We start from the raw sequence: 72,089 nt of genomic DNA, 5'->3' as shown, positions 1-72,089 counted from the left end.
CTGTTATTGTTTTTCATTTGTTTTGTTTTGTTTTTTTGTTTTTTTGTTTTTTTTGAGACAGAGACTTGCTGTGTCGCCCAGGCTGGAGTGCAGTGGCACGATCTTGGCTCACTGCAAGCTCTGCCTCCTGGGTTCACTCCATTCTCCTGCCTCAGCTTCCCGAGTAGCTGGCACTACAGGCGCCCGCCACCATGCCTGGCTAATTTTTTGTATTTTTTAGTAGAGACGGGGTTTCACCGTGTTAGCCAGGATGGTCTCGATCTCCTGACCTCGTGATCCGCCCGTCTCGGCCTCCCAAAGTGCTGGGATTACAGGCTTGAGCCACCGCGCCTGGCCATTTGTTTTGTTTTGTTTATCACAGCATAATTTCCTGATACAGTCTTAAGTGTAGATAGACTATACACTTGGTGACTGAAACTGATTGATGGGTTCGGCAAAGCCTGAGAGCAGAAGAATCACAGCCCTGGTACAATTTCTCTCCTTTCCAGTTATTTGTCAGTGGCATCTAAATTGGTTTAGTAAATCAGCACTAATCTTGAAATTCCACATTGTTACCATAGAGACCACAAGTCAGTACTTCTAATGACTGAGTCATATGCACTTTTATGCTTTCCAAAGTCTATGTTATTTCTGTTAAAATAGCCTATTGTATCTCAAATTATGTCTGGAGTTGTCTTAGATGAGTTCCCCAGAAAAGACTCTGAGACAAAGATTTGTATTCAGAAAGTTTAGCTGGGAGTGCTATCCAGAACACACATGATCGAGTAAAGAAAACATACTTGTCCAGAGGGAGATGCTGAACTGCAGTGCAATCAGAACAAAGACCTTAGCTGATGGCATGGGGAGCATTTAGATGGCCCTTTATAGCTGTCCTGGTTGAAACAAAAGGTATGGACTCTTGTGTCTCTGCATCAACCAGTCATTGGATACAGGTGACCCCAGGGGAGAAAATGTAACTTTCAGCTAGGCAAAGCCTGGGAAGGAACTCAATGATGAGCTGTCACCAGCCAACACTCTTGCTGAATGAAGGAATTTATGCCTGTGTCCTGAAGAGGGATTCTGCAGGATGCAACACAGCAACCACTGTAAAAGCAATGAAAGTTTCTGATGAAATCTTTGGCAACCTGCCACCAGGTTATCTCCCGTTAAAACCATTACTACAGTTTCTGTCCACCATGATCTGTCCACTGAATTGCTGTTTCCCTGTCTCCAAGCATCAGATGCATACCTAACCTGAAGAATTCAGCTCAAACATCATCTAGTAAAATCCTCCAAAAAAAATCTCTCCTGATGATGTTACCAACCATGATTTTTTTTTTCTTCTTGTGGACTTTCTTGGCATTCTATGCCAAAACTGTTTCACAAGTTTGCTTCATGTAAGAAAAAAGCCCTCTAAGTGGATGACTATGGAGCTGATGCTCAAACCTGAGGTATAAAGAAACCAAGATGGAGGTTGATAGAGGTGGGAGAAATAACTTGACATATTCAGTAGGAGATTCTTTAGGTCTCATTTGTACCTCACACAGATAACACTAGCACTGAGTCTCAAAGTGTCCTGTAGTCCAGGGATACGTTTTCTAAGCCAGATTCTTCTCTTTTCACCATACTGTATGAATTGCTTCCCCATTAATATTCCCAAAGGTTTAGTAAAGGATTTTTCTAAAGTTCCTTTCTTGACTTGCCCTTGCTTCAGAACCTTAAAAGGAGAGATCATTTCTATCCCTTCTTACGGCTTATTTGCCCCTTCCCCACTCACGACTCCATCCCCATCTGTTACCAGGAAGGGGTCCTGATCCATACCCCAAGAGAGGTCTATACGGGGACTGCGTAGACAAGCTATGAGGCCAGTTTTCCAAAAGGGCTTTTACTGGCTCTACAAGTTAAGCATGCCATTCCAGTCAAAGTCTTAGTAAAATAATCAGTTTCTCCAATTGTGTCCTGTTACAAAAGAAAACAGATTCTTATTGCACTTATGCAAATAACTATATTATCATAAGTCAAGAATACTCACAGGTGGTTTCCAAATTCTGGAGAAATCAGGCAGCGAGAAACAAATACGCTCCCAATTTTGTTCACAGGAGTATACTTGTATTAGTTCATTTTCATACTGCTATGAAGAAATACCTGAGCTTGAGTAATTTATAAAGAAAAAGAGGTTGCGTGGACTTACAGTCCCCTTCACTGGGGAGGCCTCACAATCATGGTAGAAGATGAAAGAGGATCAAACGCATGTCTTACATGGTGGCAGGCAAGAGAGTGTGTGCAGGAGAACTGCCCTTTATAAAACCATCAGGTCTCCTAAGACTTACTCACTATCACGAGAACAGCATGGGAAAAACCCACCCCATGATTCAATTGCCTCCCAATGGGTCCCTGCCATGACACATGGGGATTGTGGGAGCTACAGTTCAAGATGAGATTTGGGTGAGGACACAGCCAAACCATATCAGTAATTTACTCAATTGTTAAAAGCTGTAAATAGCCCAAAACAAAAGTTTTCTTGGCTCTGAGAAACAAAGGATCAGCAATGTTTTAAGCCAAAAGCCAAAAAAAGATTACTTCAGGCTTCTATTAGTTCAGTCCATGCAATTAACTCCTGTTCTGCTTGATATTCATGAACAGTTCAGCCCTCCATGAGAGTTCTGAAAGTTTTTCCTCTATTATAATGTCACAATCTCCAGAGTTATCAGAAACCTGCATTCAAGAGCACCTGTCAAAGTCTTATAGCTGATTATAAACCACCTTTTGAAGAGGATCAAAATAATACAACAATTGTCCATGGATGACAAAAAGTCTTAGGACAGTCACTATTAAAGCCACAATTGACAAGAAAATTTTGGTTACTTCTGTGGCATACAACAATTTTACATAATAATTATGACTATTAATAACATGCACTAAATCATAGCAGAATTATAGGAGTTTCCCATAATTTTGGAATACATACCTAAAACTTATTTACACAAATAAATCTTTTGCTCCTTAATAGAGGGAAGACTTAGCTTTCCAAACAATCTGACTCTTTCCTTCCCCAGGAAAACAAAACTATTTTAATATTTTTTAATATAACATGAAAATCTTGTTCAACAGAGAAAGCCAAATTTCACCTTTACATTAATGCAGTATTGATGCCAAACCTAATTCTTAATAAAACCTTATAGACAAATTTATCCAATCTTAATCAGTTAGATCATAAGGTAAGATTCTCATAAACCTTTTATAACCCTTTACAATTTTTTGTTAAAGAGCAGATTAGTGTTCTAAGAAAACCCTGTTGTGCTTTTTTTAATTAATTAATTAATTATTTTTTTTTATTATACTTTAAGTTCTAGGGTACATGTGCATAACGTGCAGGTTTGTTACATATGTATACTTGTGCCATGTTGGTGTGCTAAACCCATCAACTCGTCAGCACCCATCAATGTTCAATTTATGAAAAAACCTGAATACCCCCTTTAATTGTAGCTAATATGTTCACACACAGAATTTCTTTTATAAGATTAATTGTTCACAAAACTTCCACAACTTGTTTAAACCTTCATCTTTTTTCTACATAGCTTGAAAAAAATTTTAAGCCTCTAAACTAGGCCAAAAAACAATCCATATTCCCATGCCTTCTTATAATTTTTTTTACCAAAAACACGTCACTGTCCTTACACACATTGCACGTAAAACTGTTTATTCAGTAGACTCAATTAAATGTTACAATGCTAACTGAGCAACTTTTATTTTTGGTGAAAAATCTGGTAAGTAAGGATTTTAATTATCTATCAAGTGTGGAGCCTAAGACACTAGAGAGAAATCCAGATAAGGTCCTTTTTCAGCATAGCCAGGGGGGCATGGCTAACTCCACATGTTCCCATGCCTTACCTGGAATCTAATGGCTCCAAAGCAGGTAAGTTGAACAGTTATCAAGTTAAAGAAACAGTTTATGATATTAAAGTATTTAGCAATCCTAAATCTGACTGGGCTAATTTAGACCAAATGTCTTTATTTTACCAATAATCTTTAAAACTGTCTGTAATTCCTAAATATTACTAAAGTTACATGAATTAAAAGGCATTTGTTTTCATTTTTCTGACACTATTTGCTTTAATTACCTATTATCTTTAAACCAATTAATCAGAGCTCTTTTATATATAAACATCACACACACATGTAAATATGCAGACAGACAGAAAATTCAGTACTTGTAAGATTTTCCATTTGCAAGTTTCTTAATTGGATTGCTGGCTTTAGGGTGGAGCCCTTGGAGGAATAGGACTGGGAAAGCATGCAGTTTCCAGGGCCTAATAAGCAGGCACAGCTGGAAGGCAAAACAGAGCCCCAAAATTAAGGGTCTCATTTTTATATTAGATCCTGGATCTCCAAAGAAAAGAGGGAATTAGGTATGAGATCATGTCATTTGCAGGGACATGGATGAAGCTGGAAGCCATCATTCTCAGCAAACTAACACAGGAACAGAAAACCAAACTCCACATGTTCTCACTTATGGAGCTGAACAATGAGAACACATGAATACAGGGAGAGGAACAACACACACTGGGGCCTGTTGGGGAGAGCATCAGGATAAATAGCTAATGCATGTGGGGCTTAATACCTAGGTGATGGGTTGATAAGTGCAGCAAACCACCATGGCATATGCTTACCAATGTAACAAACTTGCACATCCTGCACATGTATCCCAGAACTTAGAGTTAAATTTTTAAAAAGAGGGAATCAGCCCAACTCCCATAGGAGTCTTATCTCTCAGTGGGGAATGGGGACAGTTTCAAACTTTCTAGGTGGCCAAGAACATGATGCTCTAATCCAAACATGCAAAGTGCCAAGTATCTCCCCATAACTGCCATTAGCCTCTCCAAAAGTATATTTCCTACCTAGTTATTACACACCAAAGCTCTCTCATAATGCAAAGTAATTTCTGATACCCCTAAAAGTCAATAATGTCAGACATCACAATGCAAAACAGAGGAGAGCCTTAGATTTTGAGAGGGATCTATCTGATTTCAATTTCTGGGTTTTTATGAAGAAGGCAGAGGTTTTTCCCCAAATAGGGTCTGTGGTGCTTCCTGTTTTTCCCAAGAAGTCCCAGGCTATTAGAGCTTGAATATACACTTTTAATGAAGCTGACTTTTAACCATAGCATTCTTAAAATTTAAAAAATCTCATTATCAGACTCTAGCCAGGCAAACAGCAAATACTTCTAGCTTTTGAACTTTACCAAAGGTAACCTCCCAGGTACTCAGAAAAAGGAAAATTCAAGAAAGGAAGTCAGAAGTTGTTCTACAGCACTGGGCAGTCTCCATTGCTTTTCCCAGAAGGAGTCTAGAGCAGCCAAAAGCCTTTTAACTGCTCAATATAATTTTTAGGGGTATGATATGAACCCCAAAGTTCCTGTCCTCTGGATGACAGAGACAAAGAGGAAGTACTGCCACATGGTTATAAGGTCAAACTCCCAAGAACATAAAAGAAGACAAGAGGGAAACTTCAGTTTTGCTTTTGTTTTGTTTTGTTTTGTTTCAGGGACCTGAAGCAAAGTTTGTAAGTGACCAGTTTGATGGGCTGTCTTGAACAGCAGTCTTATAGGGTGCATTAGTCAGGGTTCTCTGAAGGTACAGTACTAACAGGATAGATGAATAGATGAATGGGGAATTTTTTGGGAGAATTGTCTCACATGATTACAAGGTGAAGTCCCACAATAGGCCATCCGCAAGCTGAGGGGCCAGGAAGCCAGTCCCAGTCCCAAAACCTGAAAAGTAGGGAAGCTAGGCCGGGCGCGGTGGCTCAAGCCTGTAATCCCAGCACTTTGGAAGGGCGAGATGGGCGGATCACGAGGTCAGGAGATCGAGACCATCCTGGCTAACACGGTAAAACCCCATCTCTCCTAAAAAATACAAAAAAAAAAACTAGCCGGGCGAGGTGGCAGGCGCTTGTAGTCCCAGCTACTTGGGAGGCTGAGGCAGGAGAATGGCGTAAACCCGGGAGGCAGAGCTAGCAGTGAGCTGAGATCCGGCCACGGCACTCCAGCCTGGGTGACAGAGCGAGACTCCGTCTCAAAAAAAAAAGAAAAGTAGGGAAGCTAATAGTGCAGCCTTCAGTCTGTAGCTGAAGACCCAAGAGCTGCTGACGAATCACTGGTGTAAGTCCAAGAGTCCAAAAGCTAAAGAACTTGGAGTCTGATGTTCAAGACCAGGAAGCATCCAGCATGGGAGAAACATGGAGGCCAGAAGACTCAGCCAGTTTAGTCTTTCCACATTCCTCTGCCTGCTTTTATCCTAGCCAAGCTGGCAGCTGAATAGATGGTACCCATCCAGAATGAGGGCGAGTCTGCCTCTCCCAGCCCACCAACTCAAATGTTAATCTCCTTTGGCAGCACCCTCACAGACACACCCAAGAACAATACCTTGCATCCTTCAATACAATCAGTTTAGCACTCAGTATTAACCACCACTTGGGGGCTTAACCCTGTATTCTATCCTAAGGTACCCCTTCTTCTGACAGAACAATATGGAAAGAAAAATTTATAGGACAAAGTACACCAAATTCCCTACAGCTTAAGACGAACTTAATGGAAAAATTCTTTTTCCTATTAATTAAAACTTCACAAGAAATAAACAGTGATATTTACCATTCCTATAACTTGTTTGCAGAGACAGGCCAGAAGTCTGAATAGTAAGAACCTTACCCTTTTGCTGGCATGCCAGGCTTCTGATTTCCCTTTCCCTGAGCAGCCCTAGTGACCTATCTTGTGGCACTATAGCCCTAGGGGCCAAACCACAACACAAAGGAAAATCACCTTTTTCCATTTCATGAAACCATAGGCAAAAGCCTCTAAATTTTGTAAGATGTCACCCAAGAGATTGAATTGGGGTAACCAAATTAACATTTTCCAAACCAGCCAGAGCAAAATACATGTGACAAAACATAGACATTAGCCACTCTGCTTAGCACCCAGTATCAAACTGGCAAGGCTCAAACATGACTCTGGTTGGGCCTTGTCATCTTTGATCCACTCAAAGCGGTGTGGAATGATCTTCTGACCAGGAGTTTCAACATGTGGTCTCTGAGCAAACTGAAACCACAGACAGTTGCCCTGAGTAACAGAAAAGATAGAAAACAGAAAAGAAAGAAAAGGAGAACAGCATTGCCTGCAGTAGGGTGGGCAAAACGAGGAGCTCAGGGAGGTCAGAGAAAGACCCATCCATTGCAGAATCTAAAGTTCGGGTGGCCAATTGTCTCATCAGCTTTCAAGTCTTCCCCATAGCCAATGATCCTATATACACCTAATCCTGTCACCCACAGCCATCAGCAAAGAGTGCAAGGCAGATTAATCCAAAGAGAATAACAGTTAATATCCTATAATGTCAAATCCATTTTTAATCAAGAAGGACTTCTAATCCCCTTAATCCTAGGAAGGACTCTAACATTCCTAATTTGGGCCTTGAATCTAAGCTCCATCAAGTGTCCTTGCCTTTTATTAAGAGGGGCCTTTAAGCTGTCTGTCTTAGGAGAGACTCTAAGTCTCCTAAGTTGGGCTTCTAACCCAATTCCATCCTTTAACCAGGTAAAATGGTTCCTACCACTTACCCAAAGTCATCCAATTAGTGCTCTAATCTATTTCCTTTGGATAGGGAGTCTCCTTAGTTTAATCACTTTGTGGTCACCAGGAAGATGTTACCAGAAAAGGGTCCTGATCAAGACTTTAAGCTAGGGTTCTTGGACCTCATGCAGGAAAGAATTTGGGGTGAGTCCATAGGGTAAAGTGAAAGCAAGTTTATTAGGAAAGTAAAGGAATAAAAGAATCGCTACTCCACAGACAGAGAGCAGTGGCATAGGCTGCTTGACCAATTATACTTATAGTTATTTCTTGATTATATGCTAAACAAAGCGTGTATTATTCCTGAGTTTTCCAGGAAAGAGGTGGGCAATTCCCAGAACTGAGAGTTCCTCCCCTTTTTAGACCATAAAGTGTAACTTCCTGACATTGCTATGGCATTTGTGAACTGTCATGGCACTGGCAGGAGTGTCTTTTGGCATGCTAATGCATTATAATTAGCACATAATGAGCAGTGAGGACTACCAGAGGTTACTTTTGTCCCCATCTTGGTTTTGGTGGGTTTTAGTCAGCTTCTGTACCACACTATTTTATCAGTAAGGTCTTTGTGGCCTGTATCTTGTGTCAACCTCCTACCTCATCCTGTAACTAAGAATGTCTAACCTCCTGGGAATGCAGCCCAGTGGGTCTCACCCTCACTTTGCCCAGCCTGTATTCAAGATGGAGTTGCTCTGGTTCAAATGCCTCTGACACATCCGTGGCTGAAGTGGTTGTCCTGGTGTTAATTATTGAAGGATTCTGCCAAGGGGTAGGGAAATGTTAGAGAGTAAGTGTCTGGGCTGTCAGGTTTAACTGTCCTTTTCCCAGTAGAAATCCTCCCTACAGAATCAATCTTTTGTTATCTGTTTTAAGTTTTATTTTTCAGGGAAGCAATTTTTTTATACTTTCAATTAAAATTATTTGTACATACATTTTATTTCCTCATGAGACCTTAAAAGTACTTGAGATAAAATATTTAGGAAAATCAGTAGAAGCCTCAATTTTCCCATTTGCAAAATGAGTGGCAATAACTTTTCAAGGGCCCTTTTATCCATATTACTTGCTAATTTTATACCACTCAGCCTAAAATTATAGGATGTCACAATTCTAGACAGGTTGAGTGTCCTTAATCTCTGGTTTCCATATTAGTTTGCTGGCTGATATGCTGCCTATATCTTTTTGTTATTTTCAGGTAAAATAACTGCTCTGGAAAAGAAGGCAAGAAAGTAAAACAAGGCAGTTTCACCACACCCATCATCAGGAACTCAGGGGCAATTTGACTTAAAGCAACTTGAAATTTTAAAAGAAAAACAGAAAATGCAATCTGTTTTCTCATTTGTTCGGTTTCCTCTTTAAACAAGCACACTCTATCTCGCTAAAGATTTCCCCCTAAAAAGAAAACGCATTGCACAGCTTGACCTATAATTTAAATCACAATTAAGCTTCCAGTTAGAATGTGTCTTCATCATAAATCTACTGTAAATCCCCCAGTGTTCTGTTAAATTCCCTTAGCCTCTCAAACAGCAGGACCCCAGTTTTATTTTCCCTAGTTATAAAATGCTGGATTATAGCTTATTTATGAGTTTCATGAATAAGAAAAATTTGATTGCCATTCACAGAGATATTCTCACCAGGTTATTATATTCCTGGATCCTATTAATAAAAATACACAAACTAAAAATTACTCCAAATTAGTCATTCAAGTAGAAATGCTTGCAAGACTTCTTTGTATAAAAAGAAGATGCCACCAAAGAGCACTATTAAGAACATTTCCTCCTATTGCTCCTGGTCATCACTGCTACCTCTGCTAAATCCAATCTGCTTTTTATAAACATTTATAAATCTACCTTTTAGCCTGCTATAGCAATCATTCCTGAGGGACATTGCTTTTTCACTAGGAATTTACTCCTTATGAGCAGTGCCTAAGCAGTTCAGATTTTATGTTCTTGACCTAAATCTACGTACCCATTATAAATCCAAACTCGACGGAGAATGTCCAAGCATCTGGTGAAATGGGTTATCTGGGGTTTCAAAGATTTGAGGGCTTCCATAGTCACATGGAAAGGACAATTACTTGAGGCATGAAGACTGATAGGCACTCCCAGGGTAGTGTAAAATTGTTGCAAAAAGTTCTGCTTTATAATCAATAAAATAAGAATTGATATTCACTACAATATAAGCTCCATACAGCAGAAAGTTTTGTAAGCACTCACTTATTTGTTGAATGAGTGGATGGGTTTTCATCTCACCTCTGCTCTGTGATCAAAGCCTAATTCCAAGATCCACGTTCTTCATCTATGAAAAGGAAATTACATGTATTACATGAAGTAACTTAGGAAACATGTATGGAACTAAGTATAGCACAAGTATAAATCAATATTTTAAGCAATAAAATTACTTTCTAATAATCATAAATAATTCAAACTAAGTCTGAAATAAAAGATTATTTAAATCCTTGAAAGGCAACAATGGGGAAAACTGTTGTCTAAAAATTGCAAGCATTTTCTTTCTCTTAAAATGTGAAGGATTAAATTTTCAGGCACAAAAAGCTTTTGTTTTTGTAAAGTCATCCGAATGGATATTTATTTACACAAATGTAGAACGATTGTTCCCAGTTGCAATATACATATTTTAGACATGTAGCAGCAAAGAAATGAACTGCTTTGCTTTATATTTTAACATAGTGACATTAATGTAAACAGGTTTATTTTTAAAATATCTTTCTTTTCTTAGCATAAGGACAGAAAGATGTTTTTATTACGTATGTACCTAGACCATTCCATGCCTTACATTATTGCTTGTCCTTATGAAATTGCATGAGTGTTTTCCCAAAGAAGTTGCCCACAGGAGATTGGGAGAGGATACTGGCAACGGTAGAAAAGACTTGGAGACATGATCTTCATCATCTATTGACAAGGGACATAAAGAGAAAATGATTTGGATTGCTGAAGCCTCACCTGAACTCCACTGTGGATTTCCTACAATTGCTGTTATTTAAAAACACATCATCTAATTCTCAGAAATGTATTGATGCCACACATTATCATGGTCTGAAGACCCTCAGGAACCAAAGCACAAAACCACACTCTTATGGTGGGGTGGAGTTTGGGGAGAATGGACTATAGGGAGTGGGGAGACCAAAATAGAATGCACAGAAGTCTATGAATTCCTCATTTCCCACCTACCTATAATGGGATATAGGTGGGAGTGGAAGTCAATGTGTGGAGATAAGGCCAGCATGGCAAAGGGAAGAGAGTGATCAAGGTAATTTGTTGGGGTCCGCGTGTTTCCTGAACAAAGGAATGAACACACAAGACAACACAAGACGAGACAAACGTGGCGGCCGCGCCGAACGACAGGCTCTGCTTTATTTTATACCGTCCTTTGTGGAATGTTAGCAAGTCACCAGACACATTGTTGTTTCTCTGATCTTTCCCTGACTTTCTGAATTTCCAAGATGTTTACATATAAACAAGCCCCCAGGGTCTGCTATTTGCAACTGAGGCCAGTCTTGTAGGCTCCTTTGTCCTCCCTGTTTGCAGAGGAGGAATGCCCAGCTTCGTTTGCAAGAGCAGGACTATAATGTTAATGGGGGAATGGCCTGCTCAGTTGTAAAAGCAGATAGTCCTCTACAGTAATTCCTGAGTTTCTATGCAGACTAATGTTTGATGGAGTATGCAGGTAATTACCTAGGAACTTAAATATGGGTAAAAATAACAACAAAACAACAACAAACTTTCATCTGAAAAAATCTGGAAAACAGTAGTTTCTGGTTTGGAGAGAATGACCATTTTTATAATCTTTGTATGTTCATGTAGTTGCTCATCCCTTCAATTAACACTTATGGAGCACAACTCTGTATCCAGAATTGGACTGGATGCTGGGTTTATAGGCACTTACAAGGCAAGACCACTGACATCAAGGTGCTCACAGTGGGAGACAAACATATAAATAAATGCATGTAACAGGAGTCTGTGTAATTAATAAGATAACACAAAGGAGGGTTGGTAATTATACCTCGACAGCAACTAAGAAAGTAGTAGCTGAATTAGATTCTTTCAACCCAAAACTGCAGCTGTTCATAAAGCATAGAAGCTTGTTTTTACTTTACTGGCAAAAAAAATTGCAACCAGAGGAAAAGAATATGGTGCCGAGAGCCCTCTGAAGCATACAGCTGGCATAAATATTTCGTGGTACATTCCTTAGCCTACTATCACAGTGGTCACTGATGATCTTATACAAATAGAATGTGTTGATAACAGGTTTTTGCTTTGTTTTCAATATTAGGTTATTGAGAAATGATCACTACAATGAACTCACTGAACCTTAAAATACTATTTTGTGAAATATATTGTATATTTTCAAGTATTTTTTTAAACTATTCTTTTCTTGTACCTTAATGAGCGAGCAGAAAATGAAACCCCTGAACTTATTCATATTCAATATATTTTTAAGTGTCTACTATGTGACAAGCACCAATATGTATCATAAAGGTATGTCACAATGGGAATGGAGGTCAGAAGAAAAGTGTGGATAAAGGGTTAAGGGATTATGCAAGAGGTTGTAAGTAACTTAAGAAATGGATCAGATTTGGGGTTTAAATACATGTAGAAATACACAAGGGGGAGAAGTGAAGAGTCAAAGGATATTTCAAGTTCAGCATGTGCAAAGAAAGAGATGGAGAAGTGAACACCGATGCTTCAGGAATGATGAAAAGTTAAGATGGTGCATAAAATGCTCCATAACTTGCCTTCTGTGGATCTCTTACACTAAATCTTGATACTTCTTGCATCATATGTTATGTTTATCTTCTGTGCCATTGCCTGCGCAATCTACTCTATTTACATGATTGCCTTTCACTCTTCATTTCTCCTGGGTAATGTCTTTATATAAGCGTTCTCCACTCAACTATGGATGCCTTGGAGACAGGCACACATCTTATTCATCTTTGATTCCCAGCACATAACACAATTCTTGGCACAATGCAGGCATTCTATAAATGCCTATTGAATCCATTGATTGATCTATCCACCAACAAAGTTAGTGAGCACCTTCTTTTGTCAATCGTTGGTGCATAAGTTCACAACAGTTGGAAAAAAAAAAAAAAAGACATGGTAATCCAAGGAAGAGAGGTTAGAATTAACTTTGTGTGTAATTTTCTCCAAAGGTTTATACAGAGGGAAGAGGTATCATTTTTATATAGAAACATACATATATATATATAAACTTTAGAGAGGGCAGAGTCTTGTTGAAGTAGAAGATTAAGTTAGGATATATTTGTTGACTGTAGAGGACTGCAGAGTGGTATAAGAGGTAGTGGAGATGTTAACTGCAGAAGCAGTTTTGGTTTTGTAAACTAAAAATTCTGAGAGTGAAGACTCTCTTTGAATCTAGTAAGAATTGAGTTTGGTAATAAAAAGGAACCAGTTGGAGGAGGATCAGGCAGATGTGTGTGGATTTCAAATAAAAAGTAACAATGGACTACCATGACAAGGAGAACTATGAAATGAGAATAACATTTGAGGAACAGAAGCCAATAATTATCCCCATAAAAGAAGGGGTATGACAAAGCAGAAGAGAGGTGAGATAGGTAGCTCTGGCTATTAACCAGCATGCAAGTGATAAAAGCCAAGGATAACTGGAAAAACAGAAAGAAACGAATATGAAACAAGTAAGAATAGAACTTACTTTATGAGTAGTACATGAAAATTTTTTTTTAAAAAAAAACCTCTGTCACCAGGCTGGAGTGCAGTGGCAAGATCTTGACTCACTGCAACTTCCACCTCCTGGGTTCAAGCGATTCTTGTGCCTCAGCCTCCTGAGTAGCTGGGATTACAGGCACACATCACCACACCCAGCTAATTTTTGTATTTTAGTAGAGATGGGGTTTCCATGTTGGGGCCAGGATACTCTTGATCTCCTGACCTCCTGATCTGCCCACCTTGGCCTCCCAAAGTGCTGGGTTTACAGGCATGAGCCACTGCGCCTTGCCGAAAATACTTCCTTAAGACCTAGTACCAGACTTCGTTAGAGAAGTAATTACTGATTTTTAGGAAAAGTGACTTTGAATATGGAATGTGAGCTCTGTAAGGAAGACTCAGGAGGAGCAAAACAAAGATCACTGATGTTCTTCACGAAAAGTAAATGAGAAGACCTCCTCCAACATGGTCGACTGAGCTTTCCTTTATAAACTCATAGAAATAATGGATAAAATATAATTATTGCTATATAAACCATATACAACCTTAAAAACAAAAAACAACAAAAAGGAAATTCTCAGTGCCCGAAATAAATTTAAAAAATTGAATAGCAGAAAGCAGAACCGACACTTCGGTAGCCCTCCAAAATTCTATACTTGGCTATATGCCTCAGGAGCCAGTAGTTGGGTTTTAATGTCCAAGCACAAGGCTGAGCTTTAATGAGGCAGGTGAGCTGGAACTAAGCCCCTATGTAAAACCTGGAGCCTTAGGAACAGCCAGCCACTAGAACTGGAAAAAGGTAATCTACTAGTTTGGGGAAGCGATGAAGAAGTTTGTTCTTTGGGGCTTTGGATAGGGAGAAAAAAAGAAAAAACATAAGGTACTTACGAGAAATCAAAACTGCAGCCCTGCAACAGATATAAATTTACAATATTTGCATAATTCAGGAGCCACAAACTGAGAAATTATCATTTGAAAATGCTTCAGATCTTTAAGAGCTACAGTACGCTGGCAGAAGGAAATGCATAATTGCTCTAAAGGGACTCTTGCAACTAAGGGCATAAGAGAGTCCCATAAACAAAACCACCCCACTGAAGAAGAGCACCACATGAGGAAATAAATCACTGAGTAAGAGTCAGTGGAGGTTGTCAACAAGAGTTAGGAACTGAAAAGCTAAAAATAACAGAAAATAAAATAAAGACATATAACTTGATTAAAAAAGCAAAATAATAGAAATCATAATGAAAGAATAGGCAGAATTCACAAAAAGACAAACAGAACATGTATTCTGGAAAACAATATTGTCATTGAAATGAAAATGAATGGGTCTAACCAGATCCCACTGGTGAATGAATATAATAACCTCCTTTTCTATGCCTCATTTTAAATTATACTTAGCTGGTTTCTTTGCAAGTTTGTCAAACAGGTTATATTTGGTGAACCCACAGTTCAAATAACATGGCGTTAGAAATAAAATACAGTCATGCGTTGCCTAACGACGAGACAGGTTCTGAGAAACGCCTCATTAGGCAATTTCATTGTTGTGCAAACATCATAAAGTATACTCACACAAAGCTAGATAGTATAGCCTTATCATCCTAGACTATAAACTTTTCTAGCATATTACTGTACTGAATGATGTAGGTAACTGTAACTCAATGTTGTGTTTGTGTTTCTAAACAGAAAGGGTAGTATGTGGCACTATGATGTTACATCACTAAGCAATAGGAATTTTTCAGCTCCATTATAATCTTAAGGGACCATAGTCATACAATGTAGTCGGACACTGAAATATTATGTGGTGCATGACTGTATTCAAAAAGTGCTGCTAGGTCACTGCCCTCCAGCCTGAGACAGAGTGAGGCTCCCTCTCTAAAAAAACAAAGTGCTGCTAGTCAATACAATGTAAAAATATAAACTGTCATTATCAATTCATTCCCTTGAACCTAAAAATAGTGTCTCAACAAAATGAGTCTTCCTTACTTCTGCGGGAAAATCCTTTCTTTTTTTTCTTGTCCTTTGTTCCAAGGAGAAAGGATTCACCCAGGTCCCTGTGAGAAGAGCTTCTTTAGCACTCTAAAATTAGAAAAGTATACCCAGGACAGAGCCGGTTCCTTCTAGTTCCCTAGGAGAGTAGAGCACCAACTTTTTCTCCTAGGTCTTGCTTTAGGGCTGTATGTGTCTCCTTGCTAGTACTGATGCCTTCCATATAAGGACTCTGACTCCACTAGCTGCCAGATTTCCGCTTGAAACACTGCCTGCTAGCGTTGAAGCTTTCAAACGATTTTAATCCATGGTGATGAAGGAAGAACAGTGTTTTCTTTATACTGCATCTACCCTATACTCTATCTCTGTTTCTACCCCTCACATCTCCAAATGAGGGGACTTTACTGGCTTTGCACCTTGATTGTTTCCACTCATCTGTGGTGATCTCAGGAGGCAGAGTTTGAAGTTAGTCATCAGTGATTTCCTCAAGTCCATTTGTCCTATATTTAGCAGCAATTCCTTAGTGGTTCTGGCATGCAATAAGACTAAAACTGATAGAGATCTCCACCTGTATAAGCATTTTTCATTTTGATCAATGGTCTTAATGGGAGTAGTTAGATCTGCACATTCTTCTAACCACCCAGAAGTCTTTATCCAACAACAGTGCTTTTGTATGTTTTCATCCATTTGAGGTAAGTGTATCAGCTAGTTGTTAAAGTGCAAAGACTAACAGTCTGTCTTCACACATATTTCCATACCAAAAATCACTTTATTTCACAACTTGACTACGTCCACATTAGGATTTGTTGGCAAATTAAAATTCTTTACTCACAAAATGATAAAAGGAAGGAGATACAGCTGAAAGTAAATGTGTAAGAGTTAACAGAATCAATACAATTGAATAGCTGTGGAGCCTAGGGGATGCAGGAATCAAGGTAGACAAAGATATCTGCTTAAGTAAATTAATGTTAGGTCACTACCCATGGTTGACATCACAGAAGTGGGTAAGCATATCAGAGTAAATAAATGAATCCTTTCTTAAACAAAAAAACCATAAAACTTATTTTACTCCCTTAACGAGAAATATTTTTTAGGCCCATTCCTGGTAGATTAAGACCAGTTCAGATGACTGCATTGCCATTCCAGGGCCAAGAAAGCAACTTTAAAAACACGCCCTATGCTATGGTCTAAATGTGTCCCTCAAACTTCACATTTTGAAATCCTAAACCCCAAACTGATGGTTTTAGCAAGTGGCTTCTTGGGAAGTGAGGAATGGGAAGAAAGGAAAGGCCCTTATAAAATAGGCCCAAGGGAGGGCCTCTGCCTCTCCACCATGTGAGGACAGGGTAGAAGGGTCAGACGGTGCTATCCACTAAACAGAAAGCACCCCTTCCTAGACACACCTCGTTCTGTGACATTCTAGCCTTCAGAAATGTGAAGAATAAACCTCTGTGGTTCATAAGCTACCCAGTCTATGATATTGTTATGGAAGCCCAAAAGGATCAAGCCATCCCAAAATGGCATTGTCCACACCATGTTTTTGTACCTCACCTAGAATAATACCATACCCATTCGGAGTTAAACCCTTCCTAACTCTTTAGTATCAACGTGCTTGGAAACGTAAGTAATGCTGACACCTTTTTGCTTTCTAAAGAACAATACATACCAATTAACAGGATTGGTGAATAGTACTAGATTCTATGCATGGAGCCTAGTATGTATTTAAAAGCATGCAATCTGGAACCAGACTGGGAACAAATCCTAGCTTACTAGACAAACTGTTTAACCTTTTACCTGGACTCATTTAACTCATTTATAAAACGAGGGCAATTTCTGATTTCACTGGGTTGCTACAAGGATTTTAAAAAGCCCCTTGGAACATAGCCTAACACTCAGAACTCAATAAATATGAACTGTCTTAAAAGGTTTCCAGAAAAAATCCCTGACAGGTTAGGTAGGCTTATCATTACAACGCTTTCCAGTGTTAAGGGAGGTGAACAGCTATTTAGCACCACACAACTTGTCCTCTGGGCTCAGAACAGCTCTCAGTAGACTACGATCCCTTCCCGACGTGAAAATTTCAGATAAAAAGGCTCGGCGAGGTCCGAAGGCAGCGCGGGAGGGAGCCAGGACGCAGGCCAGAGTCCTCCGAAGGACTGTGCCTCTCCGGCCCTAACGAAATACAGCTTTTACTTTGCAGCAATCTGAGCCAACCGAAGAAGATTCTGAGGCTTCCAAAACAGAACCGACAAGAACACTCAAAGAATGCTTCTCCACCTCCTGACTCTGTTGCTTTCCGTGAAGAAGAGTAAGCCGCGGTGAACACCGCCCAGGACTCGAGAAGGCGGAGTCTGCAGGGCGCCGAACGCGGACTAGAGGGCCCGAGGAGGGGCGGGGCTGGCGAAGCGCGAGGACCCGGGGCCGAGGTGTGGGGCTGACCATAGCGTGCCGGACGCCGGTGTGAACATATAGTACCTGCTCCTGTAGTACCCAGGCCCGCGCCTGGGAGTCCCCGGAGCTGCCATTATGGAGACTCCACATTTCCCTGCGGCTGTAATCCTTCGCGTGTAGGGGAAAAATGGAACCCTAAAGACAGGCAGCTCCTAGGCACCAGCACAGGAAATAAGCAATGGAGGTGGGGGTCCTTTGCTCGCGCCGAAATTCAAAGGAATAAATAGTTCCGGCGCGGGTGTTGAGAGCGGTGCGGCAGGTGGTGTAGCCGCTATGGTGAAGTTCTCTTCGTAGTAGCCGCGGCTAGAGAGTTGGCCTGCTCCCTGCCTTTGTGATCCGGAGGAGCTTTTGGGGTGCGTCAAGCCCTGGCCTGAGGCAGCGGTGAGGCGTGTGCGTGAGCACGGCCGGTTGGGCCCTGCTAGACGTCCTGGCGGGAGGCGGGACGCGGGGGCTATGGGGAGGAGGACCTTAGGTGATCCTTAGAAATAAAGGCTAGTTCCTATTCGGCCTTGGAGTAGGGCGAAGAGGTGTAGACAGGCCTGAAGAAGCGAAGTAACAGCCTGAGTAAAAGCAAGACGTTGGAGAATATGAGATACATCCCATCCCTAGTAAATACTTAAATGACTTCCCCTCCTCCCGGAGTCAAGCACAATTCGGGGATGCAATGATGGACGTAGGTGAAGATACTACAGGAACTTACAGACAATTAATGACCGTCTAATATCAGTTTTAAGTACCATGAAGGAAAAAGCCGAGTGAAGGAGTGTGGAGAGGTGACACAGGGGGGTCAGGGAGGACTCCAGTAGGGTGACATTTGAGCAAAGACGTGAGTGCAGTAGAGAGTAAGCTATGTCAGTATCAGAAAAAAGCACATTATGGGCAAAGATAAGGGGATATGAAATAATCCGTAGTCTTTGTTAGCTAGAGTATGATAAAAGTAGAAGGCAAGCCTGGAAAAACAGGTGTAAGAAATAGTTAAGACTTCCCAGTTGAATGGTTTAATTTCCAGATAGTGGCTAACTCTGTTATATTTTTGAGTAGATGAACGATGTCTTTGCATCCGACAAGATAGTTTGTCAAGTGGCTGTTTTATTTCTGTCACCCTATCATTACCGTTTTTGCCTCGTGTTCATTATGATTCCAGGTTTACATTCCACTTAGGTGGTGGTATTTCTGTTTCGTACAGAACTGGTTTGTGGCCTGTGTGATTCCTGTCAGAGGTTTGCTGACCCAAGCCAGTATCGAAAATGCATATTAAGTCAATTATTCTAGAGGGATTCAAGTCCTATGCTCAGAGAACCGAAGTCAATGGTTTTGACCCGCTCTTCAATGCTATCACTGGCTTAAATGGTAGTGGAAAATCAAACATATTGGACTCCATCTGCTTTTTGCTGGGCATCTCCAACCTGTCTCAGGTAAAGTGTAAACTTTCTGATTTATTTTTAGTTGGCAGGAGAATCCTCACTGAACTTTGGAGACTTACCAATATTCATTTGTGTTTTTATACTTTTTGTAAATTACACCTCACTGCCACCTTTAAAGGAAACTATTATTACTCCTTTAGATGAGAAAATAGAAACATAGAGATGTTTGTGTTAGAGATGTTTATAAGTAACAATGCCTCAAAACTCAGGCTTTTTGACTGTAAAGTAGTCTCATTCCAGAGTATTTTCAACCCTGTGTAATGATGCCTTTTCAAATCTTGCTAATGGGTTGAATGACTAGTGAAAATCATTGGGACTGTCTTTCCTTGTATCTTGCAAAGTAACTTTTTGTTAACAAATGAATAGGAAACAATTCAATTCAGAGTTGAAAAGGTTCTATAGAGAAAAGTGCCCATTGCAGGTTGTTACCTATTTTCCTTGCCAGAGGATGCAGCTGCCTATCCTTGTCTGCTTAGTGGACACTATGTTGGTAGGTTTTCCTACAGCAAGGAATTCATTTTTAGTGCTGCTTTGTACAGTAGGGAGTTTTGTAATTGATACACTTTTCTTCTTTTATTTTAGGTTCGAGCTTCTAATTTACAAGATTTAGTTTACAAAAATGGGCAGGCTGGTATTACCAAAGCCTCTGTGTCAATCACATTTGATAATTCTGACAAAAAGCAAAGTCCTTTAGGATTTGAGGTTCATGATGAAATCACAGTAACAAGGCAGGTGAGTGGCTATTAAACATTTCGATATCTTAAGACCTTTTATGTCTGATGTGGTTTTTGGCCCTATGCCTTTGCAAAACGTGCTAGAGAAAGTTCATAAGCAAAATTGGTGCCTTAAATTCTGACTAGATTCCTTAATATCTTCCTTACATTAAAATTTTGATCATGCACACTCTATCACTAAGAGAACTGAAAGAGAACTGAAAAGTTATTCATCCGGTATAAGCACTCAACTATGCTGAAATCTTAAACCATACTTGAATCTTCTTTGGCTGTTCTTGAACACCTGTATACTTGAGATCTTGCAGTCTTCTGCGATAACCCATTCTGTTTTTGGACAGGTCTTATTAGAAAGTTACCCCTATAAATTTTGTCAGAGTCTGCTGTCTTCAAATTTTATTAATCCTAATCCTCTTCAGAGCACTAAGAGCAAATCTGACTTATTCCCTACTTCAGTGTTTAAGTGATCTGCAAGTATATGTGTTTTAGTTCTAAGTGAAATCCTGCCAGGTCTTTCATTGATGTTTGTTCCTAGTTCTTTCACTTGCCTGATTATACCAGGTATGCTCCAGTTTCCCTCCCTGCCCCTGCATTCATCTATCTATCTTTTAATGACACCTTAGATTGAGTGTGCCAAAATCGGTCTAGTTAGAGTTATCCTTTCATTTTAGATATTCGACTTCTATTTTTCCCAGTAGAGCATTTTTTTTACATATATTATTAATATAGTCAGGCAGTGTTTTCAGCTTGTCAAGGTTTTTTTTTTTTTTTTTTTGAAAGACAGAGTCTTGCTCTGTTACCCAGGCTGGAGTGGTGTAGTGGCACCATCTCAGCTCACTGCAATATCCGTCTCCTGGGTTCAGGAGAGTCTTCTGCTTCAGCCTCCTGAGTAGCTGATACTACAGGTACCTACCACCACACCCGGCTAATTTTTTTTTTGTATTTTTAGTAGAGACAGGATTTCACTGTGTTGGCTAGGGTGGTCTCAATCTCCTGACCTTGTAATCTGCCCGCCTCGGCCTCGTGAGCTACCGTGCCCAGCCCAAGGCTTTGTTTTTAAAAATGTGGTCAATTCCCATTTACTGTCCATCTTAGCATTTATCACTTACAGATTTTCTCCTCTATTTTAATGGAAGCCTCTGATTTAAAAAAAAATATATAGGCTAGGTTAGGACAGAATCTTGTTCTATGTCATTAGGCATCCATCAAATATTTATCCTTTAGGAACTAAGTCTCTTACTAATAATCTACCTAATTGTTCCTGTCCTCATTCAGGCTATAAACTTGTATCTTCACCAAAATTATAAAGTTTTTGTCAGAGAGGTCTCTTCAAATACATTAGTATATGAACTACCAAACTAGTAGTCCTGTCAGGAAAAGAAATGAACCAATATTTATTCAATATTTATTAAATACTTGATGTATATTGGGTGTTCTTGAATGTACTGGGATGTAGTTAGAAGAATGAGAAACAGAGCTTGTCTTTAAGGACCTCAATCTGGTAGATGAGACAATCATACCCAATAAATGACAATTTAAGTGTGATAGTAGAGTATGGTGTCTGAGATGATTTAGTGAAACCATACTGAAGCTCTGTGATTACCCTTTCTTTTAAATGGTCACAAATCATGTCTTTATTAATAGCTTTTTGAATCTTGTCAAGAATTGATGTCAAGCTACTTTGTCTGACGTCTATTCCTGTTTTAAAGTAGAGAAAGTTAGCCTCTGTAGAAAAATTACAGAAGGAAGGTAGCTAGGAAAGGAAAGTATGTTTTACATATACTTGGAAACATAAAGCTAGAAGGTAACCTTGGAGACCTAGTCTGGTGCAGGCCAGGGTAAGAGGCTTGTGTGTAATTACATAACTAGTTAGCAAAAGTACTTGCATTAAACACCAGTTGTCCTGACTCAAGTTAGTGTTTTTAGCTATGTCATACATGTTCCACTATTTATGCAGAATTGGTTTTGTTTACTGCTAGTTGGACAGAACAAATAAACGTAAGCTAATATGCTTAGTAATTTATCCTAGCACCAGGTGTGCATGTACATGAATATTTTAAAAATTGCTTTCTTTTATAGGTGGTTATTGGTGGTAGAAATAAATATTTAATCAATGGAGTCAATGCTAACAACACAAGAGTACAGGATCTCTTCTGTTCTGTTGGCCTTAATGTTAACAACCCTCACTTTCTCATCATGCAGGTATTTTGTTTGAGGTCTTTATGTCACTTTTGTAACAGTTTTGATATTTTTTACATTTAAGCAGTTAAAATAAAAGTACCATATGTTTTGGATTTTATACTTTTTATTTACTATTGTGCTGTGTCTGGTCATCTGTTAAGAAATGTGGTTTAGTTACTTGCAGTGATATATTCTACCGTATTATAGACCTTTGACTCCTCTAGAATGTTTAGGAGTGATTTTTCTTGACTTTTTATTTTGTCACTAAAAGAACAATACATGTTAACTGGAAAAAAAAAAAGAAAGAAAGCCATAATATGTCCTTTCAAATTATTAGATTAATGCATCTTAATGTTTCAAGTATAAAAGTTTGAATAATTTGCTTATTTAGAGACTTATACAAGTGAGGAGTAAAAGCTGATTTTATCTTACATTTACATTATGTCATTTGACCCATCCAGCTATCCTTTGAGAGAATTACAGTAAAGTCAATGGGAGCATCTCAGTGGGACCAAAATAAAAATATTTCCACTACACACCTTCAAAGTTGAAAACTTACTTTTAAGTGAATCTACATTCTAGTAATAAGATTCTCTGAGACCTGGGCATGCAGGTGTTTTGTTTTATTTGTTTTTGGTAATGAATGAATTTAATGGTTTACTGGCATTGATATAAAATATTTTATTTTATTTGAAGCGTAGAAGTATGTCATCTGTTTTGTGAATTATCCTGGAGGGTTATTATGCAAATAAATTTTAAAAGTTTATTAATTATGCCACAATTTCTTTTTATATTTACCTGTTTTAAAATTGAATATTTCTACTTATGAATGTTAACTGTCTCAGAAACATGGTCCTTGTTAACTTTGTATCATTTAATGAATTATTTCATTTGTATCATTTCCTAACTTCCATAATTTGTATCACTGGTAAGTGAGAAAGTTAACAGTAAAGTTCCAAAATTCTAGAATCATGGAAGAATTATAAAGGAAAGATCCCCAAAGATTGGTATATTGAGATAAAGCAGCTTCAGTCTAGATAAACATGAATGGCAGTACAGATAAACATTTTCTGTAATTTGTTATCTTAGTAAGTTTCCATTTTATTTTCAGGGCCGAATTACAAAAGTATTAAATATGAAACCTCCAGAGGTAAGAGTACTATTTATGGACATTAAAAATAGTTGGTATAGATATTTAATCTTTCAGACAATCTTTAAATACTATTAAAATTTTTGGAAACGTTTAGGAATGATTAGTAAAGACAGTTGTATATTTGTGTAATATTTGGCACTATACCCAGATATTAAAATTGATTTTGATCGTGTAAAGGAGTCTTACTCAACTGGTGTTTCATGTCGGAATTCATTCCTACAGAATAAGCCTACAGGAAAAGATTTGTGTGAAATTACTGTATTTAACTTTAATGGTTCATTTGGGCCAAATTTTGGTAAGATGTTTAGTGAGGTCAAGACAAAAATGTTACATTCAATGTAAATTCCAGTTGGACACATTGTCTTGGATACTAAACGTTAATAAAATTCTCATTCCAGATTTTATCCATGATAGAAGAAGCAGCTGGAACCAGGATGTATGAATACAAAAAAATAGCTGCACAGAAAACTATAGAAAAAAAAGAGGCTAAGCTGAAAGAAATTAAGACGGTAATTTAATTCGTATAAAACATTTTTGGAGAAGAATGTAATTTTGCATGTAGAGTTTTTACTGTAAAGAGGGAAAAATTTTTTTCTTGGTTCAGTTTTCCATAGCCATCCATGCTACTTTTCTTTCAAATACATTTTAATAGTACTTTACATGCTGAAAATACTATTTTTCTTTGTTTTCCAGATACTTGAAGAAGAGATTACTCCAACCATTCAAAAATTAAAAGAGGTATATTCTGTATATTTGAGGATAATCTATTAGAATGTCTTTCAAAGTCAGCGATGTATCCAAAATCATACACATGGTGATACCATTTCTTGGGGGTTTTTTCCTGCGATGAGATAAGGAATTAGAGTTGGCAGTCCATAATTGAGCCTTCTGCTTGCAGAGGTTATATACTTATCTACTGAGTCATAGGATATTGAAGAGTAATATTTATACTTTCAGAAAATGTTATGCTGAATTTTAATACTTTATTGAAGCTAAGCAAGTCTGGATTTTCTTAGATAAATAGGATTGACTGGAACAACATTTCTTAAAGATAATGGCACTCTTAGACACCCTCATTGGTAGAGTGAACAATTTCCAGGATAAGAGGGGCTATCACTATAATTATTGCTGTCAAGGTATTTTGTAAGCAGAAGGTGTTGAAACAGAGGATTGAATTTTCTCTATAATCTTTGCTGCTCCTGACATCAAAAGACATGGCAGTATTTCATGAAAGAATGCGTTTATGAGCTACATTTTCTTTTTCTTGAGACAAGTTTCACTCTGTTGCCCAGGCTGGAGTGCAGTAGTGTGATCACAACTCACTGCAGCCTCCACCTCCCAGTCTCAAGGGATCCTCCCACCTTAGCCTTCTGAGTAGCTGGGGACTATAGATGCATGCCACCACACCCTGCTAGTTTATTTTTTTTTGTAGAGATGGGGTTTCTAGTTGTTTCTTAGGCTGGTCTTGAAATCCTGGGCTCATCCACCTCGGCCTCGCAAAGTGCTGGGATGACAGGAGTGAGCCACTGTGCCCAGCCAAACAACGTTTTTAAAGATATCCATTTAGGAATTTATTAAATGCTCATTGAAATTTGGTACTACTCAGAGCTATCTTGTGAATCCATATAGTAGTGTAGATTTTACTGGAAAAATTGTAATCTTGAAGGTACCCTTTTTGTATGCATGATTTAGTAGAAAACACTAGATCAGGAATTTAAACTTAGGTCCTCGACTTGATTTTGCCACAATTTCTTTCTAAATCTAACAACATGGACAGATCATTTCATCATTCTGAATTTGATTTTTATGTGTAAATTAAGGATTTTAGTTATTATTTTGTCTGGTCCCAGTAGGTCCTTCTGGGAATCACGTTTAGTAATGATGTGAGGGAGCAAGTGCTTGTAGTAGTGCTTCCAAGAATATTAGAGTAGGCTTCTTGGTAATACTACTACAGAATCTATGTAATAGTGTATCATTGGTGGGTGTGTAAGTTGTCTTTAACAGACTTATTAACACTAGTTTATGAACTTTATGTCCATATTTCTTTGTTAAACTCAGCTGCCCAATTATATGTTAGAAGAAGTAGCCAAATAAGATTCACTAGAGAAGGTATAATGCTATCTAAAAGTCCTGACTTCTAATGTTATGTAAAGTAGCCTACAATTTAAGATGTTATAATTGTTTAATACAGGACAAAATCTGTTATATCATGTAATGAGAAATTTGATACATCTTGCGTAATTGAATTTTTTTTTAATACAATTTTGAGTTACTCTTTTTTTGTGACTTCTCTTTCAGGAAAGATCTTCTTACTTGGAGTACCAAAAAGTGATGAGAGAAATAGAACATTTGAGTCGTTTATATATCGCTTATCAGTTTTTGCTGGCTGAAGATACCAAAGCACGCTCAGCTGAGGAGTTAAAAGAAATGCAAGATAAAGTTATAAAGCTGCAGGAAGAATTGTCTGAGAATGATAAAAAAATAAAAGCACTTAATCATGAAATAGAAGACTTGGAAAAAAGAAAAGATAAGGTCTGAACATATGTATTAGAAGTCTGAACATATGTATTAGAATCGATAATATACTGTGTGAAAAACGTACTACATTATATATAGTAACTATTTAGGATTCAGTGGGCATTGTGTTGTATTAATTTCTTAATCTTATAGTAAGATAATGAAATAACTTATAAAAAAGTATTTGATACAGAACTCATACAATAAAATGACAACATGAACAGATTTTATATAAGTGGCTGACTTGGCTGCATTTTATTACAGGAAATTGGAGGTATACTTCGATCTTTAGAAGATGCTCTTGCAGAGGCTCAGCGAGTTAATACTAAATCTCAAAGTGCATTTGATCTCAAGAAGAAAAATCTGGCATGTGAAGAAAGCAAACGCAAAGAGTTGGAAAAAAATATGGTTGAAGTAAGTGAGCTTAATGTGCCACTAGTGCCACTTGTAGACAAGTGTATAGTCTCACTAGTGTAAATTTATCTATTCCATGAATATTTAGTGAGTGTCTGCTGTAGGGCTAGGGTTACAACTGGACCAAATGGTCAGAAGTCCTTGTGGGCATTCATTCCATTGGAGGAAATGATGATAAAGAAAATAAATAAAACATGTAACTTGTTATATAGTGATAACTGATGTGGAAAAAAAGTAAAGCAGGGAAGGGGATTAGGAGTATAGGGGAAAAAGGGTACAGTTTGGGATTTTAAGTTGCGCAGCCATTGAAGTAAGGTGGAGAGTAGGAAGAACAGGTTTGATAAGCTTAAGAAATACAGTGTGAATGTAATATACTTGAGGAGCCTGTTAAGACATCTTGAGTAGTGATGTTGATTAGGTACTTAAATATATGAATAGTGAATCCTGGCAAAAATACAAATTTTGGGGGATCATCAATGTTAGGTGTTATTTAAATCCATGAGACTAGATAAAATGATCAAGGCTGTAAGTATATAAAAGAAGGTTGGAGCCCTGGGATACTTTCAGTATTTGAATGTTGGGATAGTTCAACATTCAAAACAGATTGAGTAGCGTGAGGAAAATTAGGCGAGTAAGTTGTCCTGGAGTTCAGGTAAAAAAGATGTTTGAAGGAGAAGTATCCGTGAGTACCTGATTAGATTGTGTTCATACTCCCACAGAATGAAAGCAGAAAAAAGAAAAGTGACTATAGATAACTTTTTGAGAAGTTTTCTGAAAGAAGGAGAAATAGGGAGCTAACTGGAGGGTAATACAGAAGAAAGAGTTTTTTTTTTTTTTTGGCTTGATTTTACATGGGATAAATAAATTCTATATTGACAGAAAAGATCCAGTAGAAAAGGCTTCATTTGTAGTTCAGGAGAGAGAGATGGAAGAGTTGTTAAAATAGGGCCCTTTGGTAGCTGAAAGTAGGATAGGAACTAACGTATAGAGGTCACCTTCATGAGAACTAGAAATAGGTCATCCATGGTAACAGAAGGGTCAAGTATATAGTCAGATGAGTAGGTGTGTTTTTGGAGCTTATGGCATTTCTTTTGAGGGTGATTCTGTTGTCCCAGTGAACATATATACATTTGCCTTTTCACTGAAGAAAAATTAACTTTTTGAATATAATTTCTTTATACTGCCCTGTTAGATATTTTTGCAGAGAAATACAATGGTTGAATTAAGAAACAGTGGAAGAAAATTTAGACAAAATTTTGAAGTGATCTGAACGTGATGTAGCAGTCTGTGTTGTGGCATCCAACAACTGAAATCAATTCACCAATTACTTTTTTTTTTTTTTTTAAGGTTTTGTAAAGCTCTAAACATGTGGACCTGCCTTGTTTTGGGTTCATTTTTCTTTAGTCTTGTCATGTCCTTAAGCTTCACACACTGATTGCTCCTTTTTCATCCTTCTTTTCTGTATCCCTTATTTTTCTAGATCTCTTAATGTTAGTATGCCCTAAGGCTAGCATTCTGATATCTTTTATAAACGTTCATGCCATAGGTGGTCTCATCCAGGTCTGTAACTCTAAATATCATCTATATGTTGATACCTTGCAAATCTGTAAGCAGGCTTAACTCCTGAACTCTGAAGCGCGTTTATTGTATGCAGGTTACCAGCTTGTCTGAGGACAGCAGACAGAACACATTCATACACAACATTTTATGTGAAATGGATTTATTACTTATTGATAGGCAACAAGGGAAAACAGAAGTCTAGGATTCATTGCAAACCATTCCCCCAAGGCTCAGAAAAGCTGCCCAACTTGCACAGCAGCTGAGGGACCCCAGAAAACAGCCTGCTCTGGGTTTATACCCTGGAATAACATGAGACACTAGGCTGAAGCATTGAGATTCTGTTTTAGGGCAGCTGGAGGAGCAGACAGGAGCAGTCCTGGCTGTTCCAGCCATTGCCTCCCTTTCTCGGGATATTGCATTATCAGCACATTCTACAGTTATTCTTGAGAACTATAAGCCAGAGAGGGAAGAACTGGCTTAGTCTAGTGCCACCTAAGGAGTTGTCTTGTAGTTTATCCTCCAATCTAGGTTTCCACACTAGCAAAACTAGTCCTTTTGTTATGCCCACAGACTTCTCTGAATCTGAAGAAGAAGGAGGTTTGTCTTAGATGGATATAACACTCTGACTGACATAATCTCATTGCGGTATTGTTGAGCCGTTAGCCAGAATACATTTCACTGTGCCCAGGAGGACCACAAGCAGGATGATCAGGCCTGCCTGGAGCACTGACTCAGCCCAGGATCCCAGTAATCCAGATATGAAGTTGTTAAAGAGGTCAAGGAAGGATCCTTCGGACCTGCTTTCCAGATCTGTATTTATGGCTCTGCAGTACCTGAGGTGTTTATCTAGATACAGTAGGAAGCGTTGGCAACCACATACGCTCTTTCCACTTGTGCTAACGGGTTTAGAGCAGTTGTCTAAAACAACCTTCCCAAGGGATCTGCTGGGCTGAAAAGCAATGTTATGTATGGTACCGAAGATTTTATAAAGCACTTAAACCCAGAGACAGTAAAACCTCTTGATAGGTCCTGAGTAAATCTGTTGTACAGCTTTAGGCTGCTGGCCCTATGATATATCTCATTTCTAGGAGTGATACGTAGGGGCATCCCCAGCATTCCCAACGTACAGGATCCCACCATCTGCCAGCTTTCCAGGCCTGACATCGCCCATCTTCTGTTTAGGTCACTCCTACACTGTCCCTGGAAAATGATGTAGTCTTTGGCAAACATCTTTTTTACCTGTATTCCAGGACAACTTACTGGCCTAATTTTCCTCACAGTACTCAATCTCTTTTGAATGTTGAACTATCCTAACATTTAAATGTTGAAAGTATCCTAGGGTTTCAAGCTTTTTATATAAACTTACATAGCACCGTTTCCCCCGTTTTACTGTTCAGTGGCCCCATTCATGGGTAGGGAGGCATTAGCGTTTGCCAGCTAAATCTCATTAGTGGTATAGTTGCATAAGTTCAATTCCCCCGTACACAAGTGTTCATGAAGCTCCTACACAGAGGGCTTGCACTAGTTCATTGTGTTTCCTTCGTCACCAAGGGGCCCACCCATTGAGGTTATGTTATGTTTCATCATAACATTTTGCCACAGTTAAGTTAAAACGGCATTTTTAGCACCCTTTTATGCGACAGATGCTATGTCCTCTCATGTAAGCCAGGGGTTAGGGTCTATTGATGTACACTGTGACATTAGGAATGCTAGGGTAGTTCACTACTAGCAGGACCAGATTGTCACTGTGGGCTATGACAGAAAGTTCCTGGATGTCATGTCTAATATCTTATGTTACCCGCCATGGCCACAGCTTGAGAGGTGTTATGCTTCCAGGTCTTTGCTGCCACATTCTTCTGGAAAAAGTGTATTGACAGGTTAGTGCTCCCACCTAACACTCTCCTGGGATCTCAGATGTTCCCACCTAACACTCCTAGGATCTCAGATTTTCCCGAGCTATCATAATATGCATTGCAGTGCTGTGTTTCCTTTGTGCTAAAGTGCAGTGTTTAGGTCCATAATGCCCTAATCAGATGTTGGTACCACCTCACTAACAGGCCACCTTGATATCCTTCAATTACTTTATGAGTAGGCTGTTTCATTGTTCCATTTTCATTGCTTCGTTTTAGCTCCATTGGCCTGTGAATAACAGGGTGCATGGAAAGTCCATTGTATTCCACAAGAGAATGCCCATTGTCATGCAGGTTGGGCAGTGAAGGATGTTCCTTGGTCAGAGTGAAATATGATTATCAAAAAAAATGACATGTTTCTTTCAAGGGTAGCATCAGGGTCCATATAAGTAACATATATTTGTCGCTTTCAGAAAGCATGTCCTTGTTTCTACATAGGGGATTTTTTTAAATTTTATTTTATTTATTTATTTATTTGAGACGGGATTTCGATCTTGTTGCCCAGGCTGGAGTGCAGTGGCGCGATCTCGGCTCACTACACCTTGTATTCTGCCTCCTGGGCTCAAGCGATTCTCCTGCCTCAGCCTCCCAAGTAGCTGGGATTACAGGAATGCACCACCACAACTGGCTAATTTTGTATTTTTTGTAGAGATAGGGTTCCTCCATATTAGTCAGGCTGGTCTCAAACTCCGACCTCGGGTGATCTGCCTGCCTCAGCCTCCCAAAGTGCTGGGATTATAGGTGTGAGCCACCGTGCCTGGCCCACATAGGGGATTTTTTTTTCAGCAGTCCAGTCACTAAGTTGCCCTTCTGCTGACCAGATGGCTAGGCTGTTGGCAACAGCCCATGACTTGGTGAAATGTAGCAAGATATGGCGATGGGGTGGCCCAAATGGACATCATCACTGCATATAGTTTGACCCATTGAGCATAATGTCCATGTTCAGCCTCAGTCAAAAGATGACCACTTATTGGCCTGATGGTGGCTACAGTCAAGAGGATCCCTCCTGTTTTGTTTGATGGAACTTTCAGTAAATCACGCCATACCATTGGTAGGCACATCTCAGAATCTTAGGACCCAGGGAGCCAGAGGAGAAGCCAAAGCATCCCCTGTGGGTTGTTTGGACCCTTCTAATAAGCAAGCCATTTTTTTCATGAAGCCTCCTGGTCCCTTGGGGTTGCAGCTGGGCTTGATTTCAAATGTACCATTTCTGTTTGATAATCAAGCTCTTTTGAGCCTGCTACAATTGATTGATAGGGTTTTTTTTTTTGTAAGCACTCAAGTGTGGGCAGTTTAAGTCACAGAGTCGCATGTGGTGCTGTAGCCTTAAGACACACAGTCCCCACCAGTGCACAATAGCAAGCAAAAAGTTACATCCCAAGAGCTGTATCGGGTGGCTGCCTCAAGCTACTTAAAAGTTCAACTTCGAAGAGGCTAGGTCTCCCCAGTGACAAGTTTCTCTTGCCATAGACTCCGGTCAGCATGCATGGTGGTTGTGGACACCTGTCATTGCATCAGACTAACAGACTGTAAATGTTTGGAAAGCAGCAGCAAGGCTACCACTTTACATTGTTTTCTAAGGCCTGCTACTGCAAAGTCCATTGTTCAAAGTTGGCAGCTTTGTTGGTCACCAGGATTAAAGGGGGCCAAAAAAACACCCACATGGGTTATATGCTGTGTTCAGTACCCAAGAGACCTACCAGCTGTGGGGCTTCTTTTTTGTTAGTAAGTGTCACCAGCACCAACAATTTTTGTTAGACTGTATCTGGGATACTTCCTTGGCTTTCTGTCCAAGTGACCTTGACATTCAGCTTATGACCATCCATTAGTCTTCATGCCCCAAAGGCCTGTCTGATCAGCCAGACTAGGCTAGTGCATTGTGACATTTTTATCTTTAGTGGGTTTTGAATTAAGAAAGTAGTGTCTTATTCTCCATTTGGTATGCAGTACTGCTTTCATTGAGTAACTTAGGAGGTTTTGCGTAAGTCTTGAATAACATGAGGTCTAAGGTGACAGGTTGGGGTGGATATGTGCCACTGGTATAGCTCAAATTCTTAGCTGTGAGGGGCATACCTCCTCAGGTGGTGGTGATGTTCTGCACCACAAGCAACCAAACTATCAATATCCATACTCAGTGGTGGGAACTGTGGTCACCAGCACCCAAAGTGACACAAAGTATCTAGTCACAGCAGGTAAGCAGTGAGTCATTACACTTGCCTGAAACCCTCCCATGGTCATCAGTTTAACTTTTCCCTAGGAAAACTGGAAATAAGTCCTGTGGGCTCCAGCATCCAAGAACTCCAGAAAAGCCTACTTTCATTTCTTTTTCTCATCTTAGCAGGAGTATAGGGCCATCTCTGGTGGGGACCTGGAGACCTTGGTCCTGCTCTAAACTATTCCGTTTAGCCATTTGGATCCACAGTGTCCCTTTATCAAACAAACACTTCAACCAGGCTGCATAAGTCTTTCCTGGCCTTTCTGTATACTCATCCTCTAGTGAGCTTCGTTTTCTATGAGGCCTGTGTTGTATGTGTTGGTTCTCTCAGATGCCTCAGGGACTGTCTGAGTACCTCTTTTCCTGTTCCCTGTCAGGATCCATCTGACTACCCGCTTCCCGAGCTATCTGGCCCTGGGAATGAGCAATCACATGTGTCTAACAACCAGGGGATCATGTGCCGAGCTCCCCCATTTCTGTTTCTTGCTCTGCCTCAATTCATGCAGCCAGCTCATTCATTGAGGGGGTCATCTATATTCCATTTATTATGGCTCCTTCTCCATAAAACATCCAGCTGCATATCCAAGCCCCTCAACCCTTTAGGGTGATATCTCTGCCCTAGGCTGGGTACTGGGGGCAGGGAGGCGAAGGGGTGAAGCCATTCCAGCTTTATCAGTAAGCCATGATTCTGTCAGAACAGACCCTACTAACTGCAGTGATGGTATGAAGCAAGTTCACTATGTACTAGTTACCAACTTGTCAGTGTTAATGGAACTCATACAGCACAAGTTATAGGAAGCAAATTTATTTCCTACAGATAGTCAGTAATAGTAAAAGCCTAGGTTTCATGGTGGGCCATTCCCACGAGTGTTGGATGGAGTTTCATCTGTGTGTTCCCCATACAGCTGATGGACCCTAGAAAGCAGCTTGCCCTGGGTTTACACCCCAGGCTATAAACCCAGCCTGCCCTGGGTTTGTACCACAGAAATAGAGAAATGGGGGTGGTCAGCACATGATCCCCTGGTTTACATGAGTTGCTGAGCTAAAGCATGAAAAGACATGCATATTTCTAGGAGGGAACTGAAATAGAGTATGGATTATTCAGGCCATTCCCTCTATCAGAATGTTGCATTTTCTAGCACATTCTACAGCTATTTTTAAGAACCACAACTGAGAAAGGGAGAACAAGATTAGTCTAATGACATCCAGATGACTGTCCAACAAACTGTAGATTTCTTCGTCCAGCTACTTAATTAACATTTTTACCTGGATGACTTTTAAAAAGTGTAAAACTTAACATTTCCAAAATAGAATTTAGGAATTTTCCTCATCTACCCAGACCCACCTGAGTTACTAAATTTTCCTCATGTCAGTAAATGGTACCACTATTTACCTAATTGTTGAGGCCAGAAATCTTAAGAGTCCTCTGGATTCTCGCCATTCTTTAAATATCTAGATCCAGTCTATCAATAAATTCTGTTAACTTTAAAAGTGTATTCAGAATACAGTCACTTTTTGTTACCTCCATTACTGCCAACTTCATTCACACCATCACCTCTCATGAGGGCTACTGCAATAATGTGCTTATTAGTTGCCCTACTTTTTTCCTATTGCCATTCTATAGTCTGTTCTTTACAGAAGCTAAAATATAAATTGAATCACATCACTCCTGTGCTTAAAATCCTTCAGTGGTTTCCAAATTACATGTACGTTGTATGACATGGGAACAACATGGGTTTGAACTGCGTGGATCGACTTATTAGCAGAATTTTCTCAATAAATGTATTGGAAAATTATTTGAAGGTTTACAACAATTTGAAAAAACTTGCAGACAAATACCATATGACCTAGAAATATCAAAAAAAATTAAGAAAAAGTTAGGTATGTCATAAATGCACAAAATATATGTAGGTACTAGTCTATTTTATCATTTACTACAATAAAATACACAAAAGTCTGTTATAAAAAGTTAAAATTTTTCAAAACTTAAACACCATACTTGGCACTATTTGTAGTTCAGAGAAATGTAAACAAATGTAAAGATGCAATATTAAATAACTGCATAAAACTATAGAACATACTACACTATTGTAATACTTTTGTAGCCACCTCCTGTTGCTATGGTGGTGAGCTCAAATAAACTCAGTGTGACATTAATCATTTACTTCTGAGTAGTTCGCGTTTCCAGTAAGTTGCAGAGCTCAGTAGAAAGTGATGTCTTGTGGTTCTCCTGTATTTTTCATCATGTTTAGTGCAATACCATAAACCCGAATAACTTGGGATCTATAGGAAGTGGCACTAGTGATACTGAAAATGCTCCCAAAAAGCAGAGAGAAGTCAGGATGCTACAAGAAACAGTTGAGTTGCTTGATAATATACCATAGATTGAGGTCTGCAGCTGTGGTTGCCTTCCTTTCCAGACAGATGATTTATCTTGTAAACAGATGATGTAAACTTATCGTGTCAATAAATACACTACAGTACTATAAATGTATTTTCTCTTATGCTTTTAACATTTTCTTTTTTCTAGTTTTATTGCAAGAATACAATATATAATGTAGCATACAAAATATAAGTTAATTGTGTTATGTTATTCGTAAGGCTTTGGTTAACAGTAGGTTATTAGTAGTTAAGTTTTTGGAGGAATCAAAAGCATTTTTGACTGTGTGGTGGGTCTGTACTCGAACTCCCATCTTGTTTAAGGATCAACTATATAATTAAATCTAAGTCTTTACCATGGCCGGCAAGGTGCTTCATGATATGACTGTTGGCTCCTTAACCATTTACTCACTGTGCTCCTAGTCCAGTTCCTCAAACATTCAAACATGTTCCTAAGGGCTTGAAAGTATACTGTCCCACAAGTATTTGCACGGTCACTCCTCCCACTTCATCCAGTCTTCCGTTCAAATGGCATCTCAAAGGCCTTCTCTTACTCTTCTTGAAGTAAGAGTTCCTATCACTCTATTCCCCAACCTTATTTTGTTTGTTTACCATGTCTTCTAACCTTGAATATAGGCTCCCTTAGAACAGTGACTTAGCCTGTGTCTTTAGTGTCTTAGAACAGGGCCTACTATACAGTAAGCACTTAATAAATGATGAATCATGAACTAATCAAGTGGGCCAAAATTTGTTGTCACTTTCATTGTAAATAAGATCGTTAGATTTTCTTTTTTCGGGGCTGGTATCTTGCATAGTGTCAGATATCTGGTTAATATTACCTACAAAGTATTACATAATAGTGATACTTTTTCTGTAACTATTTAGTGGTCGAATTTTATGGCTCTTGACAGTTTGTAAAATACTTTCATATACATGCTCTTAATTCTAAAATCTCTACTTTTAAGCTTAGTGTAGGATGTCTGTTATTTCAGTTTTACAGTTTTAGAAATTCATTTTTAGTCCCTTCAAGTGATTTGTTTAAATCTGCAATTATTATTTAGCCCAGTGTCTCATGGATTTAATTTATAACATGGAATGAAAATATTTCAAGTAGTGTAAGAATTATATTTATTCTAAAAACTGTAATTTCAAAATGATAATTCAGTATTTATATACAGTTATGGTTAAATTACTTTATTATGCTCACTCCAAATTGCTATGGAATTTGATTACATAAGGATATATGCATATAAGAAAGTGGATGTTTTTCCCGAAATACATTATTTTTCCATTTGAAACTCTTCCTAAAGGACGCTAAAACTTTAGCAGCAAAGGAAAAAGAGGTTAAAAAGATAACAGATGGACTGCATGCCCTTCAAGAAGCAAGTAATAAAGATGCTGAAGCTCTGGCGGCTGCACAGCAGCACTTCAATGCTGTTTCCGCTGGCCTGTCCAGTAATGAAGATGGAGCAGAAGCAACTTTTGCTGGTCAAATGATGGCCTGTAAAAATGACATAAGTAAAGCTCAGACAGAAGCCAAACAGGTAAATATAGACATTAAGCACTATATGATTGCTTTTCTTTTTAAGAAGTTTCTTTTCACATTATGCTTTGGCAATTGTTACATAATGTTGAAAATAACCGGTGTCAAGGAACTTGTTGGTTTACGTTATTCTGCAACTCTAATGCCCAATGCAGGAAAATTCAAATATATTATTGCTAAATATTGATGAACTTAATTTGTTAAGATGCTGTACAACATAAATTACGTTAATTCAGTATGTAAGTGTAATGAATGCTTTGTTCTGTTTGCAGCATTGTGTGGAATTTTAGAGATTAATCCATTTATTCTTTTTTTGGCTATTTTTATTTTTTGTTAATATCATAATGTTGAAGTCTTAAGCTTTAACAGGAAAACAGGATTGTCCTCCCCATTGCTTTGCCTATCATACCTAGTTCTTAAAACCTTGTTTCTGAAGCTTTACATTTTTCTAGGAAGTATCTGTACCTCACATTTACCCACATTCTAGTCTTTGTTCTCCCTACTCTGATTTCATAATCTTAAAAGTCTTGTCAGTCTATTACAGTGTTTCTCAGATTTTACATAGTAGTGCAACTTAAAGTCCTATGAACACAAGAATTTTGCTAGCAGAAAAAATATATGTACACAGGCATATCATTGTTTCTTTTTAAATGGAAGATGCAGATTTTAAAACAGGTACACAAATGTGTGTGATTATGCATTAATTCTCAGGTTTTCCTCTTTATATATTTGCAACTTTTTCATTCAGGCATGACAGAGATGACAGTCACAAATTTATAAGAACTCTCAACAGTAGAAAATCTTTGAAGTACTCTGTTTGTCTATTATTTTATAAGGGAACTGGGAAAAAATACAGTTTTGGAGGATACCCCCATCTGGGTTTTAGAATACTAGTTCATAGTTTTAAGAAGCAGTGGTCAATTGTATAAACTCTTGAATGCCTGACACATTTAATTTAAATAGTTCTAGCATTTAATTATTAGACTCTCAGCATTTAAGTTTCTTTGTCAGTTTAGCTTCTTTTCCTATATAATTTTAGATCTTATTGCTCAATTCAGTTTCTTAACTGTTTTTAGACAGCACTCACAAATATATACAAATACGAATATGAACAACTAAGCGGAAAGGAAAGGAAGGAGAGTTGTGATTTCTAGCTTGCTGTAATTACCAGCTACTGACAGTTATTCGATGTAATCCTTCAATTTTAATATGTCATATCTTATTAAAAATATGGATTTTAATTTCAAATTCTTTAACAACATATTAATCGTATATTAGTTTATACTTTAAGTAGTTTTTGAGGAGAAAATACTGAGAAATGACTAATTTGTTGAAATACTAATCCAGGAGACCAAACAATTAAATTTTTAAGGCTAAGGTCTCTTAGTAAAACCAATCTGAATCTTTGGCCATTTAATTACTAGCACTGTCTGCCTCATACATCCTATAGTCTGTTGCATTTTTCTGCCACAGGCTCAGATGAAGTTGAAGCATGCTCAACAGGAATTAAAGAATAAACAAGCTGAAGTTAAGAAGATGGATAGTGGCTACAGGAAGGATCAAGAAGCTTTAGAAGCTGTAAAAAGACTTAAAGAAAAACTTGAAGCTGAAATGAAAAAGCTAAATTATGAAGGTTTGCCTTTAAAAACATGATAATCAGATCATGAGGAGGAAGTGATTTTTGATAAAAAGCTTATTTAAATAAAGAACGCAAGCAAGTAGGAAACATTTCTTAGCCTATTAACGAGCATTAGTATTAAGAAGTGTTTGTTAGTAAAAAAAAAAAAAAACCTAATTATAAAACAACTCTTGAATTTTTGAAAACTCAGTATTGAGAATTTCCTGCTTCAATCATTTGAAAGCTCAAAAATGTCATTTGTGTATTTCTACATTAGTAGGCATTCAGTTTGTATATTATTTTTTGGAATGAAAATTATGTTATTTACTGTTGGAAATAATGTTTGACAATGGATAGAAATTGGAAGGTTCAGCCTGCTTTTGTAATACTTACAGAAATTTGTATTTTTTGCATGTTTTGGAAATAGTGGTTACTAATATTTTCCTTAAAACAGTAGACTGAACTTTTAAAACTTGGTTTTAATTTATTATGATTTATCGTTCAGAAAATAAAGAGGAAAGCCTTTTGGAAAAGCGCAGGCAGCTGTCTCGTGATATTGGTAGATTGAAAGAAACATATGAAGCTCTATTAGCCAGATTTCCCAATCTTCGATTTGCATACAAGTAAGAGACTTAAGCCTTGAATTTTAAGATAGAAATAACCAAGACATTTTTATTTAAGCTAGAAGTAGTCTGAAAGTTTTGTCGACACCAAGATTTTTGTATGAAACTTGTTGTAACTGCTGTTCTTTCACTGGTATTTTTCCTTTAAGCATTTGTTGAAATCTTTTAAATGTTGGCAGGGAAATTCTTGTGAAATTTAATGGCTAATGATGGCACTAATCTTAAAATCCGGGAAATTTAATCTCAGTTCAAAATGTCTTTAAAGTTATTCTGTCATTAATGTTAAATATCCACGTTTACATCTTATAATTTGTTTTGCTATGTGGGTTAATGGAGTATTTACAGTAATCATATGTATTATAGCGATTAGAACATCAGAGTTGTTCTTATTACATTGAAACATACTGAAAGATCTATTGATTGATGTAAAAACAACAGCTGGCTAGTCATTTGGGACATTTTAAAATTTTTAGTTTGTTAAAACCATGTGCTGATTCTGCTTTCATTTCACTTTAATGTGTTGTCCAAAAGAGCTCTTGATGAGTAAAGTATAACTTTTTCTGCTTTATTATCTAAGATAAATTTTTGTCAACTTTTGTATTTCAGGGATCCAGAGAAGGACTGGAATAGGAATTGTGTGAAAGGACTTGTGGCTTCTCTGATTAGTGTGAAAGATACTTCTGCAACCACAGCTTTAGAATTAGCGGCTGGAGAACGACTCTACAATGTTGTAGTAGACACAGAAGTAAGTTGATTTTAATTTAAAAAAATTTTAAATTTGGTTAGCTTGAAAAGTCATGTGCTGCTAAAAGAATTGAATACTTTCTTGATGTTTTAAGGCTCTCCCCTAAGGTGACATATTTACAGGGTAAAACTGTTTGGTTCATAACTTTTTGATAACTATTCCAAAGGAAGGCTCATGCTTACTCAGAAACTCAGAATGCATATTACCGATCTGAAGCTTTTGGGATCTCTTTGCTGTATAAGTTGAATTTAATTTGTAAAATAATCTGAGAACAAATGACCTGTTTTTAATGTCAGTCTTCCCATCAAGGTAACATTGAATTTATCTATATTTCTTCAGTTCTCCTTGTTATCCTTCTGTAAAATGTTCATACTCTTTCCTGTAAATGCTACATAGTCATTGTCAAATTTACTTTGTTTTTTTAACTTATATTATATATATGTAAAATGTATAAGAAGCCTGGATACGGTGGCTCACACCTGTAATCCCAGCACTTTGGGAGGCCGAGGTTGGGAGATCATTTGAGCCCAGAAGTTCGAGACCAGCCTCGGCAACATGGCAAAACCCCATCTCTACTGAAAATACAAAAGTTAGCCAGGCACGGTGGCGCACACCTGGAGTCCCAGCGACTGTGGAAGCTGAGGCACAAGAATTGCTTGAACTTGGGAGGTGGAAGTTGCAGTAAGCCGAGATCACACCACTGCACTCGTGCCTGGGCAACAGAGCAAGACTGTTTATCTCTAAAAAAAGAAAAAAACAAATGTACAACAAGATGTTTTGATACATATACATGGTGAAATGGTTATTGTAGTCAAACATATTAACATAGCCATTCACCTTCCATAGTTACCTTTTTTGTGTGTGATAGCACCTAAAATTTACTCTTAGCAAATTTTCAATATACACTCTTATTAATTATAGTCCTCATGTTATACATTACGTCTCTGAATAGGTAGATTTATTTATCCTACCCAACTGCAAATAAGCACGCTTTGACCTGTGACCTACTTCCACCCATTTTCTTTCCCTCCTCATCCCTGATAACCACTATCCTACTCTTTTTATTTGTTCAACTTTGTTTTAAAGATTCCATGTACAAGTGAGGTCATACAGTATTTTTTTTTCTTTGTCTGATTATGTCATTTAGCATCATGTCTTCTGGGTTTATTCATGTTGTCACAAATGGCAGCATCTCCTTTTTCAAGGTCAAATGATGTTCCATTGCATATATAATTATAGCTTGATTGTTTGGGATAAATGGCACTAAACATTTGTTATAGACTACTAAACTTGCATTCTCTCAATTTTCTGTCTTCTTTAACATGCGTTTTTTAAATTCTAATGTGTGTTGTAGGTTACTGGTAAAAAGCTACTCGAAAGGGGGGAACTGAAACGTCGATACACCATAATTCCACTCAATAAAATTTCAGCCAGATGTATTGCACCAGAAACTCTGAGAGTGGCTCAGAATCTTGTAAGTCTCATTTTGTCTTATTTATATGTTTAATCTTCATCTGTGTGGGTGTGTGTGTGTTTTTTTTTAGTTAGAAGACGTTAATTTTGAGGAGCATAATCATATACAGAACCACAAAAGTAAAATACAAGAAAATTGGGTTGGCTTGTGCAATTAGATGACAAGAGAATAGAAATGTTGAAAGACTTGAACTCCCTTTCATATACTTCACTTTGTGGTATTAGAATGTCCTTTTTAACCTTAAGTCACATGACTTATCAGGTGATGGTGAAAATTACACTCCTGATTCCTGAATGGTTAGAATTGAGCTTCTAGATAAATACCCCAAATTCTTCAAGTTTTTGTTTTTGTTTCTATGTCAGGCATACTTAAACTGCCCACAGTGACATCCATTATGGGAGGCCTTCATTAGTATTGCAGTGATGCTTCTTTATTAGAGTTCTTCTAGATTGTTATTCAGCCTGTACAGGTACATAGCAGGTGACCAGGATCCCATTCAACTGCTGACGCTGATCTAAAGTGACATGCTTGCTAGTAAGAAAATAGATCAGTACAAGGAAATACATTTAAAAGTTATTGTAGTTGTGTAATACTGTGAAAACATGAAGTCAGTCATAACATTCAGCTGTAATCAGTTTTTTTATTGAGCAGACATTCCAAGTACATGAGTTGAAAAGACATTTCTATGAAATTTACAAATATACTTGTAACTAATTGGATGTTGTATCCTTAGTTAAATTCAGAAGATTTCAATGAAAATGATTTCAAAATATAGTTGTGTTGATATGTATAGTATCAGGAGAGGGAGGATGAGTGCTGAGTAATTGAAAGGTGGTGGTTTTGGTTGGTACTTTCTTTACTTGAAGAATCACCATTAAGTCCAGAAGGCTCAGGAAGTTAATTCAGCCATACGTCAAGTCCCAGCATTAGAAGGAAATTGGGATTTCAAGTAACAGCAAAAATACTTTGCTTCAGATCCCTTAGCCAGACCTATTTGATGGTAGCTGCCACATCAGAGAACAATACTGAACATATGTTACATAGAGCTTCTTTCGTTGTGATTGCCACTGCTGATACTAAGCTCTAAAAGAGATGCTTATTTTTTCTTAAAATGATGGCAGAGGTAGCGTCTATAAACAAAGGCTGGGAAGAAGCATTGTGATCAAAATAGAGGACTGAGGGATTTTTAAAATTACTTTTACTCTGTTACTTGTGTTTTTATTTCTGTAACTGGCAGATGACTGCTCTAGCATGTTTCATTTGTATGAAAAAATATTTGTTGTGAAACCAAATTCCTGATTATTGAAACAAAATTTTCATATAGTTGTGTTGATCTGGGAATTACAGGTTAAGCACTCCAAGTCCAAAAACTGAAATTTTCCAAAAATCAAAACTCTGACACCCAAAAAATGCTCATTGGAGCATTTTGGATTTAGAAAGTTCAACCACTGTAGTACAAATATACCAAAATCTGAAAACTGAAACACTTCTAAGCATTTAGGATAAAGGATACTCAATCTGTACCATCATTAAGAAAGTTGTGTCCAGTCAACTTTGATAATGGACACTTAGAAACATGGTGATGGCTCCTTATTGACAGAAACTTTCATGATGCCCAGTACTAGCTATTAATGAATATTTTACTTAGCGATAGATCTTTCAGTATTTAAACCTGCAATTTTTTTTTTCCTGAAACTTTGGGTTTTACATAGCTGTTTAGAAAGTTCAGAAATAATTTTAATGCTAGGTAAGTATTACTTAAGTTTCCATTACAGCAGTTGTTACTAGTTTATAAAATAATACCTGAAAGGAAAAGAAGTAGTATGTACTGTGGCGTATCTATTGTTGTCCCACAGGTTGGCCCTGACAGCGTTCATGTGGCTCTTTCCCTGGTTGAATATAAACCAGAACTTCAGAAAGCGATGGAGTTTGTCTTTGGAACAACATTTGTTTGTGACAATATGGATAATGCCAAAAAAGTGGCCTTTGATAAGAGGATAATGACTAGAACTGTAACTCTCGGAGGGGATGTGTTTGATCCTCATGGGACATTGAGTGGGGTAAGTTTTATATCTTTTTTTTTTTTTTTTTTCTTTTCTGAGACGGAGTCTTGCTGTGTCGCCCAGGCTGGAGTGCAGTGGCGCGATCTCGGCTCACTGCAAGCTCCGCCTCCTGGGTTCACGCCATTCTCCCGCCTCAGCCTCCGAGTAGCTGGGACTACAGGCGGCCGCCACCTTGTCCGGCTAGTTTTTTGTATTTTTAGTAGAGACAGGGTTTCACCGTGTTAGCCAGGATAGTCTTGATCTCCTGACCTCGTGATCCACCCGCCTCGGCCTCCCACAGTGCTGGGATTACAGGCTTGAGCCACCGCGCCCGGCTTATATCCTTTTGTCCTCACAATTCTTTGTGGTAAATAGGAAGAGGCCTTTCTTAAGTACATTTTTAGCCCAACTACCCACTTCTTCAGGAAACATGTTAACTTCTCATTTGTGTGTTTGCCAGTGCTGCCTACCTCCTGTCAAAAGTAAAACAAAAAATTAAACCTGCTCTTGAAATGGTACCTTAATGTCTTAAAGGAATTCTTAGACAGTGATCGTATTCTTCTTGGTCTAGTATTTGCCACACTGAGTTTGCAGATCTTTGTCAAGACAATTGAGTAACAAACACTGAATATATTTACTATATACCAATGTTCTGCAACTATGCTGTCCAATACAGTAGCCACTAGCCATATGTGACTCTTTACATTTAATGAAGTTAAATAAAAGTAATTTCCTTGGTTGCATTAGTCACATTTCAAGAGCCCATAACCACAAATGATTAATGGATAATTAGACAATGCAGATATAGAACATGTCTATCATTCTATAAAACCCTATTCTATGGGCTTTAAATAAGAATTCTTAATAACAATGATGAAGTAGGCATAGTATTATCATCTCTAATATACAGTTGCAGAAATGAAGATACAGAGTGGTTAAATAACTCACTACAGGGTGGCAGAGCTCAGAATTTGAATCCCAGCAGTCTGATTTCAGGGTTTGTGTTTTTAACCCAGTAAACGGCATGAAGCCATTTGAGGTATCAAGTGACTTAATGTCTTTCTAGGCCATGAAAACAATAGCCAGTTCAATGATTTCCATGTAGGTGTTAGGTTCTCCAGTACACAGTCAAATGACTAGTATCTGCAAATGGAAGATAAAAAGAGACTATGTGTTTTTACATGTCTACAAGAGAAGAAACTTTTTAGATTTTATTGATTCAGATGCTTTTGAAGTTTTTACTTATGGGATAGGAAATAACCCTGTATCTTAATTACCAAGTGTTTAAACAGCATTTTTAATTGACCTTAGCATTCTTCCATCAAATCTGCAGAGTTTCTTTGTCAGCATAATACCTCAGCCTGTCACTGCCAGATAATTATAGTTGTATAATGTGAAATCGGTTTATTCTGCTTGCTGTGCTGTATCAGAACTTAGGTCAGCCACCCAGTCTTAGCTTACAACAAATTTATTTCATGTGAATGCTACATCTGCTGCAGATCAGTTGCCCTTCTGCTCAGTGCTGTTCTCATTCTGGGACTCATTGTGAAGGAGAAGCAGTCCCTGTCTTGAACATATTTTTCTCAGGGCAAACGGAAAGCAAATGGTAAATTATGTACTGCCTCCTAAAGCTTACTTTCAGAAGGGACACATTTCTCCATTTCATTGGCCAGAGCAAATCACATAGGCAAGTCCAATGTCAGAGGGTGGAAGATGGGCCCAGTATACAAGGCAGTGGTTATTTTGAATAAATAATACCTACTACAACCTCTTGGATCTGTTACGAGTTCTCTGTGTTCTAAGGTTCAGGTGATGGAATGAATTCCATGGCTTCATAAGCTCACTAAAATATTTACTATTGAATCGATTTGAGTGTAATTCTCTTAGAAGACTTTTTATTGTGTAGTGTATACCTGGTAACTCAATGTGGAAGATCTGTTTGAATTTGCCTCTCTCAGGTGCTCGATCCCAGGCGGCTTCTATTTTAACCAAGTTTCAAGAACTCAAAGATGTTCAGGATGAACTGAGAATCAAAGAGAATGAGCTGCGGGCTCTAGAGGAGGAATTAGCAGGTCTTAAAAACACTGCTGAAAAGTAAGAACTGTATATACATTTTCTAAATTAAAGATTTGCATTGTAGAAAATGATAGAAAATTTACTTTTATTTGCAGAAATACAGCTTCTGACTTTTCTCATATTTTTGGTTTATTTAAAATTGATTAAATTGTGAGTTGATAACCATTTATCCATTTTTTTCTCATAAGAGAGATGTCTTAAGAAATCAGCAAAATCTATTTAAGCAAAACAAAAAAAATCATTCAAATATTCCATTCTTTCTGCTGAGAAATACACTAGCACTTGGCTAGGGTTGGTGGGGAAACCCTTAGATATTCTGGTGTCTGATACCAGAGGTTACTTGATTTCCTGATTTGACATTAAAGTGATAGAGTATAGCATAGATCAGGTGCCCACAGTAAGTTTAATAGCATTGTGACCGGCCTTCCTATATCAAGGATCTGCTAGGTTGCCTATGAGCAGGTAAACAAGTTCGTGTCGAATATCAGCACTGTGTTTCCTTACAGTATTTCTTCTGTATAGGTATGGATAAGATACATAAATACTTTCCAACATCGTTTCTATGTAGTACAATAGAGTTATATGTGTATTTTTATTTTTCAATATTGGGATCATGCTAATGTAAACTTTTTGTGTCACTCAGTAAACATTTACTGAGTGCTTCCTGTGTGCCACATACTCTTCTAGGGGCTGGGGATCAGATAAGTATCCCTGCCTTCATCTGTTTTTTTCTTGTTGGAGAAGCAGACAATAAAGAAAGATAAATTGGTAAAACATGTTATTAGTTCTAAGAAGAAAAAAGTAAATCAGTAAAGGAGATAGGAACTATCTAGGGCAAAGACATGATAAAATTTTATATTGGGTGACCAAGAAAAGCCTCACTGAGGACATGATTGTTGAGTAAACACACGAGTGAGTGAGTGAGTGAACAAGAATGAGTGAACTGGCTCTGTGGTTATCTGGGAGAATAAGTCCCACTTGAATTGAAAGCTTCATGAGTTAAAAGAGCTACAAACTTAATAAAGTGCATTGTTTGAAAGTTTGGCCAGGCCTAGTGGTGCACACCTGTAATCCCAGCACTTTGGGAGGCTGAAGCAGGTGGATCGCTTGAGCTCAGGAGTTCAAGACCAGCTCGGGCAACATGGAGAAACCCTGTCTCTATTAAAAATACAAAAAAGCCAGGCATGGTAGCATGTGCCTGTGGTCTCAGCTACTTAGGAGGCTGGGCAGTTCAAGGTTGCTGTGAGCTGAGATTGTGCCACTGCACTCTATCCTTGGGGACAGAGTGAGACCCTGTCTCAACAAAAAAAATTTTTTTTTTAAAAATTTAATTGTAATTTTTTCCAGTATTTCTGAAGATGACAAATAGGGACTAATTTAAAAAGATTTTATTCAGAATTCGCAATACTAAATACAATTTTAAAAATCTAAATAAATGTTGAAATGATTATTTTGGGGTACGTTTTTAGCATTCAAATTCTGTAGTTATGAAAGCTTAGAATGGCACCAAGACTTTTGAGGACGCTAAATATGGACAAGATTTTCATAGTCAGGATGACCATTCAAAGATACAAATCGAATCAAAGTTTTTCTGTTTTCTTTTTCTTTTTTTTTTTTTTTTGAGATGGAGTCTCACTCTGTCACCCAGGCTGGAGTGCAGTGGCCCGATCTCAGCTCACTGCAACCTCTGCCTCAGCCTCCCAAGTAGCTGGGATTATAGGCGCTTGCCACCACACCGGCTAATTTTTGTATTTTTAGTAGAGATGGAATTTCACCATGTTGCCCAGGTTGGTCTTGAACTCCTGGCCTCAAGTGTTCTATCCTGTTTACTTTCGAACATCACATACATGTAAAGGCCTGCATTTTACCTTCGTGAATATAAATTAACCATAAAGTAAATGAATTTTTTTCTGTGAGAAGAGTAAAACAAAATTTTTCTGTGATATGTGGAAGCTCTAACAAGGTGATGAGTTTGTAGTTAGTTACATTTGGCTTAGAACTGTTAATTTTGTTCAGTAGTATTGGATCATTTGTTCTGCAGAATTGAATTCTTTCCTAATTGTGTCACTGAGGTCAAGGAAGGAAAATAGATTTTGAAAAAATGAGAATGGTGGAAGGATCAGCTAAAGCCATTGTTTCACACCATATCAGGAAAGTAACATCTTTTAAACAAGTATTTCTATACTCCACATTTTTAAATTAACTTGAAGTTAAAATTATTAAGTACTGTCAAGTATAGCTTCAGTCAGGAATACTCAAGGTAGTATTTATATTTTATAAGTTTTGTTTTTTTTTTCCTCAAACCTCATGAATTTCTAGTGACAAGGTACTTTGTGAATTTATATTAACTTGAAATTTCACTGCAACTGAATTAGCTAAATACCTTTCAAAGAAATGACTAAGCAGCCAGAAGTGGGATTGAATTACAGAGTTTTCAAGAAGGTGCGTTTTAAAACAACTAAGTTCAAAACGATTTTCTTACACTAAAAGTAGGGAACATTATTATTAACATTTGAAAATGAGGTTAATAGATAATTAAATTTTTGGAATTTTATGTAATTGTGATAATCATTTTTTGTGGTGAGTAGTTGGTTTTTTTTTTTCTTTTTAGTTAGCAAGAGGGATTATTTTTAAGGAAACCTAGCTGTTAAATATTTCTAGTGTAAATAGTTATTGTGGATTTTAGTCATTTAGAGTTGTTTACCTTCAATGACTGTATCTAAATTTGAATTAATTGGTGCCTCCGAAACTTGAAAGTCATCAAAATTATTCCTGTAACCAGTAGCATCGTATGTGGTTTATAATGTATATGAGTTTATTTTAGGTAAGAATCTGAAGTTTGAATGTATTTCTCAAATACTAGAGAAATTACAGTCATTTCTTACGTGTTTCTGTTTTTGTAAGGTATCGCCAACTAAAACAGCAGTGGGAGATGAAAACTGAAGAGGCAGATTTATTACAAACCAAGCTCCAGCAAAGCTCATATCACAAGCAACAGGAAGAATTAGATGCCCTTAAAAAAATCATTGGTAAGATGAAAACAGCCCATGCTTAATCTCTGGTTTTATTTGTATCCATTACCTTACCTTAGGTATCTTCTCTACCTGTGCTATGTTTAAGATACATATGATAAAGTTTATTTAGGGAAAATCCAAGTATGGGATTTCTAGGTCTTAGGGTATGGTTATTTTCATCTTTATTATATATTGTCAAAGGTCTGTTCATTTTTACCGATGTTCATGTCCACCAGTGGCATATGAACGTTTTCATGTCTCCAAGTTCTTTTTTTTCTCCAGACTTTTAAAATTTTCCAAATCTGTTGGTTGTGAAAAGATCGCATGCATTAGCATTTAATTTGCATTTCCCTAATTGCTGTTGGAATTTGGGATCTTTTTTATATGTTCATTGGACCTTTGGGTTTATACTTCTGTAAATTTTCTATTTCTTTCTTTTGCCCATGGGTTGCTCGTGGTTTTTTTCCCATTGTTCTCATTCTTAAGAGTCCTAATTTCTTGTAGGTTATGTGCATTGCAAATATCCTTTTACTGCCTTTTTTGGCTGTGTACTGGTCTTTTAATTTTGTGTTCATAATATTTTTGTTATACAAAAGTTTTTATCTCCACTAATATTTTAATGGTATTTTCCGCAATGAAAAGTAGCGTAAGAAATTGTGCAGTGACGACTTCCAAGGTTATTTGCACCTGGGTCCCATCACTAACAAACAGTATACTTCAGTTGTTACAGCAACACGTGTTCATTCAGTATTGCTCTTTTATTTATTTATTTTTTGAGATGGAGTCTCTCTCTGTCCCCAGGCTGGAGTGCAGTGGCGCGATCTCGGCTCGCTGCAACCTCCGCCTCCCGGGTTCAAGCGCCTTCCTCAGCCTCCTGAGTTGCAGGGACTACAGGTGTGCAGCACCACACCCAGTTAATTTTTGTATTTTTAGTAGAGATGAGGTTTCACCATGTTGGTCAGGATGGTCTTGATCTCTTGACCTCATGATCCGCCCTCCTTGGCCTCCCAAAGTGCTGGGATTACACAGGCGTGAACTAGCACACCTGGCCTTATTTTTTTCTTTCACAAATTTGGGGATGTTTTTCCTTTACTGTATCCTACTTTCACATTATTTGTCAACTTTAATGAGAAGTTCCCTGAATATGTATAAAATAGGCAAAGAACATAAAGTAAGTTTGTTTATGAAATTATACACTTTCTAGCAACTACAGGAAAAATACCATAGTTATACTGTTCTGGTTTTAGGAAGCATACAGTTGCGTTAAAAATATCCGTGGTTTTTTTTTTTTTTTTTTTTTTAAATAGGTTGCTTCAATACCTTTGTAAAAGAATGGTTGTAAGTGAAGTTCAATTTTATAGCAGAAGAAATGATTTCATTACAGATTTTTAGATAATTCAAATATGACTTTTAGGTAGGATCTGTGTTTCATTATACCATTTCTAGAATATCATTGGGATAGTTAATTTTCTTGAATTGTAGCCTGTAATTTTCCAAACCATTTTTTCTATTAAAGGTTGAATTTGTAAACTTTTACCTATAACTGTTAATTTAGCAACATTTGCTTACTTTGTGATGCAGAGGAAAGTGAGGAGACTTTGAAAACCACTGAAGAAATCCAAAGAAAAGCAGAAGAAAAATACGAAGTATTGGAAAATAAAATGAAAAATGCAGAAGCTGAGAGAGAGCGAGAACTGAAGGATGCTCAGAAAAAACTGGATTGTGCCAAAACAAAGGCAGATGCATCTAGCAAGAAGATGAAAGAAAAACAACAGGTAATGACTTCTTTTTGAAATTGAACCAACCTTTTAAAGTCAACATAGAGCTGAAGGTGGTAGAGCATCATTGGTTGACCTTAGTCATCACAATTGATCTCAAAATCTAAAAGGGACCAGTGTTCTTTGGAAGCAAATTATGCTTCTTACAAGTCAAAGGAATATACAGGATGAGCATCTCAAATCCGAAATACAGCAGAATTAGAAACTTTTTGAGTGTTGATCTGAGGCTCAAAGGAAATGTTCATTGGAGCAGATTTGATTTGGGATACTTAGTCAGTCAGTATAATGCAAATATTCCAAAATCCAAAAAAATACAAATCGAAGTCTGAAACACTTCTGGTCCTACACATTTTGGATAAGGGATATTTAATCTGTATTTTTCTCTGAAAACACTGCAATCTAGTATTTCATAGTTGTGAGTAGGGGATGCTAATTTTAAGGAAAGGCCAAAGTTGACCATTGGTAAATGCTTCCTTCAAGAGCGGATGGCCTTTCTTCAGGAGTGGATTATTTGATACTGTGGATGTCATATCAGAGATTCAGCAAGTTGACATTTTTATTTGGTAAGCACCTAAATGAATGTGCACTGTGAGAACATGATGAAAAAACAAAGCATGTTATATTTACAAGGTGTCATTCAGTTGTAAACTGATGATACTTTATTATATCTTTTAGCTAATGTCAAAGCTGGAATTTGAACCTAGGTTTTTAATCACTTTTATGTGAGTTCACCTAAATATATTTCCCTCACATTTATTTTTAGCCCACTCTAAGATTCTTACCATTAAATAGCTGTGCAAAGTATTTTCTAATGCAGGGGTCCCCAACCCCCAGGCCACAGACCAGTAACAGAGGAGGTGTATGGCAGGCAAATGAGGATTACTGCCTGAGCTCCACCTCCTGTCAGATCAGCAGTGGTATTCGATTTTCATAGGATTGCAGACCCTTTTGTGAACTGTGCATTCAAGGGATCTAGGTTTCATATTCCTTGTGAGAATCTAATGCCTGATGATCTGAAATGGGGTGGTTTTATCCGGAAACCATACTCTCTCCCTGCCCCCACCATATGGAAAAATCATCTTCCACAAATCTGGTCCTTGGTGCCAAAAAGGTTGGGGACTGCTCTTCTAATGAAATGAAGGCTACAAGTGGGAAAGAATAATATTGAGAAACTTTTTACACATTGAACAGTTTTGTTTTTAAACTTTACTTCCACTAATTCATCTGTTATGTAGAACATTATATTGTTTTCCCTGTAGGAATAAATGATAAAGGAATAAATTTATGCAGAGTTCTTTCAGCCTATACAAATTACACTTTTTTTTTAATATAGGAAAATAAACTTCCTTTTTCTGGGGAAGCAGCTTAACCTGTACTTTTGGTAGCTGAGTGATAACAAAGCTGTGGGTCTTAACTTGCATGAGATTATTATTTATTTAACTTTCCTGTACATACTTGTTCTTGAGTAGTTAATCACCTATGTGAATACCCAAATACTGTGTTTTTTATAGGAAGTTGAAGCTATCACTCTGGAACTGGAAGAGCTCAAGAGAGAGCATACATCTTACAAACAACAGCTTGAAGCTGTAAATGAAGCTATCAAATCCTATGAAAGTCAGATTGAAGTAATGGCAGCTGAGGTGGCTAAAAATAAGGTAGGATTTATTTATCAAATTGGAGAAGCTGAAAATGATCATCTTTTTATGAAACATTAGCTTAAGATGTTTGACTTTGGTGTTCTCAGTCTTTTCACTCATTGTCATGAGAGAATGAGGCACAAATAGCTTCTACTCATCCAGAATTGCCAGTTTTGGGATCGCATAGGTCAGTCAGCCTCTAGCAGTCTTCTTCCTCACCCAGTTGATTCCATCTACATTATATCCAGCAGAAACGCTCTCATTTGCAGCATGAGCATTGTACCCCAACCCTTTTTCCAGGGGTAATCCAAGTTTTCTTCTGTGTGTAAATTCATTAGTCCTTTTAATGGTGATATAAAATAGAGGGTTAGGTGATCTTCTCTCTGCCTGTAATCACATTGACATCTTGCCCAGGGATCTGTCAGATAATTGTTTAGTAGATTAAAATTATTTACATGTTACCTCACCACATATTTTCTTTTATTTTTTGTTTTAGGAGTCAGTAAATAAAGCTCAAGAAGAGGTGACCAAGCAAAAAGAGGTAATAACAGCCCAAGACACTGTAATTAAAGCTAAATATGCAGAAGTGGCAAAACACAAGGAGCAAAACAATGATTCTCAGCTTAAAATTAAGGAATTAGACCACAACATCAGCAAACATAAACGGGAGGCTGAAGATGGTGCTGCAAAGGTACGTTTGTGTTCATTTTTTATACTTAATCAAATTTTTGTCACTGAGCTCTTGAAAAATTTTAGAAAACTGCTTGATGGAGAAATCTATAAATATAAATGGCAAAATTACAACCTGGCATAAATTTGAGCTTGCAGCTATTAACTGCTTTTCAACAATGCTAATTTTCAACAAATTGCACAAATGTTTTATTTTTAGATTTAATTTTAGATATTTGTTCCCATCTACAAGATGTAGTTGCCAAATGTTTAGTGGTCTCCCATGGAAATAACTTTTTACCCCAAATGTTGATAGAACTAATTACTGTTGTGCTAGTAATAATGATGTATATTCTCTACCTTATTTCAAATTGAACTCACAGAACTATATATACAGGTAACCTAAAAAAAGGACTGAATTGGCTTCCACATGTCTTTATGAGTGTCACTGCTGTCACTATTTGCCACTTTATAAAAATCCGATGTTTTGCCAAGCAGCTATGTTTTTGAGGTTATCCCACAGAAGACACATTCCTTCTTTCATGTGTCACAGCGCCCTTACTTCAGTGCTTTAAAGAGAACACATGCTTTTGTAGAAATTCATTGCTTGGTTGAGAAGCTGCATTCACATGGTGTTAATAATTACGAGTGTGTAACAATTTGGCACCTTTTTAATGTCCAGGATATTTTTTTTTAAGCATCCTAAAAATACATGAACTTTAACTTCAGAAAGATCAAGAACATACAAAACAGTCTTCCTCTCTTCTGAAAGAACTGTGCAACTTGGTTTAAAAAACATTTTTTATGGCTACATTATAATCTCCCACTTTATTACTATTGATTTCCCATTAGCTTAGTGATAGTGAACTGACTGAAATATTACCAATGGCAATGTTACTGCTAATAGTTTTTTGGTAACTGAAAATGCTAGTACTGGTGATTGCTAGGAGATTTTATTTACAATTGAAAGAGTAAAAGGAGGGACTTGCAAGTGGGTCTGCTAAGAAGTCAATGATTCTTTGAAAAACATAGTTTATCAAAGATTTATACATACCTACTAGTATCAGATCCTGTGCCAGGCACTGACAATATAAGGATGAGCAACACATACACAGAATGAATGATATAGAATGTTTTCAAAGAGTTTACAGGTCAAGAGGAAGATAGACTTGAAATGATAATTCTACTTTGGGGCCTACATTTGAGACCATATCCATGGAATTAATACAAGTCAACAAATTAACAAGGATTGGATTCTGCCAGTGAGAATGAATCATAATTCTAGTAGAAGAAAGTCTTCTTTAAGCACTATAGTTTGAACTGTATAATCAGTTGTATTACATGAAGTATTATACTGTGCCTTTCTCAGAGGGGTGGGAGCAGGGATAGAGTCCATGTTTAGGGTAGTTGCTTAGAATATAGTTCTGAGAGAAAAATCATTAGGTCTCAGTCAGCATTAGGCTTCCATGATTTTACCAAATCTATGACTTAAGTATTAAAGGAATTTTAACTTATTACAAGTTGTTTTTTGAAGCAATAGGTAGAATTTGCTAAATTCTAAAGGAGTTCTATCTGACTTTCATTTCATTCTAATGGAGGTGCTTTGCGTACACTTTGTAAAAATTTCTCTGAGTTGGCTCTTTTAATGCCAATGTAATAGGAAGATCTTTTGCTATGCAGTGTCTTGTTTTTGTAGTCTGTGCTCCACGTAAAAATATTCATCTTTATTCTTGTCAGTAATGAAACTCATTTTAAAAACGAGTCGCCCAGGCACGGCGGCTCACGCCTGTAATCCCAGCACTTTGGGAGGCCGAGGTGGGTGGATCACCTGAGGTCGGGAGTTTGAGACCAGCCTGACCAAAATGGAGAAACTCCATCTCTACTAAAAATACAAAATTAGCTGGGCATGGTGGCGCATACCTGTAATCTCAGCCACTCGGAAGGCTGAGGCGGGAGAATCACTTGAACCTGGGAGGCAGAGGTTGCGAAGTTGTGGTGAGCCAAGATTGCCCATTGCACTCCAGCCTGGGCAACAAGAGCGAAACTCCATCTCAAACAAACAAACAAAAAAAGCAGTCATTGAAGGTTTTTTCGTCTTCACTATTTGATTCAAAAGTATTAAATATTTAAGAAACTGGCTTATACATATTGGTTGGTAAACATTTGTAGATCTCCATCTATTTTTATATGTGGCTAGGTATCCAAAATGTTGAAAGATTATGACTGGATTAATGCAGAGAGACACCTCTTTGGCCAACCCAATAGTGCCTATGATTTCAAAACTAACAACCCTAAAGAAGCTGGTCAGAGACTTCAGAAGTTGCAAGAAATGAAGGAGAAACTAGGAAGAAATGTCAATATGAGAGCTATGAATGTATTGACAGAAGCTGAAGAGCGGGTAAGTCAATTTCCTGTGAATATCTGGCCACATTAGAACATGACCAGCATTGATAGCTCTGTATGACCCCTGATGGAGGTATTAGAGTTAACCTTTTGCAGATGTCTTTGATGCTTTTCTTTCTGCTTTCCTTTTTCTCTCTTTGTCATTTTTTTCTTTTTACTCTTGTGTGTCATTAGTGGTTTTTACATTCTGTTACACCTGGAATGACTTTTCCACTGGCTTTTGTTCTTTGTCAAATATAATTCCTCACATTTCTGTCATTTCTTTCAGTTGCATTGAAAAGCCTTGAATAGGGTATGATGCTGTCGTTCTCTTGACTCTACTGTATACTGAAACTGTTATATAAGTAATGACTAAAGCCATTACATACATAAATACTGTTTCACTAATCTGTAAATCCTGCAGCCTCTTCTCAGTTTTAATGCTCTTAATTACTCGATAGTGTTATCCATCTCCCCTAACCTGACAAAACTTTGAGTCTGGGAAGGGAGTTTACTGTCATTTAGTGATGAACTTGGGAGGACCTATCACTAGAAAAACCCAGTGGGGGAAGCATTCCCTACCCTTAAGATAGCCATAAGAAATGACTATCTTAGTAATTTTATATTAATGCCCCATAACTTCCTTAATTCTGCAAAATTCTGTTTGAATTTGCAAATCATAGAGTAAAATTCATGAGGAATCTGCAACACTGATAATAGCACAATTAAGAAATTTTACCATAACTTTTTTTTTTAACTGTTATTGGCATGAATATATGGACCAAGAGTCTAGATTATGTTAGATACCAAACAGATGAATCATGCAGGTGTTGTGATCTCTCTATAAAATGCTCCTGCTGGTTTTCATTTCTACATTAAAGCTTTGCATATATGTGGCATATTTATAGAAGGAAAACTTTGGTCTGAATTTGATCTGCATAATATGATGAAACTTGTTCACTTTTACTTGTTTACTTCTGTTAGAGGAGACCTGAGTCTAATATTTTTTTCAAAAAATTTATCAACTCCCATCCTGTTACCAGAGGAGAAGCCTGTATTGTTGATCAGCAGATGGCCTTTTTTTCCTTCTTGTGTTTTATATCCATCTACATAAGCAATTATATGGATTTTCATGAAAAAATAAGATAAAAACATAGAGAGGAGGTTTTAAGGAAGAGGGACAGCAAGGGTTTAAAGTTTTTAAAAAGTTTTTAAAAGTTTTAAAAGGGTTTAAAGTTTTTAAAGGTGAATGTGAAATGCAGGGCTTTGAGGAGAAATGAGTTAGGAAGAGTTGTAGGAAGTCCCACTGCTGTTGATGGTATGATTATCCCTCTACAGCCTTGCTCAAAGAAATACTACTCTTAAAGTGATGATATTTGAGCTGAAATTTCAGGCAACCATTACGTCAGAAAAAAGAATATTCCAGGAAGGGAGAACAGTGCAGGGGGCCATAAGATGATAGTGAGTTTGTGTTCAAAGGAGCTGGAAAAGACCATATGGCCAGAACCTGGGGAGGAGTTTAATGCCATAAAGTCAAGGGATAAATAAGGTCCAATTCCCTTTATCCTGATGCATACAGGCTTAAAATCTGGTTGATGGATGCAGCAAACCACCATGGCACATGTATACCTATGTAACAAACCTGTACATTCTGCACATGTATCCCAGAACTTAAATTTTTTTTTTAAAAAAAAGGTCCAATTTATGTGGGACCTATACATCATGGTGAAGGATCAAAATTTTATTCATGTCACTGCTAAGGCTGACCTTAAGAGGAGAGCTTTCAGGGCTACTTTTATTTAACTTTATATATAACACTTTTTTTTTTTTTTTGCCTTGGCTGCCTTTAAGGAGATAAGGGAATATTAGTGGAGTCAAAATATTTTAAGGACTTGTCTTATAAATTCTTCTAGCAATTTAATTTTGTTACATACATATGGATGATTTTATTCGTAATTTTGTTAAGAGTATGTATATACACACAAATCATATAGTATATGTATAGCATATGCTTATAAGAGTATATATAATTATTAGTGCATTATATCTTCTTGGTAAATAGGAATGTATGTATTATATATCAAAATAATGAAACCTGTTTATTTCTGACTGAATTCCGGAATATAGAAGAGATTTTATGTTTTCCCAGTTAACCATGTTTTTTATCTCACAGTATAATGACTTGATGAAGAAGAAGAGAATTGTAGAAAATGACAAATCCAAAATTCTTACAACTATAGAAGACCTAGACCAGAAGAAAAACCAAGCCCTAAATATTGCATGGCAAAAGGTATTTTAACCCCAGAATATTATGTTTTGTTTTATATGAGGTAGCAAGGATGAAAAAAATATCAGTGGATTTATACTCTATGAGTAATTTGAAATGGCTGATCTGTGTTTGAATGAGGCACATATTCACACTTTAATTAAAACCTCAGACTTTTAAGTGCATTTTTTCTTTTCAGACTTGACTATTACCAGATCCTGGCATTCTTGTCCTTTAAGAATTGAACAGTAAACAAGCCAAGTTTAGTATTCTCTTTTATAGAATGCTTACTGAACAAAATCCCAATTCCATTTTGTTTTATGACAACTTTGGCAGATGTCAGGCTTCTTTGCTGTTACTTCTGCTTCCCTGACTTCATGTATCTGTCTGCTATAGGATAATCCCTTAGCCTTTCATGTGGAAGTTTTTCCATTTTTACTGTCGCAGAAGACTCTTACTTCAAAGATTCCAAACAGAGAGTTACTGTGCTGTTTGGTAGTTTAGCAAACCTGTGCCTTCTGGGTTTTAATGGGGCACGTTGCCTCTTTTTCTCTTTGTAATTCTGTAGGAATTCTATCTTCAGTAATGCAGCACAATTATCCCTTTTAGTCACCTTGCTTTTTTCTTTTCTAAGACTTATTTTCAGTGCTCTATTCCCTGTACTATTTTTGTCTTAAAAATGGAAGCAAAAGGCTGACTCTATTATTGTTGTACAGCATGTCGATTTAACACTGGATCTGAGAAGTTTTTGTTTTCTTTTTTTCCCACCAAGGTTCCTGGACTTAGTACAAATCAGAATCTATTGTCTAAACATACCCTGCTCTTCCCTAATTTCCAAGGTTCTTCCAAAGCCAGTAACATTTATTCAGTGTTTCTTATATGCCAGTCACTATTCTCAAATTAATTTTCTTATCTAATCTTCACAATAACCTAATGAAGTAGGTATTGTTATCAGCATTATATTCTTCCTTCTGGCCTCAGGCATACTTGATTGACAAAGTGACAAAGCCAGAGTATTCTAGGTTTCTTTTGTTTTTGGTTTGTTTCCTTCATAGCCTCATTGGACTTGCAGAATTCTCTTTTATTTCCTCTTTGTATCAGTCTATGAATGTAACTCAATTTCTGTGTAGCATAGGACTGTATTCTTCTGTGTCCATTCTCTTTTGGAGGAAGTTTCACATTAGGTCCCTGGTTATGTTCAGGTGTAGTAGCATTCCTCTCTCTTGGTCCTGAGCTGCCTCTCCCCTACTTGGTTTAGAAGCTGCTTCCATTCTGTAGGATATTATTCGCAGCTGTGTACCTGCTCTTAAAATGTTTGTTACTTAGTAAATCTATATTTAGGAGCACTACTTGTGTATATGAGATTTTCTTGTTACACTAAGTATTCATTAAAAAGTATATTTACATTTGAATATTGTAAATATTGTATATCTGCATTTGAATTTGGAGATTTCTCTAGAGAACTTGGCTGTCAAGTCCTTGTGTGTGTGTGTTAGACTTTCAAGTTTGACTGCTGAACTAAGAATATTAGTCATGTCTTTGAAGACAGATGGCCAGATTCCCAAATCATCAATCAAGTGCGTATGAACAAAAATTACACTATTACAAACTAGGATTTTGGCCCTAAATCTCTTGTCTCCTTCTGTGGCAAGACAGGGGCAGGCCAAACATTAGATCTCTTGGGATCTAATCCTATTTTCTGGCCCTCAACAGCTTATCAACTCTTCGGCTAGGAGATGAGGCATATAGAAAATAACCCTTTAACAGATCTGGTCCTTTGATTTCATGCCCCTTTTTCTCCTGGGCCTCACACTGATCTGCTTAGGCCTTTAGACCCATCTTCTTATATCAGTCAACAGGAAAAAGAAAAGTTTTATAAGAGAACAGTTTATTCCAAAAAGAGTTTTGTTTTTGTGTTTGCTTCTAGTTTGTGTTTTTTCTTACGTGATACAATTGTGTGTATCTTGAGGATTCCTGCAATGTGTTCTACAAAAGTGTCAAAACTTTGGATAGAGTTAGAGGTGTGCCTTCTAGTTCCCCTGGAAATTAGAGCAGGATTCGGTACTTCATTTTTGTAAAGGGCCAGATGATAATAAATATTTTTTGCCTGGGAGCCCATCCAGTCTCTGTTGAAACTACCTGATTTTGTTGTATCACTAGCAATGATAGACACTTTGTAAATGAATGAGCATATCCAGATGTTTGTCAACCCCTGAGTTACAGTAGTAGACAAAGTAGACCTGCTGTGTTGCATATACATATATGCATATATACATATATCAACAATTGATTCTTCTTGGAAAGCATCCTGATGTTTTAACTTTTTTATTTTTTAAATCCAGGTGAACACGGACTTTGGCTCTATTTTTTCTACTCTTTTGCCTGGTGCTAATGCTATGCTTGCACCACCAGAGGGTCAAACTGTTTTGGATGGTCTGGAGTTCAAGGTTGCCTTAGGAAATACCTGGAAAGAAAACCTAACTGAACTCAGTGGTGGTCAGAGGTGAGGAATCACTTTGCTATATTATAATTTTCATTCCTCTTACTTTATTATGATTCATCATCTCATTACCTTACAATTGTATTTGTGTTTTAATTTGCTTAACTACCTTTGCATGTAGAATTTAAGGAGCCTAATACATAAGACTAAACATTTTGGTTAAAACATTTGATTAAAATAGGTAACAAAGTTGACAAAATATGTTTTTAAAAAATGTATTTTCAAATATTAGAAAATGAATAGTCCAGGACAAGATGAAACAGAAATGCTGAGCCCTGTGTTCACTCTGGCTTTCTCTCTAGTGGCAGTTTTTGGACTTCAGGTGCCCAAACAGAGGTCAGTAGCCTCACTAAGTTAACTAAGTTAAAAAAGATAGATTAGAATTTTGCACAGCCCTAGAGTGCTACACCTTGGTATTAGGTCTCTACTGTCCCTGAAGTGAAGCCTAATGTAGACACACCCTAAGAAACTGAACAGATTTCTTGAAGGGATCAAACTGTTACTTGTTTATCAGAACAAAGGCCAGTGTTCTTTAAAGAAGGTTAAAAAAAATTGAGATACTAAACAACATAACCACAATGTCCAGCATGTAATCAAAGAGAAAAAGCAGTGGGTAGAAACAGACTCTGAAATGACAGTTGATGAAAGTAGGGCATGAAAGTAGGAAACAAGTTAGAGTTACATTAATCATTTCCAAAATTACAAGAAAACATGAATATAATGAGAGAAATAGAAGTTACTAAAAAGAATTAAGTGGACCTTCAAGAGATTAAAAAAAAGTTTACTACATGAGGTTAACAGCAGATAAGACACTATAAAAGAAAGATGAGTAAATTTGAAGACAGGAATAGAACAGAATCTAGAATCTATTCAAGCTACATTGAGAAATAAAGAACTGGAGGGGGAAAAAAAAAACTAGCTTCAGTGTCCTAAGGGAAGCTGTCTAATGTGCAAGTAGTTGGAGTTCCAAAAGGAGAGGAATAGGGAGAATGGAAAAATACTTGAAGAAATTATGGCCCCATATTTTCCAGATTTGATGAATTCTGTAAACCCACAGACTTAAGTTCTATCAAGCTCAGGCAGGATAAACAGAAGCACATACAAAATAACAAAGCAAAAGATACATAAAACTGCTGAAAACCAGTGATTAGGGGAAAAATCCTAAAATCAGCTAGAGGAGGCCGGGCGCGGTGGCTCAAGCCTGTAATCCCAGCACTTTGGGAGGCCGAGACGGGTGGATCACGAGGTCAGAAGATCGAGACCATCCTGGCTAATACGGTGAAACCCCGTTTCTACTAAAAAATAACAAAAAACTAGCCGGGCGACAAGGCGGGCGCCTGTAGTCCCAGCTACTTGGGAGGCTGAGACAGGAGAATGGCGTAAACCCGGGAGGCGGAGCTTGCAGTGAGCTGAGATCCGGCCAGCTGCACTCCAGCCTGGGCGGCAGAGCAAGACTCCGTCTCAAAAAAAAAAAAAAATCAGCTAGAGGAAAAGAGATATACTATATGCTAGTGAACAAAAGTAAAAATGTCTTTAGACTTCTTGTTAAATGCTACATATGTAAGCCAGAAGTCTGGAACATCCATAAAGTGCTGAAAGTAAAACATGTCAACTAGAATTGTTTCTTTAACAGAAATATTCTTCAAAGTGAAGGCAATATGAATACTTTTCAGACAAAAACATCTGAACCATACTACAGGTTAAAGGAAGTTCTCAGGCAAAAGGCAAATGATACCAGATGGAACCTTGGATCTACATAAAGGAAGGAAGAGTGTTGGAAAATAACGTGGATTTGGAGTTCAGGAAAGTTTCTTCCAACCTTACGCAGTGATTCAGAAAGTCAGCATAGTGATAGAAATCTAAAAGGTCATATGTCCTCACGTCTTACCTGCAGATAGCCAATTAATTAAAACCTCCTAAAAGAAGGTTGTGAATGAATATTCACATAATTGAAATTAGTGATTAATTTAGTAATTGTTTAATTGTTTTTTTCTCCGCCATGGTATATAATCCATAGGCCTTGAATTGTTCTTCTGTGTCCTGTAATACCATCATGTAACCCTTTTTTTATGTACGTAGAAAATATAGACACCTGTTAGTGTTCCTTATGACCCTTATATCATTTTTATGAGTAGAAATATATTTTATTTATATTTTTATAAAGTTTGTAAATAAGAATAAAAAATACAGCACCTGCTGCCTGTTCATAAAAATTGAATTCCACAGTTTAGTTCCCAGTATCTTTAGCTATATCTGCCAAAGCCCTAGAAAATGTTTTGAGGAAAATAGAAAATGTATGCTTCTCTTCTTACTGGGACCTATAAATTATTTCCATAATTAAGTTGCTATAAGGTTATTTTTAGATATACCACTCTCCAGCATGGCAATTAAAAAAAAAAAAGTCTGCTATGCTGAAGGGTTAAAGATTAAGTTTAAAACTCAGTACTTGAGGCACTCATCACAGAGAAAGACAAACATAATTTTAGGTTGGCTGAATGACTTTAGCTCCCTTTTATAGAGGTGATTAACATTCTCACTGTGATTTCATTTTGATGATAGTTTTATTTATTTATTTTTTTGCTAGGAATTTTTCTCTGCTTGTGCACACATTTTTTCCCTACTTATATATTTCTTAAAACCAGGCACAGTGGCTCATGCTTATAATCCGAGCACTTTGGGAGGCCAAGGCGTGTGGATCACTTGAGGTCAGGAGTTCGAGACCAGCCTGGCCAAAATGGTGAAATCCTGTCTCTACTAAAACTGCAAAAATTATCTGGGTGTGGTGGCATGCACCTGTAATCTCAGCTACTAGGGACACTGTGGCAGTAGAATTGCTGGAACCTGGGAGGCAGAGTTTGCAGTGCCACTGCACTTCATCCTGGGTGACAGAGCAAGGCTCTCAAAAAATAAAAAAGAATGCAGCAAGCATTGAGTTGGCTATTCTAGTACTGTATGCCAAGATGTACTTGAAGTTACAGAATAAGTATATTACAAATGCTACTCTAATGTTTAGTCTAATGTTAAGTAATTATAAATATTTTATATTAAAATAAGATGTTTTATGAATTATTTTTAAGGAAAAAATATAATAATTATTATGATTCTTCATACCAGATTAGAATGAGCTGCAGTAAGCTAGAAGAGAACTGAAAATAGTGCTGTAGAACCTGAGATTAGGTGTAACTATGAATTTTACATAAGATTGTTTGAATTTTTGGCAGTGATGTACTTAGAGTAATGGGCCATCATCCGTACAACTTATTCGCAAATGGTACCAAAAATATAGAGATTGTGTGTCTGTTTTTGTGTATATATGCATACTTATGTAAGCGTGTACATTATGAAAGTTTGAAAAATGACATCTCACCCAGTTACTGTTACCAAGACGATAGTTACTGTCTTAAATAATGACCATAGCCCTTACTCACCTGCTACCTAGGCTCTAATGAGCCAACTGGGGAAGAAAAAAAAAGAACTTTTAAAACTAACATGATCTTAAGAGTAGGTGCCAAACGTAATATGGCAATATTAAAATTGTCTGAAAATAGCATGCTTCTGAAAAGAGGAAAAATGGAAAGCCAAAATAAAAGAAATATTTTAATACAACATAAGTGTTAAAGTTTGAAACTCAAGATTCTTTTTTTATATGACTACCTTTCAGATAAATCTGTATTCACAATAATAGGATCATATATTTGGCTTCAGTGTTTTGATAAGTGGTAAAATCAAATTTTTATGGCTTTTCTTCTACTGACTTTTTCTTAGGTCTTTAGTGGCCTTGTCATTAATACTGTCAATGCTCCTCTTCAAACCTGCTCCAATTTATATCCTTGATGAGGTGGATGCAGCCTTGGATCTTTCTCATACCCAAAACATTGGACAGATGCTGCGTACTCATTTCACACATTCTCAGGTAAGAACCAGAAAAAAAGTCTCAGTAATAGTTTAATTGGACTATTTTTCTAAAACCATTCTTTAGTAGTAGTCAATGTTAGTAAGATATTTAGGGTTGATAAATACTAAAGTATTGTATATTTATTTAAATAAACTTATGTTTAAATAGGTATAGAAGGAAAAAAAGTTCACTCTCCTTTTAAAGAAAGACCTAGGCATTAAAAATGTTGGTTGTAGCATGAGGGAGATTCCAATTTAGTCATAATACAGAATTAATTTAGGGTTAATACAATGTTTTCTCTAGTTAGCTGCCATAAAGATGTACAAGATGTACAATCAAAACAAAACTGTCTCAGGGATATTTAACTCAGGTATCAGAAAATCATGTGACATTTGATGGGGGAATTTAATTTCTCATGGCTAAAAAGTCGAACAAAGCCTCTGAAGCTAAGAACAGTTTGTTTTTATTACAGTGTTGCTGTAGGACCTGGGGCTGCCAAATATGCTTGCATAAATTATGCATTGTACAACTCTGGGGACTCCACTCATGGTTAAGAGACTTCTGAAACAATTAGGACAGCTAGTATTCATTTAGGTGCCTCATATAACTAAAGAAAAAAAATCAAAATTATCTCCAAACAATTTTTATATCCAGTATAAAGGAGTAAACTTCAAGTATATCACAAAAAGTTTTTTTATACTTTTTTTCTTTTTTCCTTAAGTTCATCGTGGTGTCACTAAAAGAAGGTATGTTCAACAATGCAAACGTTCTTTTCAAAACCAAGTTTGTGGATGGTGTTTCTACAGTAGCCAGATTTACTCAATGTCAGAATGGAAAGATTTCAAAGGAAGCAAAATCCAAGGCAAAACCACCCAAAGGAGCACATGTGGAAGTTTAAACTACAAGTTTATTTCTTCATCTTGACCTGTTTTTTTAAACATAAACTTTTAAGGACTTGGGATAAGTAATTTGTTGATATAAAAAAATTAATGTTACTATGTTACTTAACCCATGTTTTCTCTTTATATAATCACTTATCACTTACAAATGAGCATATATTCCTAATCTCTTAACCAGTCTAATTATGGTCCAATTATTGTGATTGTGATTTTATGCATATCATCAAATGTTTTTCTCTTATGCAGGTCTTTTATATATCAGGAATCCTGAGATACCCAATTCCATATGTAAAAGCTAATATACAAAAAAGCAGATTAAATGACATGATAAATGTAGCTGATCATCAGTGTTTAATTGATTTAATTCCTAAGGCAATATTAATGTGTTTTCTGTTCTAATAAAGTCATTCAGGTAAGGAAGAATTATAAATCAGGTAACTGGACCAACAATGGGAACACATATAAAGCTATTATGCATGCACAGAGCTGTTTGAGGCTAGTTTTTTAACGACACAACTCCAGACCCCTGATTTAGACTGAGATAGAAAACAGATCTTGAAAGATTTCTTATTTTAATGATACATGAATATCATGTTCCTATATGCTTAATAATTGGTCTCTACAACTTTAATGTTTTTGTTTTTTTAAGCTTTATAAGTATTTTTAAATAAAAGCTTAGGAGGAGGTGTGTTGCATGGTAATATCTGCTGCAAGTTTATCTGAAGTCTGTTAATATTTTCCAAGATTTTTGTCAGCCTTTTCATAATCCAGTCATCAACAGCCTATTGGTAAACAAGAATGTAGGAGCCTGTATACTAAACCAAATTTATTTTTCCCTGAGTCTGATACATATATATATATATTTGATATATGTATTTGAGATATATACTGAGATAAAACACTGTTTTAGCCAGTGTTTGTTTAAAAAATAATTTGGGAGGTTGAACTTCATTGCTGTTTTAGCCAGTGTTTAAAAAATAATTTGGGAGGTTGACTATCTTGGTTTATGTACTCATTTCCTTTTCTCTGCTAAAAGTTTTCTGCTTGTATGCTTTCCTGATTTTTGTCTTGTATAATCTTGATCTTTGACAATCCTCAAACATGTATTAAATTTTTGTAATTTTTTTTCATCAGAGGGAAGTCATTAAGGGGATTGGGGACATTTGTTTCACACATCTGCAGTAATATGAGTTAACTAATATTTACCAAGCTCTTTTACATTTTTCACATTGTATATATTGTCATATTTAATCCTCAAAGTAACCTAGTGAGGTAAATACTGTTGTCAGCATGGTGTAATTGAGGAATTGAGTTGAGCAGAAGAGTTAGGAAACTTGCTCAGGGTGGTAATACAATTAGGAGTGTCAGGGCCCATGTACAAATCTTGTCAGTCTCCAGAACCTAAGATACACTATGTCACTGACAGCTTGAATATTTGTATTTATTGTATAGAATAAATTTTAGAAAAGTACCTGTATGAGCAGTATGTACAATGTGAATGTTATCTTCAAGAAGAACCTCAACCATGTGAAGAGAGGATTCATTGTGGTGGTGGCAGTTTTGGCATTTCATGTAAGCTCACGGCAAATGCAAAGCAAAGACATGAAATTTTCTCTTCCAGTATGGTGGTGTAATCTAAAGGCCAACATTCCCACAGATGATAAATATAGATCCTGGGCAAAATACTAGAAACAACTACCTGAGAGTTCAGGAAACTGAAGAAAAACTAGAAAGATTTTGGATGGGAGATAAGATACGGAGGAAGAAATAGGCATAAGCTAAGGTTAATGTTTTTGACCTAAGTACCAGCTATAGTCACGATGCAGCTGTAGGACAGCTAAGGTTGCAGTGGAAAGCCTGGGGTCTTTCTGGTCTGGAGAACTAAGAGATGGGATCTGGGCTAACCACAGCTTCCAGAAAGTGAAGGAGAAATCTCAGAAGGGATAAACGAGGACCTGGAGAAAGAGATCCCAGACTTAGTAGATGAAGTTAGCCAAAGTAATTAACCCCTGAACTCTGCAGATACAGAACATATCAAAGATAAAGCCAGATACTAGTTAAAACAGTAAGGATAGATTGAAATCAGTAACAGCAATAAGAAGAGTCCAGTATGAACTGAACTCAACTTGAATTTGTATTGAGGTGACTGGGTGTCTTAAAGGGAGAATGAGGGAATAGAGAGGGGGATAAGTGGGGGCGTAGTAGAGTCAGGGATATAAACAGGAAAGGGAATTAGTTAACGTGAAACCCATTTGGATTTGTTAACTGGCTATAATGCCAAGGTAGGCTCTTACCCTCCCACAGAGACTGGGACTTGACCTTCAAGTGTTGGTTGGAAGAAACAGTAAACTCTTAGCAACCTTGAGTTTTCTCAGGTAAGCACTTTCAGGAGGAGGATAGTCAACCTATGGATGTGGCTTTGAGCTGTTAGAAACTGCTAATGTGTTTTTCAGATCTTTACAGGCAAAGGTTTATTTAGAAGTAGAAAGGATTCAGAGGAGCCTGGCTAAAATTTCATCAAAGATAATCTGTGAGACAAGAAGTTTGCAGTTTACCCTAATAAAATTGAATTGTGATTTGAACCGCCACCTGCAACACCATTCTCGAGGTGACCTTGGACTAACCCACTTCTCACTGGTTGTCAAAAAGAACAGCCTTGCTATCTGGTCAGGTGAATGACAACCAAGTGGAAAAAGATCTGTGTGGTTACAAGGAGTATGGCAAAAGGTTGCTAACTGGAAAGGACAAATACGTGTCACCTGTGGATGCTGGGAATACCATAGCCACCTTTTAGGGGAACTTAAATTATGCTTTTGGATACCCTGTAAAACTTTGCTCCGACAAGGAACCTCCTTTACTGCCCAAGGAACATGACAGCAGGCACACTCATGGAATACAGTGGGCTTTCCATGCACCCTGTCATCCTCAGTCCAATAGAGCTGTTGAACAATGGAAAGCCAGCTCACAACGAGTGAAGGAAGGACATCAGGATAACCTACTAGTGGGGTGATAGCAGCCCATCTGATTAGGGCAGTATGGGGACACTGAACACTGCGCTCCAGGGCAAAGGAACCACATGATTGCAGCACATTTTGAGAAACACTGAGCCTGGAGGAGGTACAGGTGGACCAGATAATGGCCTCTGCCTGTGAAATCCAAATTCCAGTGTTCCCAGCCATTTTCTTTTTTTGCAATGTACATCCTGTGGGTGGTTTGCAGTTCTGGCTGCCACAGTACCCCAAAAGGCCCCCCTAACTCTCATCTGGAGTCAGTGTTTCCCTCAGGTGCACTCCCTGTGAGATCCCTCAGGGGTGGAAACAGGACCAAGAAATACCAGGGTGCTAAAGTCCCTCTAATAGTGCCAGGGACATCTGATCCATTTATCTGGGCAATGTCAGACGTGTCATCATTCAAGAAGTGACTTCCCTTCCTGGACTGGATGACTGAGGCTGAAATATCTGAGGCATTTTAAGGATAGTACCACAGGATATGGTAATGTTTATAGTATACAGTGTGATGTTTTGATATTCATATATGTTATGGAATGATTACCACAATCAAGCTAATTAACATGTCTCACATAATTACCTTTTTTGTGTGTATGGTGAGGACATTTAAGATCTATTCTTCTGGCAAATTTTAAATATATAACAAAGTATTAGCTATAGTCACCATGCTGTACAGCAGATCTCCAGAACTTATTCATCAAGCATAACTATTACTTTGTATTCTTTGATACACATCTCCCCACTTCCCCTGCTCCCCAGCCCTTGGCAACCACATTCTACTCCCTGGTTCTATGAGTTTGACTTTTTCAGATTTTACATACAAGTGAGAACATTAGAGTATTTGTCTTTTTATGCCTCTTTGATTTCACTCAGCATTATGCCTTCTATGTTAATACATGTCACAAATAACATGTCCTTTTTAACGCTAAATAATATTCCTCTGTGTGTATGTTTATATCTATCTTGACTCTAGTTTTTTGCTCGTATGAATACTATAAACATTTGTGTACAGGTCACAGAGATCTGATCCTTTCATTGTGATGGGTGATGTTATCAGATATGTCAAGTTTGTTTAGGACCTGACCTTTCCTGGGCTAGACCGCTGAGGCCAAAAGGTCTGGGAGAAGTAACAAGGACAATGGGGCCTGCAGAGGTAGTGGCCTCAGGATAGGGACAGACAGACTGGGTTGCTGCACCAACTCAGCCTGACCTCTGTCCCATAGATAGAGTCAACTCTGAGAGATCTGGTGGGGGCGCTGCAGAGTAGGGTACTAGCCGGCCAATATGCTTTTTACACAGGATGAGACATCTAAGGCTTAAAATCCTAACACCTTTGTTAGGTTCTCCTAAGCTGTGACCATGGCCGCAAAGTGACCTGCCATTCTGGACCTCATTTTGTCGCAGACCACAGTGACCAAGTCTTATTAATGGCATAGTTGCATTTGCTCAGGTTCTCTTGTACAATGTTATTCATGAAGCCCCTACAGAGAGGGCTAACAATCCAGTCCCTGTTTTTGTTGTTGCCATTGGGATACTTACTCAGGTAATAAAGAGGTGTGTCAAAGTGCCAGCCCCTCAAGGTTTTGCTAGTTGTGGTTCTGACATTTTGGCAGAGGTAATTAATTTAAAACAGCACCAGCATTCCTAACGCTGTAACGTACACCAGTACACCAACAGAACCTGAACCTAAGCCCTGAATACTGAGTAAGGATGTACCCCCAGCATGGAAAGGAGCCAGAGGTGAACTGTTTTGTGTGTGTGTGTGTATGTGTGTGTGTGTGTGTGGTGGTTTTTTGTGTGTGGTTTTTTTTGGCCTTTGGATATCCAATTGCTCCAGCACAATTTTTTGAAAAGGCTATCTTAGCCAGGCACGGTGGCTCAAGCCTGTAATCTCAGCACTTTGGGAGGCAGAGGCAGGTGGATCACTTGAGGTCAGGAGTTCGAGATCAGCCAGACCAACATGGTGAAACCCCATCTCTACTAAAAATACAAAAAATTTGCCAGGCATGGTGGTGTGTGCCTGTAATACCAGCTACTAGGGAGGCTGAGGCAGAATTACTTTAACCTGGGAGGCAGAGGTTGCAGTGAGCTGAGATTGTGCCACTACACTCCAGCCTGGGCAAGAGAGCAAGAGACTCTCTCAAAAAAAAAAAGACTATCTTTCCTCCTAGAAAACCATCGAGTTGGTTTTTTTGCTTTTCCAACTGTGTCAAAAATCATTTGGGCATTTTTTAAGTCTTATTTTTATTATAGGTTCTCTATTCTGTTCCATTGATCTATGTGTCAGTCCCTTTTCCAGTATCTCACAGTCTTAATTATGGTCACTATGTAATAAGCCTTGAAGTCAGTTAGATTGATTCTTACTACTTTATTGCTCTTTGTCAAAATTGATTTAGATATTCTTGATGGATGCCTTTCCATACAAGTTTTATAATAATCTTAACTATATCTACAGAATGCCTTGGGATTTTTATAGGAATTACATTAAACCTAGGTATTAATTTAAAGAGAATTGATATCTTTACTATGTTGAACCTGGCAACCCAGGAACACGGACTGAATGTCTCTCCATTTATTTTGATCTTTAACTTCAATACTGATAATTTTCAGTACACCATATATGGAAAGACAACAGTCTAGAATACCTAAATCAAGTTTGACAAAGAGGAATAAAGTAGCAGGAATCAAATGTGTATGCTGAAACATTCTGTACATTTTGTTAGACTTACACCTAAATATTTCATTTTTTGAGCTACAATAAATACTGTATGTGTAACATTAATATCCATATGTTCATTGTTAGTGAATACAAATAATTTGTATATGTCTATCTTGTAACCGTTGGCCTTGCTAAACTTCTTAGTTCTAGGTTTCTTGTAGATTTTGGAGGATTTTCTACACAGACAGTTATGTCCTCTACAATCATAAGCAGCTTTCTTTCTTCCCTTATGGCACTGACTGGAACTTCTTAGCACTGTGTTGTGTAAGAATGGTGAGATCCAGACCATCCTGGCTAACATGGTGAAACCCATCTCTACTAAAACTACAAAAAATTAGCCAGCCATGGTGGCAGGCACCTATAGTCCCAGCTACTCAGGAGGCTGAGGCAAGAGAGTTGCTTGAACCCGGGAGGCGGAAGTTGTAGTGAGCTGAGATAGCGCCACTGCACTCCAGCCTGGGCGCCAGTGCTAGACTCTGTCTCGAAAAAAATAAAAGTTGGTGAGAGCCACTACACTTGCCTTGTTCCCAAAATCAGGAAGGAAATATTCTTTCACCTCTAAGTGTAATGTTAGCTGTAGGGTTTTTGTAGATGCTGTTTACCAAATTGAGGAAGTTCTCTTCTATTCCTATTTTGATGGCAGGTTTTATTTTTTATCACGAATCAGTATTGAATTTTTTCAACGCTTTGTCCGCATCGATCGGTATGATCCTGTAACTTCTTCCTTAGCCTGTTAATATCATGGATTACACTGCTTGATTTTTACATACTGAACCAGTCTTTCCTTAGAATAAACTCTACTGGAGAATGGTGTGTATAATTCTTTCTGCATTTTGCTGAATTGTATTTGCTAATAATTTGGTCATGGTCTTAATGTCTGTATTCGTGAGAGGCATTGGCATGGTTTTCTTTCTTTCTACTTTGTTTCAGGATAATCCTGGCTTCATAAAATTGAATTGGGAAATGTTCCCTCCTCTATTTTCTGGAGGATGGTGTAGAACTAGTGTTAATTCTTTAAATATTTGGTAGAATTTTGTGAAATAATCTGGGCCTTGAGATTTGAGGGTGGTGGTGGGTGGTAAAATTATTAGTAAATATTTCCTTAGTAGTTATAGGACTACTCTATATCTTTTATCTATTTTATATAGAATGAATTACAATATTTTTTTCTTTTTGAGGAATTACTGTCTTTCATCTAAATTGTCAAATTTGTGTGAGGAGTTAATCATGGCATTTCCTTATTATTATCCTTTTGATGTATTCAGGTTTTTTCATTGATATCCCTTGTTTCATTTCCAATATGATAATATGTGTCTTTTTTTAACTTTTGTATTTTTTTCTGATAAGCATGTAATGATAAAACATCCCTCTTAAGTCATCTTTCAGTGTCATCTCACAGATTTTGTCATGTTCCATTTTCATTTTCTTTAAATTCAAAATGTTTTTTAATTTACTTTCTTGAACATTTCTTCTTCAAATCATGGTTTTTTTTGGGGGGGCAGTGTTTTTTTGTTTATTTGGTTTTTGTTTTGTTTTTTTGAGAAGTCTCACTCTATCGCCCAGGCTGGAGTGCAGTGGGGCGATCTCAGCTCACTGCAACCTCTGCCTCCTGGGTTCAAGCGAGTCTCCTCCCTCAACCTCGCTAGCAGCTGGGACTACAGGCGTGTGCCACCATGCCTGGCTAATTTTTTGTATTTTTAGTAGAGACGAGGTTTCACTGTATTAACCAGGATGGTCTCGATCTCCTGACCTCATGATTCACCCACCTCGGCCTCCCAAAGTGTTGGGATTACAGGCGTGAGCCACCACGCCTGGCCCTGGGGAGTGTATTTTTTAACTTACAAATTCTTGAGATTTTCCAAGTATATTTTTCTTCTTGAGTTCTAATTTAATTCTTGTTTGGTCAGGGATCATACTTTGTATCATTTCAATTTTAAAAAATTAGAAATTGATAGACTTACATGCTTCTATTAAAAAACAAAAAGCCACAAATATAATGGTCTAAGGTTCTATTCTAACCTGTATTCTAGTAAGAACAAAGTAAACTCAAGTAAAAAGATGTAAATAATAAAGGGTAGGAATCCATAATATATAAAACAATGGAGAAAATCAGTGAAACCCACACTGAGTTCTCAAACTGTCAACAAAATCTATATATCCCTGTCAACCAAAGAAACTACAAATCACTATCAGGAATGAAAGAAGAGCTGCCACTGTGGATCTTACCTGGATTAAAAAGATACAAAATTATGACCACTGTTATGCTGATACATTTGACAACTTAGACAAAACAGAAAAATTCTTTGAAAAATAAAACCAAAATTGACGTAAGACTAGACAAAATCTGAATAGCCTCACATCAACTAATGAAATTGAAATTATTATTAAACATCTTTCCACAAAGAAAACTCCAATCCTACAATGAATACTCCAAGTTTCACTCATAAATTTTACCATTTAAGGAAGAAATAACACCAGTCTTATACAAAGTCTTCCAGAAAATAGAAGGGGAGAAGACACTTCTCAGTTTTTTTTTTTTTTTTTTTTACTAGACTAGTGTTCTGATAGTAAAACCTGACAAAGACATTACAAAACAAAAAAGTTAAAGGAAAGCAACCCTCATGAATATAGGAACAAAAATTCTTAAACTATTATCAAATTAAATCTAATGACGTATTATAAAAGATTAGCCATTACAGAGTTGTTTTTAACAGATGGTGCCGACAGCTTGATATTTATATGAAAAAAATGTAAGCATTGACCCTCAACAACATATGCAAAAATAAATACAAATGGGTCATAGGCCCAGAAGTAAGTTCTAACACTTTTAGAAGAAAACATAGTGACCCTACGTTATGCAAAGATTTCTTAGGACAAAGAAGATACAAGGGAAAAATGGACCAATTGAACTTCATCAAAATAAAGTTGAAAAAAATCTCTTCAAAAGACACTTAAGAAAATGAAAAGACAAGCTACAGAATAGGATA

The 72,089-nt window shown here is 37.3% G+C and overlaps 1 protein-coding gene across 1 annotated transcript; it reads left to right on the top strand.

Annotated features, from left to right (window-relative positions):
* The first annotated feature begins 18,193 nt into the window (after positions 1-18,193).
* On the top strand, positions 18,194-63,715 carry SMC2 (structural maintenance of chromosomes 2). Its single transcript, XM_011950999.1, has 26 exons — positions 18,194-18,435; positions 18,915-19,145; positions 19,737-19,886; positions 21,965-22,087; positions 23,178-23,216; positions 23,618-23,728; positions 23,913-23,957; positions 25,518-25,751; positions 26,001-26,150; positions 35,525-35,758; positions 37,231-37,390; positions 37,881-37,998; positions 38,605-38,743; positions 40,098-40,217; positions 42,074-42,277; position 42,490; positions 44,218-44,353; positions 47,240-47,364; positions 48,931-49,124; positions 50,639-50,782; positions 51,261-51,455; positions 53,631-53,831; positions 55,989-56,105; positions 58,424-58,584; positions 62,347-62,494; positions 63,198-63,715. The coding sequence occupies exons 2-26, from the start codon at positions 18,978-18,980 to the stop codon at positions 63,372-63,374; spliced, it is 3,594 nt and encodes a 1,197-aa protein (XP_011806389.1). The 5' UTR covers positions 18,194-18,435; positions 18,915-18,977; the 3' UTR covers positions 63,375-63,715.
* The last annotated feature ends 8,374 nt before the right edge of the window (positions 63,716-72,089 follow it).

This window comes from Colobus angolensis, unplaced genomic scaffold (assembly GCF_000951035.1).
Source record: "Colobus angolensis palliatus isolate OR3802 unplaced genomic scaffold, Cang.pa_1.0 Scaffold313, whole genome shotgun sequence".
Lineage (NCBI taxonomy): Eukaryota > Metazoa > Chordata > Mammalia > Primates > Cercopithecidae > Colobus > Colobus angolensis.
This window is presented reverse-complemented; position numbering and strand designations above follow the sequence as displayed.

Bases quoted from the DNA above. Each gene is read 5' to 3' on its own strand.
- SMC2 (XM_011950999.1), top strand. From the start codon at position 18,978: ATGCATATTAAGTCAATTATTCTAGAGGGATTCAAGTCCTATGCTCAG. The intron at 26,151-35,524 runs GTAAGTGAGCTT...CTCTTCCTAAAG, and splicing joins TGGAAAAAAATATGGTTGAA to GACGCTAAAACTTTAGCAGC. The intron at 38,744-40,097 runs GTAAGTTGATTT...TGTGTGTTGTAG, and splicing joins ATGTTGTAGTAGACACAGAA to GTTACTGGTAAAAAGCTACT.